Source organism: Dendrobates tinctorius, unplaced genomic scaffold (genome assembly GCF_039654945.1).
Source record: "Dendrobates tinctorius isolate UK_male_01 unplaced genomic scaffold, ASM3965494v1 ptg000046l, whole genome shotgun sequence".
NCBI lineage: Eukaryota > Metazoa > Chordata > Amphibia > Anura > Dendrobatidae > Dendrobates > Dendrobates tinctorius.
In genome coordinates this window covers 49743950-49816038 of record NW_027361714.1, presented here as the reverse complement: position 1 = coordinate 49816038, position 72089 = coordinate 49743950, and positions in this window count along the sequence as shown.

The window sequence follows — 72089 nt, the reverse complement described above, 5'->3', positions numbered from 1 at the left end:
TTTTGACTCTACCCTTTTGTGCAAACTTTGCAATGTTGAGATTTTTTAATGCCATAAGTAGCCTGAAAAGGTCCTATAAGTATATGGGAAATTGCAAAAACCATAAAGCCAATAGAAATACTCCCATGATCAAATAAGAATAATCTTTATTGAGACAAATAACACATCAATAAAACAACAATAAATAAAAACCATTAAGAGGAGTCGGACTGCAGAGATTGATGACAGGTAAGTATAAATTAATTGTGTTAGGCTTAACCCCTTTCCGACATCGAGCGTAAATGTACGTCAATGTCGGACTCCCTCCCTTTGATATGGGCTCCGGCGGTGAGCCCACATCTTTCCCAGCACATGTCAGCTGTTTTGAACAGCTGACTTGTGCCCAGAACATCCAAGGGTGGAATCGCGATCAACCTGCGGTTATTAACCAGTTAGATGCCACTGTCAAACGCTGACAGCAGCATTTAACATGCGCTTCTGGCAATCGTGCCAGAAATCCACCCATCGGTGACCCCCGTCACGTGATCGTGGGTCACAGATGGGTTGGCTTGACAGCCAGAGGTCTCCTGCAGACCTTTATGGTTGTCAATGCTGGATTGCTATGAGTGCTGCCTGGTGATCGGCGCTCATATCAAGTCAACAATTCTGCTACATACAGTCGATCTGATCATCGCCTGCATATAGGAGAGCTGATCGGACAAGTGCAGCTTCTAGTCTCCCATAGAGGCTATTGAAGCATGCAAAATGTAAAAAAAAGTTTTAAAAAATATTAAAAAAATAAAAAAATAAATACGTTCAAATAACCCCCTTTTGCCCCATTAAAAAAAAAACAATAAAGAAAAAATCAAACATACATATATTTGGTATCAGAATCACCGGATCCATCAATATATAAAAAATTAACCTGATCGCTAAACAGCATAACGAGAAAAAAATTAAAAAAAACAGAATTACGTTTTTTGTTGGCCACAACAATGCATCAAGATGCACTAATGGGCGATTAAAAGATCGTATCTGCACCAAAATGGTATCATTAAAAATGTCAGTACAGCACGCAAAAAATAAGCCCTCACCCAGCCCGAGATCATGAAAAATGGAGACGCTACTGGTACCTGAAAATGGCGCAATTTTTTTTAACAAACTTTGGAATTTTTTTCACCACTTAAATAAAAAAGAACCTAGACATGTTTGGTGTTTATGAACTCGTAATGGCCTGGAGAATCATAATGGCAGGACAGTTTTAGCATTTAGTGAACATGGTAAAAAAGCCAAGCAAAAAACAAGTGCACTTTTTTTGCAATTTTGCCGCAATTGGAATTTTTTTCCTGGTACATGACATGGACAAACCATTGGTGTTGTTCAAATGTACTACTGGTCCAGCAAAAAACAAGCCCTCACATGGCCATTTTGACCAAAAAAATGAAAAAGTTATGGCTCTGGAAAGAAGGGGAGCAAAAAATGAAAATGCAAAACCAAAAATACCTCTGGTCATTAAGGGGTTAAGAAGTGTTTATCATTTAGGAATGTCATGATTCATTACAAAAGGATTTTTAATAAGTTAGAGACCCATATGGAGAAAATGTACAGCATTAGATTAAAGATCCATAGTTACTTATGAACATGAATGGTATGCTGTCTCCACCTAGTGGTGAAAAAATAAATAAATCCTGGTACAAAAATTACAAAATACATTTAAAATGGAGTTATCTAGGATCTTGCAAGAAGAAATAGCTTATATAGCCTTATTTATAGTGGGTATCTGTGGATCAGGGAATGTTGAGCTACAAATATATTAAAATAGAGTAATAAGGTGCAAATGTTTTTAGGCCAATCCTATATTTAGCAGAGAAAACACATATCCCAACACATGAGTCCATTTATAGACTTATATTTGCCAGATTAGACCCTCTGATGCTTGTTTCGCCTAGTGTGTCCTCAAAAAGTGCTGTTATTTTTGTACCAGGATTTATTTATTTTTTCACCAGTAGGTGGAGACAACATACCATTTATGGTCAGAAGTAGCTATGGATGTATAATCTATCATTAATGTTGTATCTTTTCTCCATATGGGTCTCTAACCCCTTTTTTAACAAGTTATGAGATTCTTAAATGATTAACACTTCTTAAGACTAGTGATGAGTGAATTTGTTCAGAAAACGATCGCGAAACATAAACTTGGCATGAATATGGCACATTTGGATTTGTAAAGCATATTAAAAAATTATAATATTTTCTGTTGTGGAATGTGATACAGCCCGCTGTATCCCACGTTGTCATTTAGTGCTGTGGTGATATGAACCTATCTGTATTCCTCAAGCACATTAAAATATTTATTTTTTTCTGTTGATAAACGTGATACAGCAGCTATATCCAACGCTTTCATTTAGTGGCGTTGAAACTGTTCTGTGTGCAGAGCTGTTGCACATTAAAATTGATTAATTTTATTTTTTTACAAACTTGATACAGCAGCCGAGATCTGAGTTTAAAATTGTTTTGAGCCTATCTTCTAGATTATGTGCATCTTTGGCATCCAATATCTCATGGGCATCTTTTATACCTAGCTTGAGATGTGCATCCGTTACACCTATTTTCTGACGAGCATCAAACACTTTCTGGTAATTGGTGTTGGGTAAATGAATAATCGCTGTAGGCTGGATCCTGGATCTCGTACCTCCCATAGCCGCCCTGTTATTGATCCAGTTGTACGCTCCCATTACTGCTGTTGTCATGCCACTTTTCCTGATCAGTTCATCTAATCATATTTCTTCAGCAAACCGGCACCTTACCAGCAGCAACTGTAGGAAAGAGGGTATTCCAATGTCACCGACAATCTTCTAGATTATACAGGCCTCATCCACACTAAAAATAAATTTTTTTTTGTTACCAAATGAATACAGAAGGGGAGATCTCAGTTTGAAATTGTTTTAAGCATCTAGTTAATGTTATACAGGCCTCATCAATAGGCCACCAAAAATTCTTCCGTTACTAACAGCACAGTAGGGGACCACTCACTTTGAAATTGTTTTAAGCATCTAGTTAATGTTATACAGGCCTCATCAATAGGCCCCCAAAAATTCTTCCGTTACTAACAGCACAGTAGGGGACCACTCACTTTGAAATTGTTTTAAGCATCTAGTTAATGTTATACAGGCCTCATCAATAGGCCCCCAAAAATTCTTCCGTTACTAACAGCACAGTAGGGGACCACTCACTTTGAAATTGTTTGAAGCATCTAGTTAATGTTATACAGGCCTCAACAATAAGCCCCCAAAAATTCTTCCGTTACTAACATAAAACAGTAGGGGACCACTCACTTTGAAATTGTTTGGAGCATCTAGTTAATGTTATACAGGCCTCATCAATAAGCCCCCAAAAATTCTTCCGTTACTAACATAACACAGTAGGGGTCCACTCACTTTGAAATTGTTTGGAGCATGTAGTCATTGTGATACAGGCCTCATTGACAGGCCCTCAAAAAATTCTTCTGTTACTAATGTCATACAGTAGGGGACATCTCACTTTGAAATTTTTTGGAGCATATCTTCTTTGTCATACAGGCCTCATCCACACTGAAACAATTCTTTCTTCGGTGAGTAACATTCATCATGCCATATTTTACCGACTAATTTTTTGCCGCTGAAATACAGCTGTGTACAGAGGTTGTGCAGAGTAAAAAATCTAATTTTTAGTTACTAATAGTGTGCTCCTAGCTAGAGATGAGCAAATATGATCGGGTCCCCCTTATTTGGCAAGCTATAACGCTTGCCGAATAAGCTGGAGAGGGAACCCGGCTTCCTCGATTGCGGGGGTTGAATAGCTGATCGGCGCCACAGCTGCATGTGTCGCGGCTGTGTCACAGTTGCAGCACATGCATGGAGAGCCCAACACATGGGCTCTCCATGCATGTGCTGTGATTGTAACACAGCTGCGACACATGCAGCTGTGGTGCTGATCAGCTGTTCAGCCCCCGCAATCGAGGAAGCCGGGTTCCCTCTCCAGCTTATTCGGCAAGCGTTATAGCTTGCCGAATAAGAGTGAACTCGAACATATTCGCTCATCTCTGCTCCTAGCAAACTATCTGAGCAACATGACTGGGAAAAAGTGTGGTCGTGGTGGAAGGAGGGTTAGGCTTGATGTCCGAGGTGTATGTGGGGTAGGTGTTAATGTTTCTGAAAGCAATAGGGAACCACTAATGTGACGTCCTATCCAAAGACAACTGATAACTTCTGTTACGGGATGTTGTGGTTTTTAGTGTGCTGTATTGTTCTCATGTTATTGAAGTCTCTAATATCATTAGTGGGGCTTATATGCCTGCTATTGCTGCTGCTGGAGATGTTAACATTAATAAGTGGAAATGTGAACAGTCCTGCTTGGGTGTCCATCTGCTGGGTTGGTGTAGTGGAAAACCTGTGGGTTCCTATTATAATATTTCTACTGTGTTAAAATTGTCTGCCACTAGTTTTTTTTTAATGTGAACACTCCTGGTTGGGTGTCCATATGTTAGGTTGAGTGAAGTGTGAAGACCTGTTGGTCCCTATTAGACTAGTTCTACTGTGGTGAAATTGATGTCACTTTGAGTTCAAATCAATTTTTGTAAATGTGTAGATTCCACATTGGGTCTCCTTCATGTACGTTGCCTGTAGCCGAAGGCCTCTGATACCAGCAGTCCACCATTGTATTTGAGTCAACTACCCCTGTTTACTATCCTTACATTTTTCTGACAAAAGTAATAGACGAAGCTGATATGTGTCTGCCTGAGTGTGGCTGAGCATCACTTTCAATTTTTTGAGGGGTTTTATCACTTATATAGCGCCAATAATTCAAAATTCGCTTTACATTACTGGCACTGTCACCATTGGGATTCACAATCTAAATTTACTATATGTATGTCTATGTAGTGTGGGTAGAAAAATAATTACTTGGAGTAAACCCTTGCAAACACGGGTAGAACATGCAAACTATGCAGATGCTGTTCTTGGTGGGGTTGGAACACAGGACTGCAGCGCTGCTAGACTGCTAATGTTTTTGCATTGACATCTGAACATTTCTGTGGTTGGAAGGCTATCACTGAGATTCAACTGTGTGCCTCACTACTGTGTTGGGGAAAACCACTATCAAGATTGTCTTCCAGCATGTTTAGCATGTTTTTATACTGCAGCATGGGCATGTCCCTTTCGAGGGGGGAAGCAACTGGCAAAATTTGGATAGAACACACTGGCAACCCAGTAGTCAGCATTTGGAATCATAACTATACGGGTAACAATCATGTTGCAGATAGTGCTGCAAGAAGGCACTCATGGATCAGTCTCTTTCATGAGGTCCATCTCCACAGTGTGTTGGTGGTGGTATAACACTCAAGCTTTCTTCCTCCATCGCCTCCTGACAACTAGGGACAACATGGAGGGAATCATTATCATCTTCATCTCCTAATTGTTGCGCGTCCATCACCACCTCTTCCTTCTCGTCCTTTTTATAGTCCTTCTCAATTTGTTCTTCCCATGGCAAATGTCTGTGAGACAACAGACCTGAACTTATAGATACTGTTAACCCTAAAGGTATCCTCCTCTGCTTCCTCCTCTTCCCCCAGGACCACCACCACCATCTGCTCATCCACACTATTTAAAGTGTGCTCCAGCATGTAGATGACAGTAATAGGAATGCTGATGATGGCATCATCAATGCTAACCATCCTAGTAGCCATTAAGAAAACGTACAGAAGGGTGCAGAGGTTCTTCATCTGCATCCAGTACACAAGTGTGAATTGTACCACCTCCATACTGCGTTGTGACAGGCTAGGAAAAAATGTAATCCTGCATCAGCTGCCATAGTCGCTGCAACATGTGCAGAATTTAAGTCCATGGTGTGGTCGTATTGCATATCAACCAGTTAACCAGTAGTCTGAAAGATCTCTTTACCAACTGAAGTGGAATGGTGGAAGTGAGCATGACAGTGGTTTCTGCAGCAGTGCATCCGGGCTGGGACAGTGGCGGAGGAATAGCTGTACCATTAGGTTGAAGATGCGAGCCATGCAAGGCATATGTGTAAGGTTGGCCCGCTGTAGGCCAGCCACCAGCTTTGCACCGTTCTCGCACACAGTCTTCCCTGTTTCCAGGTTGAGTGTAGACAGCAATTGCTCAAACTCAGCATGGATAGCTGTCCACAACTGTTGATCTGTATGACTGTGATCTCCAAGACATATTATTATAAACATGGCCTGATTACGGTGAACCCTGGCTGCGAAGCATGGTGGTGAGGGAAGGATTCTCTCTGCAGTGTTGGAATGTGTGTTTAATTAACCCCTTTGTGCCATATGATGTACTATCCCGTCCATGTGCCCTGAGACTTAATTCCCAAGGACGGTATAGTACGTCATATCACATATCACAGCTGACACCCAGCACTATGTGTCAGGGGCAGTCACGGACCGCTCCCGGCACTCTAACCCCTGACACACTGCGATCAAACATGATCACAATGTACCGGGGGATTAGGGAAGAATCGCGCAGGGAGGGGGCTCCCTGCGTGCTTCCCTGAGACCCTCGAAGCAGCGCGATGTGCTGCGCTACTCCGAGGGTCTCCTCCCTGCAGGCCCCCAGATCCAATATGGCCATGGGGGCCTTCGGGGGCCTACAAGGAGGCAGCTTCCTCAGTGCCTGCTGAGAGCAGGCACCGAGAAAGCCTGCTGCAGTGCCTGTGTTAGATCGCTGATCTAACTCTGCACTGCAAAGTGTCAGATCAGCGATCTGACACTTCACAGTGATGTCCCACATTGCAACAAAATAACAAAGTAAAAAAAAACACATGTAAAAATAATTTTAAAAAAATTCCTAAACAAATTAAAACAAATATTCCCTAATAAATTATTTTTTTTGTAACAAAAAAATAAACTATAAAAATACACATATTTAGTATTGCCGCATCCGTAATAACTCACTGTCCCACTAGTTAACCCCTTAAGTGAACCCCTTCAAAAAAATAAAAAAAAAACTAGGCAAAAAACAACGCCGAACAAAAAGTGCAATAACACGTGATCAAAAACACGGATACGAATAAACATGGTACCGCTGAAAACATCATCTTGTCCCGCAAAAAATGAGCTGCCACACAGCATCATCAGCAGAAAAATCAAAAAGTTATGCCTTGCAGAATAAAGCGATGCAAAAATAATTATTTTTTATATACAATTGTTTTTACTGTATAAAAGCGAGAAAACGTAAAAAAATATAAGTGAGGCATCGCTGTAATCGTACTGACACGAAGAATAAAACCCCTTTATCAATTTTACCACACGCGGAACGGTGTAAACGCTCCCCCGAAATAGAAATTCATGAAATGCTGGTTTTTGTTCATTCTGTGTCCCGAAAATCAGAATAAAAAGCGATCAAAAATGTCACATGCCCGAAAATGGTACCAATAACAACGTCAACTCGTCCTGCAAAAAATAAGACCTCACATGACTCTGTGGGTCAAAATATGGAAAAATTATAGTTCTCAAAATGTGGTGATGCAAAAACTATTTTTACAATAAAAAGCGTCTTTTAGCGTATGTCAGCTGCCAAACATAAAACCCGCCATAAATAGTAAATTAAACCCCCCTTTATCACCCCCTTAGTTATTGAAAAATAATAACATTAAAAAAATGTATTTATTTCCATTTTCCCATTAGGGTTAGGGCTAGGGTTAGGGGTTTGTTGGGGTTAGGGTTGGAGTTAGAATTGGGGGGTTTCCACTGTTTGGGCACATAAGGGGCTCTCCAAATGCAACATGGCGTCTGATCTCAATTCCAGCCAATTCTGCATTGAAAAAGTCAAATGGTGCTCCTTCCCTTCCAAACTCTGCCATGCGCCCAAGCAGTGATTTACCCCCACATATGGGGTATCAGCCTACTCAGGACAAATTGCACAACAACTTTTATGCTCCAATTTCTCCTGTTAACCTTGGGAAAATAAAATATTAAGGGCAAAAATATCATTTTTGTGAAAAAAATATAATTATTTTTATTTTTATGGCTCTATGTTATAAACTTCTGTGAAGCACTTGGGGGTTCAAAGTGCTCACCACACATCTAGATAAGTTTCATGGGGGTCTAGTTTCCAAAATGGGGTCACTTGTGGGGAGTTTCCACAGTTTAGGCACATCAGAGGCTCTCCAAATGTGACTTGACACCTGCAGACCATTCCATCAAAGTCTTCATTTCAAAACGTTACTACTTCCAATCCGAGCCCTGACGTGTGCCCATGCAGTAGTTTAGTCCCACATATGGGGCATCAGTGTACTCAGAACAAATTGTACAACACCTTTTGGGGTCCAATTTCTCCTGTTACCCTTGGGAAAATCAAAAAAATGGGGACTAAAAGGTCATGTATGTGAAAAAAAATTATTATTTTATTTTCACGCCCTGGCGTTATAAACTTCTGTGAAGCATTTGGGGGTTCAAAGTGCTCACCACACATCTAGATAAGTTCCGTGGGGGGTCTAGTTTTTAAAATTGGATCACTTGTGGGAAGTTTCCACAGGTTAGGCACATCAGGCGCTATCCAAATGCGACATTACACCCGCAGACCATTCCATCAAAGTCTGCATTTCAAAACGTCACTACTTCCCTTTCGAGCCCCGACGTGTGCCCATACAGTAGTTTACTCCCACATATGGGGTATCAGCGTACTCAGGACAAATTGTGCAACAACTTTTGGGACCCTTGGGAAAATAAAAAATGGGGACTAAAAGGTCATGTTGGGGAAAAAATATGATTTTTTTATTTTCACGCCCGGGCGTTATAAACTTATGTAAAGACCATGGGGGTTCAAAGCTCTCACCACACATCTACATAAGTTCCTTGGGGGGGTCTAGTATCCAAAATGGTGTCATTTGTGGGAGATTTCCACTGTTTAGACACATCAGGGGCTCTCCAAATGCAACATGGCGTCCCATCTCAATTCCAGCCAAAAATGTCAAATGGATCTGCTTCCCTTCCGAGCTCTGCCATGCGCTCAAATAGTGGTTTACCTCCACATATGGGGTATCAGCATACTCAGGACAAATTGCACAATAGCATTTGAGGGCCTGTTACCCTTGGGAAAATAAAAATTGGGGGTGAAAAGATCATTTTTTTTTTAAAATATGATTTTTTAATTGTACGGCTGTACGTTATAAACTTATGTAAAGCCCATGGGTGTTCAAAGTTCTCACCACACATCTAGATAATTTCCTTGGGGGGTCTAGTCTCCAAAATGGTTTCATTTGTGGGGGATTTCCACTGTTTAGGCACATTAGGGGCTCTTCAAATGTAACATGGCATCCCATCTCAATTCCAGCCAAAAAAGTCAAATGGTGCTGCTTCCCTTCCGAGCTCTGCTGTGCGCCCAAATAGTGGTTTACCCCCACATATGAGGTATCAGCGTACTCAGGACAAATTGCACAATAACATTTGGGGTCCTGTTACCCTTGGGAAAATAAAAATTGGGGGTGAAAAGATCATTTTTGTGGAAAAAATATGATTTTTTAATTGTACGGCTGTACATTATAAACTTCTGTGAAGCTCTTGGAGGGTTCGAAGAGCTCACTACACACCTAGATAAGTTTCTTTGGGGGTCTATTTTCCAAAATGGGGTCACTTGTGGGGGGTTTCCACTGTTTAGGCACATCAGGGGCTCTCCAAACATGACATGGCGCCCCATCTCAATTCCAGCCAATTTTGGTTGAAAAAGTCAAACGGCGCTCATTCCCCTCCAAGCTCTGCCATGCACCAAAACAGTGGTTCCCCCCCACATATCAGGTATCAGCGTACTCAGGACAAATAGTACAATAACTTTTGAAGTCCAATTTCTCATGTTACCCTTGGTAAAAAAAATTGGACCTGAATTAATTTTTTTGTGAAAAAAGTTAAATGTTCATATTTTTAAACATTCAAAAAATTCCTGTCAAGCAACTGAAGGGTTAATAAACTTCTTGAATGTGGCTTTGAGCACCTTGAGGGGTGCAGTTTTTAGAATGGTGTCACTTTTGGGTATTTTCTATCATATAGACCCCTCAAAGTGACTTCAAATGTGATGTGGTCCCTAAAAATAAAATGATGTTGTAAAAATGAGAAATCGCTGGTCAAATTTTAACCCTTATAACTTTCTAACAAAAAAAAATTTTGGTTCCAAAATTGTAATGATGTAAAGTAAACATGTGGGAAATGTTAATTATTAAGTTTTTTATGTGCCATATCTCTGTGATTTAAGGGCATAAAAATTCGAAGTTGGAAAATTGCAAAATCTTTGCCAAATTTCCATTTTTTTCACAAATAAACGCAAGTTATATGAATGAAATTTTACGACTAACATGAAGTACAATATGCCACAAGAAAAACAATGTCAGAATCACCAGGATCCATGGAAGTGCTGCAGAGTTATGACCTCATAAAGGGACAGTGGTCAAAATTGTAAAAATTGGCCCTGTCATTAACGTGCAAACCACCCTTGGGGGTAAAGCGGTTAAGGCAGAGGTTGAGGGTGCAGGTGAAGGCCCTAGAGGAGGTGGAGGAGGCAGAAGCTCTGGAGGAACTGTTACATACAGGAGGTTGGTTCCGCAATCCCTGGAGATTCCATGACTTGATGTCTAGTGACACCTTGGTGTCAACTGCTTTAGTTCTCCAACCCCTGGTGTGTACTAGTTTAGTTCTCCAATGTAAGCTGTTTAGTAGTTCAGTTCTCCTTCCACTGTTGTCTATTAGTTTAATTCTCCATGTTCTGGTGTTAATTTGTTTAGTTCTGCAATCATAGAGGTTTAGTAGTTTAGTTCTCCAACTCCTGTTGTCTAGTAGTTTAGTTTTCCATCTTATGGTGTGTAATGGTTTATTTCTCCATCCCCAAGTGCCCTGCAAGCCTTGGGGATTGCAAGACTTGTGGAGCAGCACCTTCCCTGACTGCCCCTACAGCCACAGCCACCTGAGACACCCAGTGCCCAGTTATCTAGATGTACACATGTGGTCAAAATTGTTGCTACCCTCGTGTAATGGCAGAGAAACCCACAATGGTCACAGAAATAACTTGAATCTGACAAAATAAATAAAAAAATCTATGAAAATGAACAAATGAAAGTCAGACATTGCTTTTCAACCATGCTTCCACAAAATTTTAAAAAATAAAATAAAACTCATGAAAATATGAAAATAGGCCTGGACAGAAATGATGGTACCCCTGAAAATAATGTGACAAAAGGGACATGTTAAATCAAGGTGTGTCCACTAGAGTTGAGCGAAACGGGTCGAAAAAATTCAAAAGTCGCCGACTTTTGGCAAAGTCGGGTTTCATGAAACGAAACCCGACCCTAGGATGAGGTCGGCCACGAGGTCGGCGACTTACGCGCCAAAGTCGCGTTTCAAAAGTTTGTTTTGCGCTCTTTTTCAGCCAATCAGGATCCACGGACACTGTGGGCAACGTGATGACCTAGGCACGGGTCACCACCATCTTTCAGAAGGGCATGCAAGTGATTGGCTTGCTTTGGTGGGCGTCACAGGGGGTATAAAAGGGCGTGCACGCGGACCGCCATCTTACTTCTGCCGATCTTAGTATTTGGAGAGGTTGCTGCTGATTCTGTAGGGAGAGCGTTAGGCAGGGAAGAAGACAAAAAAACTGCTTCTGCTGCTAGCGATTTGGCCTGCACAACACACAAGTCACTGTGTGTGCAGTGCAAGGGGAGGCTATATTGTGTTTTATCAGTGGTGTTGGTTGTTGGGCTGCCTTTTAAGGCTTCCTGACACGCTGGCATTGCTGTTTACCCACTGCTCCGCAAACTGCTTTTTTAAAAGCAATCCAATCTCCCTTATCCTCTAGTCACTTTTGTCACAGCTGTGCCATCGAGCCTGTCACATAACGCTCAGATATCAGTGGGCCTCACACAATCCACAAGTGTCCAGTGTCCAAAAGTGTGCGCAGAGATTCAAAATCTCCATTATCCTCTCGTCACTTTGGTCACAGGCAGCTGTGCCATCGAGCGTGTCACATAGCGCTCAGATATCAGTGGGCCTCACACAATCCACAAGTGTCCAGTGTCCAAAAGTGTGCGCAGAGATTCAAAATCTCCATTATCCTCTCGTCACTTTGGTCACAGGCAGCTGTGCCATCGAGCGTGTCACATAGCGCTCAGATATCAGTGGGCCTCACACAATCCACAAGTGTCCAGTGTCCAAAAGTGTGCGCAGAGATTCAAAATCTCCATTGTCCTCTCGTCACTTTGGTCACAGGCAGCTGTGCCATCGAGCGTGTCACATAGCGCTCAGATATCAGTGGGCCTCACACAATCCACAAGTGTCCAGTGTCCAAAAGTGTGCGCAGAGATTCAAAATCTCCATTATCCTCTCTTCACTTTGGTCACAGCTGTGCCATCGAACCTGTCACATAGCGCTCAGATATCAGTGGGCCTCACACAATCCACAAGTGTCCAGTGTCCAAAAGTGTGCACAGAGATTCAAAATCTCCATTATCCTCTCGTCACTTTTGTCACAGGCAACTGTGCCATCGAGCGTGTCACATAGCGCTCAGATATCAGTGGGCCTCACACAATCCACAAGTGTCCAGTGTCCAAAAGTGTGCGCAGAGATTCAAAATCTCCATTATCCTCTCGTCACTTTGGTCACAGCTGTGCCATCGAGCCTGTCACATAGCGCTCAGATATCAGTGGGCCTCACACAATCCACAAGTGTCCAGTGTCCAAAAGTGTGCGCAGAGATTCAAAATCTCCATTATCCTCTCGTCACTTTGGTCACAGGCAGCTGTGCCATCGAGCGTGTCACATAGCGCTCAGATATCAGTGGGCCTCACACAATCCACAAGTGTCCAGTGTCCAAAAGTGTGCGCAGAGATTCAAAATCTCCATTATCCTCTCGTCACTTTGGTCACAGGCAGCTGTACCATCGAGCGTGTCACATAGCGCTCAGATATCAGTGGGCCTCACACAATCCACAAGTGTCCAGTGTCCAAAAGTGTGCGCAGAGATTCAAAATCTCCATTATCCTCTCGTCACTTTGGTCACAGGCAGCTGTGCCATCGAGCGTGTCACATAGCGCTCAGATATCAGTGGGCCTCACACAATCCACAAGTGTCCAGTGTCCAAAAGTGTGCGCAGAGATTCAAAATCTCCATTATCCTCTCGTCACTTTGGTCACAGGCAGCTGTGCCATCGAGCGTGTCACATAGCGCTCAGATATCAGTGGGCCTCACACAATCCACAAGTGTCCAGTGTCCAAAAGTGTGCGCAGAGATTCAAAATCTCCATTATCCTCTCGTCACTTTGGTCACAGGCAGCTGTGCCATCGAGCGTGTCACATAGCGCTCAGATATCAGTGGGCCTCACACAATCCACAAGTGTCTAGTGTCCAAAAGTGTGCGCAGAGATTCAAAATCTCCATTATCCTCTCGTCACTTTGGTCACAGGCAGCTGTGCCATCGAGCCTGTCACATAGCGCTCAGATATCAGTGGGCCTCACACAATCCACAAGTGTCCAGTGTCCAAAAGTGTGCGCAGAGATTCAAAATCTCCATTATCCTCTCGTCACTTTGGTCACAGGCAGCTGTGCCATCGAGCCTGTCACATAGCGCTCAGATATCAGTGGGCCTCACACAATCCAAAAGTGTCCACTGTCCACAAGTGTGTGCAGAAATTCTAAATCTCCCCTGTCCTATAGACACCTTGTACCTTGTTTTACATTACTATATAGTTTGTTAGATTTTGTCTACATTTCTACCAAAAATGAGGAAGGCTGGTGGAAGAGGCCGTGGAATTGGGCGGGGGTTGGCAGCTGGTAATGATGGTGTTGGTGGTGGATCTGATGGTAGTGGCAAGAGCAAAATAGGACCGAATGCAGGAGGTGCTGACCCTGCGTTATCGTCTGGCTACATAAGGCCTCGAACGCTTAGTTTTCTAGGAGTTGGCAAACCGCTTTTAAAGGCAGAGCATCAGGAAAAAGTTTTGTCTTACATTGCTGACTCAGCCTCCAGCTCTATCGCCTCCTCTTCTTCAGTTGTAAAAAGTAAAAGCACTGAGTCGTCATTGGAGGCTCATGTTCATGAACCACACCTTTCCTTGTGTCCTTCACCACAACCAAGATTGAAGGATGACGCAGGCCATACTACTGATTACTCCATGGAGCTGTTTTCACATACCATGCCTGGATTATCAAGTGAAATGGTGAATTACCCAGGCCAAGATGAATCTGACATGGAGTGCACTGATGCACAGCCGCTGATGGATGATTCTGCTGGTACATTCACTCAGAGCACTACATTGTCCTCGCAGTGTACAGGGCCAGATTTTGACCCTGATGAGACTCAGGTGCCCCTTCCCGCACACTATACCACCATACACGGTGACACAGAGAAAGGTGCACATGACATAGAAGAGGAGGTGATGGATGACCCAGTTGTTGACCCAGATTGGCATCCATTGGGGGAAGAGGGTGCTGCTTCCAATAGCTCAGATGAGGAGCATCCACAGCAGACATCGACATCGCAACAGCTGTTATCTGGCAGGCCCGGAGCACTCCAAAGACAGGTTCCAAACATCAAAAGAGTTGCTGGACAGCTTGTCCAGAGGGTCAAAAGATCACAGCGTGCTAGGCCGCAAAATGTCTGCCAAAGTAGGAAGAGTGCAGTGTGGCACTTTTTTGAACAAAATCCTCATGATCAGGCCAAGGTTATCTGTAAGAAGTGTGCAAAGACCTTTAGCCGAGGGAAAAATCTGAAAAATTTGAATACCAGTTGCATGCTTAGACATTTAACCAGCATGCACTTGCAAGCGTGGACACAACACCAAACCTCAAGTGCCACATGTGCAACTGATCACAACGAAGGTAGTCAGCAACGCTACATTGTTTCCCCCACTGTAAGCCCACCGGTTAGCACAGCAGCAAATGTTGAGGTGTCGCTGCAAGACCACAGCAGTCAGGGAATCCCACTGTTATATCAACGAAAGACTGATTCTAGGCCATCAGAAAGAACACCAACTCTATCACCATCATCAACCCTCTCTCAGTCCGCCCTGTCCACCGCTACTTCAACCATATGCAGCTCTCAAGTCCAGCTCACCCTCCCAGACACTATGAGTAGGTCAAGAAAGTACTCAGTCTCTCATCCGCGTACACTGGGTTTGAACGCCCACATTGCCAAACTAATCTCGTTTGAGATGATGCCCTTTCGGTTGGTGGAAAGCACAGCTTTCCGCGAACTCATGGCCTATGCAGTACCACGCTATGACCTACCCAGTCGCCACTTCTTCTCTCGCAAAGCCATCCCAGCCCTCCACCATCATGTGAAAGACCGCATTGTCCATGCACGCAAGCAGTCAGTGAGCGGAAAGGTGCACCTCACAACTGATGCATGGTCCAGTCGGCATGGCCAGGGCCGTTACGTGTCCTTCACTGCGCACTGGGTTAATGTGGTGGATGCAGGGTCCACAGGGGACAGCGGTGGTGGGACAGTGCTGCCTAGCCCACGGTATAGGAAACAGTTGGCTGTAGGCGTTCGACCCTCCTCCTCCTCCTCTTCCTCCAGAAGCGAAAGCTCGTCCACAGAGCGCAGTCGTACGAGCACTCCATCTGCAGCTGCCACTGTTGCACACAATGTGTCCCCCTATCGAGCAGCTAGTGGAAAGCGTCAGCAGGCTGTGTTGCAGATGATGTGTTTGGGCGACAGACACACCGCCGAGGTGCTGGCCGAGTATTTGAAGCGACAAACTGAGTCATGGCTGGGCAGTGTACATCTTGAGGCAGGCAAGGTAGTTAGTGATAACGGCCGTAATTTTGTGGCAGCCATAGCCCTTTCAAAACTCAGCCACATACCTTGCTTGGCTCACACCTTGAACCTGGTGGTGCAGTGCTTCCTCAAAAATTATCCGGAGTTAACAGCCCTGCTCCAGAAGGTGCGAAGACTGTGCGCGCACATCCGCCGGTCGCCTGTACACTCCGTTCGTATGCAGAAGCTGCAGCGATTGCTCCACCTTCCCAACCACCGCCTCATTATCGACATTGCAACAAGGTGGAACTCCACCCTGCACATGGTGGAGCGGCTGTGCGAGCAGAGGCAGGCCATAATGCATTTGTGGGAGGATACACGGCCAGGCACTTTGAGAGCAGACATGGAGTTGACAGGCGTGCAGTGGTCGAAGCTGAAAGACCTTTGTAAAGTCCTTCAGTGTTTTGAGGAATGCACACGGCTTGTAAGCGCAGACGACGCCATCCTAAGCATGAGCATCCCACTCATGCGTCTGCTCATGCAAACTTTGACGCACCTTAAGGAGCAGGCGTCTGCAGCCAATGTTGATGAGGAGGAAGAGGAGGAGGGAATCCTTGATGACATTCAGCCATTGTCTGCTCAGGGACCTCTCCTGGACGAGGTGGAGGAAGAAGAGGAGGAGGATGATGGGGATGATTACTTAGGGGAGGAGGATGCATCTCGTGGGGCAAGTGAAAATGTTGGCGTGGCAAGGTCTGGTACAGGGTTTGTGCGTGACTGGAGGGATGTGGATTTGCCAGAAAGTGCTCCTCCACCCAGCACTCGCAGTGCATCATTGACACCGGGAAAATTGGCCCACATGTCAGATTATGCCTTGCAGATCCTAAAAAGGGACCCCCGCATTGCCAAAATGATGAACGATGACGACTACTGGTTGGCCAGCATCCTGGATCCACGCTATAAAGGCAAATTACAAAACATCATGCCACAGGAGAACCTTGACCTAATATTGGCTAATAAACAAGCAACTCTGGTAAATCGGTTGCTTGAGGCATTCCCAGCACACAGCAGCGGTGATGGTTCTCACACGAGCCGTACGGGCCGGGGGCAGCTTGGCAGAGGTGTTCGTGGTGCACACAGCAGAAGTGGCGTTGGAGACAGGGGTTTCATGACAATGTTGTGGACTGATTTTTCAAATACCGCTCACACAACTGGTAATACTGCATCGATGGAAAGTGACAGGAGACAGCAGTTGTCAACTATGGTTACAAACTACTTTTCCTCCCATATCGATGTTCTCCCACACAGGTCATTCCCCTTTGACTATTGGGCCGCTAAACTGGACACCTGGCCTGAATTGGCCCAATATGCCTTACAGGAGCTCGCTTGCCCAGCTGCAAGTGTGCTATCGGAAAGAGTCTTCAGTGCAGCTGGATCAATCCTGACAGAAAAAAGGACCCGTCTGTCAACCCAAAATGTGGATGATCTAACCTTCATTAAAATGAACCACGCATGGGTTTCCAAGGATTTTGTCCCACCTTCCCCTGATGACACATAGGGTGACAGAAAAATGGCTTGCTTTGGTCCACCTCTTCCTGGTACTTCACCTATTTCGCCTTTTGCATCAGCTGAATGTCCAACATCAACATATGCCACTTTCTAAAACTCCCTAACTGTGCTGCCTCCCCCCCCATGGCCGGGGTCACCACCTACCGCACGACACCGTGCGAGTGCCGTTGCCCTGGACAGGTGGGTAGGCCGACTCTTGGGCGCGGGCACTGGCACATGGTCCCTCATAGTGCAATCAAGTGTCTCTGACGGTGGTATTGCACACCCGCCGTCAGACACACCGCTGTACTATGAGGGGCCCAGTGCCAGTACCGACGCCCACGAGTGGGCCCCCCTTGCTTGGGCAGGGCCCCAGCATTTGCAATCTTTACCTCTCCCTGCTCCTACGCTGTGTAATCTGGGCCGTCAAATCCATACTGTGCCTGACACCGTCTGAGCCTGCCTCCTGAGACATATATTTTGAATGTGTACGCTATCCATACATGTTATCCGGGGATACGGTACCCTTTCTAACCTTTGTGCAATCACGTGCAATCCATACTGTGCCTGACACCGTCTGAGCCTGCCTCCTGAGACATATATTTTGAATGTGTACGCTATCCATACATGTTATCCGGGGATACGGTACCCTTTCTAACCTTTGTGCAATCACGTGCAATCCATACTGGGCCTGACACCGTCTGAGCCTGCCTCCTGAGACATATATTTTGAATGTGTGCGCTATCCATACATGTTATCCAGGGATACGGTACCCTTTCTAACCTTTGTGCAATCACGTGCAATCCATACTGGGCCTAACACCGTCTGAGCCTGCCTCCTGAGACATATATTTTGAATGTGTACGCTATCCATACATGTTATCCGGGGATACGGTACCCTTTCTAACCTTTGTGCAATCACGTGCAATCCATACTGGGCCTAACACCGTCTGAGCCTGCCTCCTGAGACATATATTTTGAATGTGTACGCTATCCATACATGTTATCCGGGGATACGGTACCCTTTCTAACCTTTGTGCAATCACGTGCAATCCATACTGGGCCTGACACCGTCTGAGCCTGCCTCCTGAGACATATATTTTGAATGTGTACGCTATCCATACATGTTATCCGGGGATACGGTACCCTTTCTAACCTTTGTGCAATCACGTGCAATCCATACTGGGCGTGAGAACGGCTGGCGAGCTGTTAAGCAAGCTACAGCACCTGTCCAGACAAGTACAGGGATTCCCTAGCGAGGAGACTTATTTGATTGTTTTCAATGTTGGGACAGCAATTTTTGGGGAGCACTATACTCTGGAGAATGATAGATGGGGCCCACCATACACTGGAACATTCCAAAGGTGGACATCAGACACTGGAGCAGCATTTACAGGGCCCATTATACACTAGAGCATTAGAAATGGGGCCCATTATGTTTGGAGCATTATTTGGGCCCATAAGACAGTGGAGCTTCATCCATGGGGACCAACATATACTGTAGCATTATGTGGAGCTCATCATATACTGTTTCAAACATTATATGGGACCAATGATTCTGTATGGAGAAATAGATGGGCCTCGTCATGAGATGTAAAAAGTGAGGTATTTTTCATTGTACTATACCGCTATTTATCTGCCGTATCGGAGCATGATGAGTTGTGGTATGTGTTAAAGGGGCGCTCTTTCGCCCAGGGCACATGAAAACCTGCAGCCAGCCCTCCCCCCCCCACAACTTTAGCCAAATAACCCCCATTTTTCAGTGCGTAACTTGTATTATGAAGTTAATTAAGGTTGACAAGCTTAAGTAAGAAGAATTGATGCTTTTGGCATTCAAATGGGCACTGTAGGTATGTTTCCTGTCCTCCTCTCACTGCCGACTTTTATTCCCCACTGACTTACATTGGGTTTCGTGTTTCGGGACGACCCCGACTTTTCCCTATAATCGGATGATCTTGCTCGACCCGACTTTTGGAAAAGTCGGGTTTCACGAAACGAAACGCGACCCTAAAAAACCAAAAGTCGCTCAACTCTAGTCTACTGGTGTCATGTTGCCTTTGGAGAGCCCCAGATGTACCTAAACAGTGGAAACCCCCCACAAGTGACCCCATTTTGAAAACTAGACCACCTAAGGAACTTATCTAGATGTGTGTTGAGCACTTTGAACTCCCCCAGTGCTTCATAGAAGCTTATAACGCCTGGGCGTGAAAATAAAAAAATCATATTTTTTCCACAAACATGATCTTTTAGTCCCCTATTTTTTTATTTTCCCAAGGGTAACAGGAGAATTTGGACCCCAACAGTTGTTGTCTAATTTGTCCTGAGTACGCTGATACCCCATATGTGGGAGAAAACTACTGTATGGGGGTACGTCGGGGCTCGGAAGGGAAGTAGTGACGTTTTGGAATGCAGACTTTGATGGAATGGCTTGCGGGTGTCATGTCGCGTTTGGAGAGCCTCTGATGTGCCTAAACTGTTGAAACTCCCCACAAGTGACCACATTTTGGAAACTAGACCCCCCCACGGAATTTATCTAGCTGTGTGGTGAGCACTTTGAACCCTCAAGTGCTTCACAGAAGTTTATAACATCGGGGCTTGAAAATAAAAAAATCATATTTTTTTCCTAAGGGTAACAGGAGAAATTGGACCCCAAAAGTTGTTTTGCAATTTGTCCTGAGTAGGCTGATACCCCATATGTGGGGGTAAACCATTGTTTGGGTGCATGGCAGAGGTTGGAAGGGAAGGAGCACCATTTGACTTTTTCAACGCAGAATTGGCTGGAATTGAGATCTGACGCCATGTTGCGTTTGGAGAGCACCTGATGTGCCCAAACAGTGGAAACCCCCCAATTCTAACTTCAACCCCAACTACCCCTAGCCCTAGCCCTAACCCTAGCCCTAACCCTAGCCCTAACCCTAACCCTAATGGGAAAATGGAAATAAATACATTTTTTTTTATTTTATTATTTTTCCCTAACTAAGGGGGTGATAACGGGGGGTTTGATTTACTATTTATGGCGGGTTTTTATTTTTGGCAGCTGTTGCCCGCTAAAAGACGCTTTTTATTGTAAAAATAGTTTTTGCATGACCACATTTTGAGACCTATAATTTTTCCGTATTTTGACCCACAGAGTCATGTGAGGTCTCATTTTTTGCGGGACGAGATGGAGTTTTTATTGGCACCATTTTCGGGCGCGTGACATTTTTTGATCGCTTTTTATTCCGAGTCTTGGGATGCAGAATGAACAAAAACCAGCATTTCAAGAATTTCTTTTGGGGGGTGCGCTTACACCATTCCGCGTCCAGTAAAATTGATAAGGTGGTTTTATTCTTCGGGTCAGTATGGTTACAGCGATACCTCATTTATGTTTTTTTTATGTTTTGGTGCTGTTATGCAATAAAAACAATTTTATTTAAAAAATAATTATTTTTGCATCGCTTTATTCTGTGAGCTATAACTTTTTTATTTTTTCACTGATGATGCTGTATCATGTCTCGTTTTTTGCGGAACAAGATGACATTTTCAGCGGTACCAAGGATATTTATATGCGTCTTTTTGATCGCGCGTTATTGCACTTTTTGTTTGGCGGTATGATAATAAAATATTATTTTTTGCTTTGTTTTTTATTTTTATTTTTTAAGGGGTTCACTAAAGGGGTTGACTAATGGGACAGTATTATAGGGCGGGTCGTTACAGATGTGGCAGTACCAAATATGTGCACTTTTATTGCTTTGGTTTTTTTTATTTCCAAAAAATGAATTTATTAGGGAATATTTTTTTTTTTTAATTTATTTAGCGATTTTTTTACAAATTATTTTTACACTTTTTTTTAAACTTTATTATATTGTCCCAGGGGGGACATAGCTGTCATGTGACAGATCGCTGATCTGTCACATCACAGATCACTGTGACAGATCAGCGATCTTCCACAGGCATAGAATTAGACTTCCTCATGCCTGCGCTTTGCAGGCACTGAGGAAGCCAGCTCCCTGCAGGCCCCCGAAGGTCCCTGTCGCCATCTTGGATCCGGGGACCTGCAGGGAAGGAGCCCCCCACAGCAGAGCTGCACATTGCGCTGCTGTGGAGGGCTCAGGGAAGCACGGACCGCCCCTGACACATAGTGCCGGGTGTCAGCTGTGATAATCAGCTGACACCCGGCCGCGATCAGCTGTGCTCCCCCCGTGAGTGCAGCTGATTGCACTAGACGTACTATCCTGTCCATGGGCATAGGGGCCCGGGTCCCATGGACGGCATAGTATGTCTGATGTCAGAAAGGGGTTAAAAAATCCTTTAATTGAAATAAAGACACAGATTCCTTTATTCTTCTTAATTAAACCATACTTACAGCCACACCTAATCCATGCGAAGCCCTCGATCTTCTGTAATGAATATAGCCAGGGACTCAGATCCTGCAGTGGCAGACATGAAGATGAAACGTGGATGAGTCTTTCAGCATAATAATGATCCCAAGCACACCACCACCATGGCATCGAAGGAGTGGCTTTGTAAGAAGCCTATGAAGGTCCTAGAGTCGCCGAGCCTGTCTCCACATCTCCACCCCATAGAAAACCTTTGGGGGATTTGAAAGTCCGTGTTGCCCAGCGACAGGCCCAAAACATCACTGCTCTAGAGGAGATCTGCATGGAGGAATGGACCAACATACCACCAACAGTGTATGCCAACCTTGTGAAGACTTACAGAAAACGTTTGGCCTCTGTCATTGCCAACAAAGGATATATAACAAAATATTGAGATGAACTTTTGTTAATGACCAAATATTTATTTTCCACCATAATTTGCAAAATATATCTTGCCAAATCAGACAAGATGATTTTCAGGATTTGTTTTCTCATTATGACTCCCATAGTTGTGGTCTACCTATGATGTCAATTACAGGCCTCTCTCATCTTTTTAAGTGTGATAAATTGGTGGCTGACTAAATACTTTTTTCATATATATATATATATATATATATATATATATATATATATATATATATATATATATATATACTAGCTGAAGAGCCCGGCGCTGCCCGGGCATAGTAACTAACTGTGGTTAGTTATAACAAATTATAATTATCCTTCATCCCCTAGTCCCATGCCCATATACCCATCACACATCCTCCATCCCATAGTCCCATGCCCATATACCCATCATACATATTCGCCATCCCATAGTCGAGTGCCCATATACCCATCATACATATCCGCCATCCCATAGTCCCGTGCCCATACACCCGTCATACATATCCTCCATCCCATAGTCCAGTGCCCATATACCCATCACACATCCTCCGTCCCATAGTCCCGTGCCCATATACCTGTCATACATATCGTCCATCCCATAGTCCCGTGCCCATATACCCATCATATATATCCTCCATCCCACAGTCCAGTGCCCATATACCCATCACACATCCTCCATCCCATAGTCCCGTGCCCATATACATATCCGCCATCCCATAGTCCCTTGTCCATATACCCATCATACATATCCTCCATCCCATAGTCCAGTGCCCATATACCCATCACACATCCTCCATCCCATAGTCAACCATTATGACATCATAATGAGCGGCGGCAGGGCTTGCAACCTATGATGACATCAGCGTCGCCATGGCAACCATTGTGATATCATAATGAGGGGCGGGGCTTGATGCGCACACACTTTTTCCCCAGTATTTAGATAGGGGCAAAATTGTTTGGTGAATTGGAACGTGCGGGGTTAAAATTTCGCCTCACAACATAGCTTAGGACGCTCTCGGGGTCCAGACGTGTGACTGTGCCAAATTTTGTGGCTGTAGCTGCGACGGTGCGGATGCCTATCCCGGACATACACACATACATACACACATACATACACACATACATACATACACACTTTGAGCTTTATATATTAGATACAGTACAGTCCAAAAGTTTGGACACACCTTCTCATTCAAAGAGTTTTCTTTATTTTCATAGTCATGAAGGAATCAAAACTATGAATTAACACATGTGGAATTATATAATTATCAAAAAAGTGTGAAACAACTGAAAATATGTCTTATATTCTAGGCTCTTCAGAGTAGCCACCTTTTGCTGTGATTACTGCTTTGCACACCCTTCACATTCTCTTGATGAGTTTCAAGAGGTAGTCACCGGAGATGGTTTTCACGTCACAGGTGTGCCCTGTCAGGTTTAATAAGTGGGATTTCTTGCCTTATAAATGGGGTTGGGACCATCAGTTGTGTTGCGCAGAAGTCTGGTGGATACACGGCTGATAGTCCTACAGAATAGACTGTTAGAATTTGTATTATGGCAAGAAAAAAAAGCAGCTAAGTAAAGTAAAGCGAGTGGCCATCATTAGAGTTGAGCGAAACCAGTCGGTCATATTCAAAAGTCGCCGACTTTCGCTGAAGTCGGGTTTCATGAAACGAAACCCGACCATAGCGTGAGGTCGGCCACGAGGTCGGTGACCAGAGCGCCAAAGTCGCGTTTCAAATGATGCTTCCAGGGCCCTTTTTCAGCCAACGATGGAGGACACACACTGTGGGCAACGCGATGACATGGGCAGCGGTCACCACCATCTTTGAGAAGGGCATGCAAGTGATTGGCTGGCTTGGTGTGGCGTCACAGGGGCTATAAAAGGGCGTGAACGCCGACCGCCATCTTACTTCCGCCGATCTTAGCATTAGGGAGAGGTTGCTGCTGCTGATTCAGAATAAGGGAGAGCGTTAGGCAGGGAAGAAGAACCAAAAAACTGCTTCTGCTGTTAGCGGTTTCCACTTTGTGTGCAGTGACAGGGGAGGCTCTGTTTTTGTGCATCAGCTCCGTTGGTTATTAGGCTGCCTTATAAGGCTCCCTGATAGCTGCATTGCTGTTTGCACACTGCTGTGCAAACTGCTTTTTTAAAAGCAAAAATACTTTTCTTCCTGTTTTCTGCACAGTTACCAAGGGTTCATTTTTCCAACCTTTTGTGTGTGCAGCAGTCCTGCTTATTAGGCTGCCTGCGTCCATACTTGGACTAAGAGCATCATTGTCAGCGTCCTCAAATCTATAGTGAGATTCAAATTCTCACCAATCCTATAGACACCCTCCACCTTGTCATACACCATCCAATTTCAGCCTGTTACATTGAGGTGTAATCTCTACAGGGCCTGAGACAATAGTTCAGCGTCCTCAAATCTATAGTGAGATTCAAATTCTCACCAATCCTATAGACACCCTCCACCTTGTCATACACCATCCAATTTCAGCCTGTTACATTGAGGTGTAATCTCTACTGGGCCTGAGACAATAGTTCAGCATCCTGTTCCCTCTGGTCTGGATGGCTCTATGTCATTAGCCATTCTAGTTGATCGGCATTTACGTGAACGTAAAACTACACAGGAGGTGCTGCCACCTTTTGAACAAATGTCTGAACCTATGCAATGTGATGAGGTTTTGTCTAGGGCGCAACGTCGGGAGTTTAGAAGGCGTAATAAGCTGTGTTTTTTCTGTGGAGATGCCTCTCATATTATTTCTGTCTGCCCTAAATGAGAGAAACGTTTTGCACACACATTTGCTGTGGGCAGTATACAACCTAAGTTCCTTTTGGCAATTACTCTGATCTGCTCCTTGTCCACATTTTCCACTAAGGCTTTTGTGGATTCAGGAGCAGCTCTGAATCTGATGGATTTGGACTTTGCTAAACGTTGTGGTTTGTCTATGACACCTCTGCAGACGCCTATTCCTTTGAGGGGTATAAACCTCAGTTTTGGACCCAGGTGATAATGCGAGTTGCCCCAGACCACCAAGAAAATAGTAAATTTTTGGTGCTGCATAATTTGCATGATACTATTGTTCTGGGGTTCCCCTGGTTGCAAACTCATAACCCAGTTTTGGATTGGAAATCTGTGTCTGTGGTGAGTTGGGGTTGTCAGTGTGTTCTTAGGGACGCTCCTGTTTTCTCCACCTCTCCTCAGTCTCATGATATTCCTGATTATCTGGCTGATTTCTCTGATGTATTTAGTGAGAGTAAGTCTGCGTCTTTGCATCCTCATAGGAGTTATGACTGTGCAATTGAGTTGATGCCTTGGTGTAAATTTCCCAAGGGTCGGTGTTACGTGTTACAGAACCACTCAGCACCCAAAATATGTTATGCAGTTATAAGTATATATAATAGGTTCTATGTGAGATGCATGTCCCTAATGCATCAGCCCACAGGCTGCACCCCTGGGCAGAGGGGACACGATATTCTCCTTTTGTCCACCCTCCCCCCACCTTTGTAATTCCCACAGTAAACATCGGCAGGCTCCGGCCACCTGCGGCTTTTGTAATGCATGTCTGGCCTGCCGCTTTTCTATTGGCCTGCCCTCTGTATCTGTGTGATAGATTCTATGTCCTGTGAGTAAAGTGTTGTCAGACTGGAAATACATGGAGAAGCAGTGATCTTTTATAGGCGCCCATGTAACCAAGGAATTCCAGCCAGCGTCATTCATTCAGACTCCAGCTAACGCAGAGCGGACCTCCAAAAACACGGGGTGGTACTGAAAGAGGTACCCCAGCTTGGTAGACCCCGTTACAGTCGGCTTTTCAATTTATCTGTACCCGAAAATGATGCTATGCGATCCTATATTAAGGAGTCGATGGAGAAGGGTCATATTAGACCATCCTTGTCACCTTTAGGCGCTGGTTTTTTTTTGTGACCAAGAAAGATGGTTCATTAGGACCATGTATTGATTATCGTTCCCTTAACAAGATGACGGTTAAATATCAGTACCCGTTACCTCTGATGTCTGATTTATTCTCCAGAGTTAGGGTACCGTTAGACCTACCGATGCACCAGTGATCCCGACCAGCGATATGACGCGGTCAGGATCGCTGGTGCATCGCTAGGTGGTCGCTAGTGAGCTGCCACACAGGCAGATCTCACTAGTGACATCGCTGGGGACGGGGATCGCTACTTACCTGTCAGACGCGGCGATCCTGCGTCCTCCTGCCCAGCTCTACGCGTCCCTCGTCGGCGCCACAGGAAGCCCAGCAGGAAGTGGCTGACGAGGAATGATCCAGGAGCTTCTCGCGCGATCAGCGATAGCCCGCGGGGGAGCCGGTCGGAGGTAAGTATCACATGCAGCGATATCGATAGCAATATCGCTGCAACGTCACAAAATCGGTGACTTTACAGCGATATTGCTAGCGATATCGCAGTGTGTAACGGGGGCTTTAAGAGTGCCTGCTGGTTTACTAAGCTTGTCCTCAGGGGGGCGTATAATCTTATTCGCATCAAGCACGGGGATGAATGGAAGACGGCGTTTAATACTCCGGAGGGACATTTTGAGTACCTGGTGATGCCTTTTGGGCTCACTAATGCCCCTTCTGTTTTCCAGTCCTTTATGAATGATATTTTCCGAGACTTTGTGGATAAGTTTTTGATCATCTATCTGGATGATATTTTGATCTTTTCTAGTGATTGGGATTCCCATGTGGAACATGTCCGGACTGTGTTCCAGATTTTGAGGGAGAATTCCCCGTTTATTAAGGGATCGAAGTGCCTCTTTGGTGTACAGAGGATTTCATTTTTGGGATTTATCTTGTCTCCATCGACTATTGAAATGGACCCGGCCAAGTTACAGGCCATTTATGATTGGGTTCAGCCTACTTCTTTGAAGGCCCTCCAGAAGTTTTTGGGTTTTGCTATTTTTTATCATAAATTTATAGGTAATTTTTCTAGTATTGTCAAACCACTGACTGATCTGACCAAGAAGGGAGCTGATGTGCTGAATTGGTCTCCTGAGGCTGTCTCAGCATTTCAGGAGCTTAAGCAGAGATTTACTTCAGCTCCAGTTATACGGCAACCAGATGTCTCACTTCCATTTCAAGTGGAGGTAGACGCTTCTGAGATTGGTGCAGGAGCTGTTTTGTCCCAAAAAGACCCTGTGACTTCTAAGATGAATCCCTGTGCCCTCTTTTCTCGAAAGTTTTCCCCATCTGAACGCAACTATGACGTGGGGAATCGGGAATTGTTGGAGACATTGGTTGGAGGGAGCTAGACATCAATGTGTGGTCCTCACCGATCACAAGAATCTGATTTATCTGGAGTCGGCCAAACGCTTGAATCCTAGACAGGCTAGATGGGCCTTGTTTTTCACGCGTTTTAATTTTGTGGTCTCTTTTCTTCCGGGCACTAAGAATGCTAAGGCAGACACCTTTCTAGGAGTTTCTTTGTCGATTCTCTTAATGTGACCGAGCCTACTACCATCCTAGGTGAGGGGGTAGTTCTTTCTGCCATTTCGCCCGATTTGAGATGCGCCCTGGAGGAATTTCAGGAGGATAAACCTGAGCGTTGCCCTATAGGAAGATTGTATGTTCCTGACCAGTGGAGAAAGAGAGTAATGTCTGAAGTCCACTGCTCCGCATTGGCTGGTCATCCGGGTATTTTTGGTACCAGAGATTTGGTGAGTCGTCGTTTTGGTGGCCTGCCTTATCTCGTGATGTCAGGAATTTTGTAAAGTCCTGTGGGACTTGTTCTCGGTCTAAACCCTGTTCTCGCTCTAGTGGGTTGCTGATGCCCCTGCCGGTGCCCAAGAGGCCATGGACCCATATCTCAATGGATTTTATTTCTGATCTTCCTGTCGCTCAGAGAATGACTGTTATCTGGGTGATGTGATTTGTGATTGATTTTCGAAGATGGTCCATCTTATACCACTCCCAAAGTTGCCATCTTCCGCTGAGTTGGTACCCTTGTTTTTACAACAGGTGGTTCGGTTACACGGGATTCCTGAGAACATTGTGTCTGATAGAGGCGACCAGTTTGTTTCCAGATTCTGGAAAGCCTTTTGTTCCTATCTGTGAATTCAGTTATCCTTCTCCTCCGCGTTTCATCCCCAGACCAATGGGCAGACTGAGAGAACAAACCAGACCCTGGAGTCTTATTTAAGATGTTTTATATCTGCTGATCAAGATGATTGGGTCTCATTTTTGCCCTTGGCCGAATTTGCGCTGAACAATAGAGCTAGTTTTGCCACTTTAATGTCAGCGTTTTTCTGTAATTTTGGGTTTCATCCTCGATTCTCTTCAGGGCAAGTGGAGTCTTTGTCCTGCCCAGGTGTGGACACTGTGGTTGTGAGAATGCAGCAGATATGGGACCAAGTGGTGGATAAGTTGTCACTCTCAGGAAAAGGCCCAGCGTTTTTCCAACCGGCATAGGACCATTGGTCCCCGGTTTAAAGTGGGTGATATGGTTTGGTTGTCATCTAAGAATATTCCTATGAAGGTTGCATCTCCAAAATTTAAGCCAAGATTTATTGGACCTTATAAGATTTTTGAGATTCTTAATCCTGTTTCTTTTCGATTGGCTCTTCCAGTTACGTTCAAAATCCATAACGTATTTCACAAGTCACTGTTGAAGAGGTTTGTTGAGCCAGTAGTACCTGTGGCGGCACCTCCTGACCCTGTATTGGTTAAAGACAATGTGGAATATGAGGTAGAGAAAATATTGGATTCTCGTTTGGTTAGACGGAGACTCCAGTATTTGGTCAAATGGAAGGGTTATGGCCAGGAGGATAATTCTTGGGTCTCTGCCTCTGGTATTCATGCCAATAAATTGGTTCGTGCTTTTCACCGGGCCCATCCTGATCGGCCTGGTGGCATGGATGAGTGTTCGGTGACCCCTCCTCAAGGGGGGGTTCTGTAATGAACTCATTTTCTGCTCCACCAGTTGAGACTTCTCCTTCCGTTTTCCCTCTGGTGGTGACAGGAGGTAGTGAGGTTGGTTTAAGTGGTAGTGATCTGCCACCTGATGAGGAGGATAACGATTGGATCTCTGGAGTATCAGACTGGATATAAGACAGCCGACGCCCTATCCTGGTGCTGGTGATTCAGTCTGCTTCTCAGGTCTTGGACTTCAGCTCTCTTCTAGCCTTCTCAAGTTAAGTTTGTTTTTTGCTAATGTTCACACTTGCGCTTGTGGGTCAATTCAGTTTCTTGTGTGATCAGCCTGCCCCTGCTGGGGCTATGCTGAATTTCCACTCCTATTTATCTGTATTTGCCAATCTGCTTTTTTGTCCCTTATTAGATTGGCCTCTTTTTGCTCTGTCTCAGAATATTTCAGAGTGCTGATATAATGGGAGAAGTCTAGTGACTTTCAGGGTTAATTTTGCTATCAGAAGTGTTGGACATTATTTTGGTAGGTTTTTTTTGGCAGATTGCAGACAGTGTCTTTCCTTTCCTTTCTAGTTAGTCGGGCCCCATCGTTTGCTCAGCCTATTTTCCTGCCTTTGTTTGTATTTTCATCTTGTTTCACCGTCAATACATGTGGGGCGCTGTCTTTCCTTTGGGGTCTGCTCTGGGGCAGTTAGTTTTCCTCTTTTCCTAGTTTAGGCTTATGTAGCTCTCTGTTTGTGACGAGGCGTCTAGGACCATTGTAGGAACGCTCCACAACTGCTGCTAGTTGTGTGGTTAAGATCAGGGATCTGCAATCTGCATAGTTACCAACTTCTCTTGTTTTCTGAGACTTAGCTTGTTGTTTTTTTCCTCCTCGGTGACCCATTCATAACAGACTATGCATACCAGGAAAGGGGGGTGAGGAGACCATGCATAATAGGATTGGGGGGTGAAAGAACCATGCATACCAGGACTGGGGGGTGAGGGGACCATGCATATCAGGAAAGGGGGGTGAGGGGACCATGCATACCAGGAAAGGGGGGTGAGGGGACCATACATACCAGGATTGGGGTGTGAGGGGACCATACATACCAGGAAAGGGGGGTGACGGTGAGCATACATACCAGGATTGGGGTGTGAGAGGACCATGCATACCAAGAAAGGGGGGTGAGGGGACCATGCATACCCTGAATGGGGGGTAAGAGGACCATGCACACCAGGAAAGAGGGGTGAGAGGACCATGCATACCAGGATTGGGGGGTGAGAGGACCATGCATTCCAGGATTGGGGGGTCAGGGGACCATGCATACCAGGATAGGGGGTTGAGGGGTAGCATGCATATCAGGATTGGGGATGAGAGAACCATATATATCAGGATTGGGGGTGAGAGAACCATACATATCAGGATTGGGGGGTGCATTATTATTAAATCTTCAAAAATAAACTGCATATATATTCTAGAATACCTGATGCGTTAGAATCTAGCACCATCTAGTATAATATATGTGTGTATTTTGAAGAATATTTCGTTTTAAAAGACAGAGAACTGCTGTATGCAAAAGCTTATGTTAAAATCGCATTGCATACGAATTGCATATGCATGTCATATGGATTTTCCGTTTAAAAATCACACAGAAATCGAATGACACCCACATGGCACTCTTACTTTTATTTGGTTCGGAAATTGGACCTTTTTTTTTTCTTGCATATGGGTATGTACCCTAAGGCTAAGATACAAACAACCTTTCCACTTGTCCGTATAAGAACTCGAAAGGGGGGGCAGCTTAATCAATTACCTGTTCCTATTAGGAAAAATGGACAATCCTGTGTGCGCTGTCACAATTGCATAATGTAAAAAAGATTTTAAAAAATATAAAAAAGAGGCCTTATACCTTCTGCTGCAAAATGACTTTTTATCTACTTTCTTCTTGTTGGCAGAGGAGATGTATTACCATTTCCCTATGTGTATTTCTTTACATCCTGTGCGTAACATGTTTAAAAAAAGTCGTCCACTTTGAATGTATTTTATGTCATTTTTTTTTCTAAGATTAATTAATAAAGATATGTGTAAAATTATGTGCTGCTACTTGATAACAGCATCATATTTGTAACACCTCAAAGATCCACTAGATGGCTCAGTAGTACTACTGTGTGCATACTGTGTGTATTATAACCTAACTGACAAGTGTAAATTTTGCATGCCCCAATGATAAGTTAAACTTCTATTGAAATTAGTGCTCAAAAATTATATGATTTTTTAAAAATATTTTATCACTGATTGTGAATTAAAATATATTTTTATTTTCTTGATGAATTACATGCAGTTGCAAAGAAATAATTGTGGACCGTGGTTTTTCTGAAAATGTGGGCTTGTGCAACCTTAAAAAAGCATTGAGATTTACGGTAATAAATCCTATTTTTTCTTAAGCCAAAAGTCATCAGAATTATATATATTCATCACTATATATCACTATATATAATAGTTATGTGCGAGCACTAAAATGCTTGGGTGCTCGTTGCTTTGGTCGAGCAAATTGGAATACTCGGGTACTCGGACAGAACAACGAGCCCAATGTAAGTCTATGGGAGACCCAAGCATTTTTACCGCAATGCCCCCGGGGGTCCTGTTAAGGTCTAAAAATGTCAGAAAAAGATGGAAACACTGCTCAAATGACACGGGGACATCATGTGGATTGCCCCTGGAAGCATTCCTGACTCCTAGTTCACAGCTTTAAACAATGTTGTCAGAGTTTCATGCCATTTTTACCGGTGCATCAAAAAACATACCAAAACGAAACCAAAACAGATTTTGCTGGGAAATATGTTAAGGTACATCCTTTCCAGGTTAATGACTTGTACATAAGGCAAAATAATCAACTCCAGACAAAAATGTTCCTCCACCACTTGGGCTATGTTCAGACACAGCGTTTTTGAAGCGTTTTTCAACTTTAGCATTGCTTCCAACCAATACAAATGCATTCACTGGGAAATGTCATTGCAACATTTATCAGCCCTAGCTGGCCATGTGGTGTGTGACACATAAGCAGACACATATTGTTTCATTTATGAAGGAGGGACTCTTAAAGTCACAGAGCCTACGTTTACAGGGGCATCAGCCAGCATTAATCTTCTTAAAGGGCCATTATTAAACAGTGGGTCTCCTAAACTGTTATAGCCTATGGAGTGAGTGGATGGGCTACCAAGAATTACGATGCACCTCAATACCCTTTTCACAAGCGGTCCAGGAGGGTTTCCAGAAAAAAATGTTGCATTGAATGCAAGGCCTGGCCTGCCCCAAAGATACATGCACCCCAATAAGCTTTTCAAGCCATGTACTGGATGGCCACAGGAAAATCCACTTCACATTATTCATTTCATAATCCCAAACTCTTATATTATGCATTGAATGCAAGGCCTGCCCTGTTGCCAAGTTATCTGCACCCCAATAAGCCTTTGAACCCTGGATGGGCACAGGAAAATCCACTTCACAGTATTAATTTTGTACTCCCATTCTGTTTTCTTATGCATTGACTGCAAGGCGTGCCTTGCAACCAAGTCATATGCACCCCAATAAGCATTTCAACCCACATAATGAATGGGCACAGGAAAATCCACATCACATTATTTATTTCATAATCCCAAACTCTTTTCTTATGCATTGACTGCAAGGCCTGCCCTGCTGCCAAGTTATCTGCACCCCAATATGCCTTTGAACCCAGGTACTGGATGGGCACAGGAAAAAACACTTCACATTATTCATTTTGTACTCCCATACATTTTTCTTATGCATTGACTGCAAGGCCTGCCCTGCTAAGGCCTCTTTCACACATCTGGTTTTTGTCATCCGGCACGATGCGGCAAAATTTTTAATAACCGGATCCAGCACCGGATCCGGTTTTGTCCCATAAGCTTTCATGGTCGCCTCATCGTGCCGGATGGTTATGCGTCGTGTCCGGTTGTTGCCGGACACGGCATAAATTAGCCGTCCGGCATCTGCAAAAAACGTTCCCTGCAACGTTTTTTGTCAGCGCCGGACCGGCTTTTTCCACAGCGCATGCCTGGACTCTGTGAATGTTAACCCCACAAGTGCCCGGCGAGAGAGAGAGAGATCTCTCTCTGTCACCCGGACACTTGTGAGAGATCTCTCTCGCCGGGCACTTGTGGGGTTAACACTCACAGTGTCTGGGTGAGAGAGAGAGATCTCTCTGTGGGGTTAACCCCACAAGTGCCCGGCAAGAGAGAGAGATTCTCTCGCCTGGACACTAAGTGTTAACCCCCCATGTCTCTCTCTCTCCACCCCCCTCTCCCCTCCCCTCCCCTCTCCTATCCTCTCCTCTTCTCCCCTCCCCTCACCTCCCTTTCAGCAGCTGTCTCTCATCGGCTGCCTCTGTCCACCTCGTCCTGCGGCTCCTTTAATAATGTCGGAGCCGTATCGTCTCGCCGCATACACATCCGGTGTCACGGCTGCAGGCCGGATCCGGTGGCCCGGCTTTTCGCCGCACGCCGCCGGACCCCACACACCGGATGTGTGAAAGTAGCCTAACAAGTCATATGCACCCCAATAAGCCTTTGAACCCACATACTGGATGGGCACAGGAAAATCCACCAGATTATTCATTTTGTACTACCATTCTAGTGGGGGTGGATGATGAGGCGTGGATGAAGGCCTGATTAAAAACTATGCCCAATTTCTAGGAGTAGGTCTCATAGACTTGGAATGCCCATACACTTAGTGTATGGGCTGGCAAACATTTCTACTGTGGGGTTCATCTCAACCTTTTTCAGAACAAGTGTTTTACACCCAGCATAACCACCCACTCTTGTTCGGAATTCGATACTGGCTGTAGCAGCACGTAACACGTTAACCCTGTTGATCTAGTGGGGGTGGATGATGAGGTGTGGATGAAGGCCTGATTAAAAACTATGCCCAATTTCTAGGAGCAGGTCTCATAGATTTGGAATGCCCATACACAGTGTATGGGCTGGCAAACAATTCCCTTTGGGGGTGTACATATTCTTTGTATTTTGGTGACGGGCATCATAACACCCCTGGCAAAAAATAGAGTGGCTGGAGCATGACAGAATACGTTCACTCTGGTGTTCGAGTGGTGGTGAACGGTGAGGATGAGACGAAGGAGGAGGAGGACACCAAATAGCCAAAATCAGGAAGCGTATACCAATGTTTGGTTGTGAAGAGGTGCATGGGAATACATCTCCCAAAAAACATTACATTGGAGTTTATGTTTCGCTGTCATCATTTGGTGGTGTTGAGAATTCAGGCCCAATCCATCCCTTGTTTATTTTTATAAGAGTCAGCCTGTTTGCATTTTCCATTGAAAGGCGAATGCGCTTACCTGTGATAATGCCACCAGCAGCACTAAAAACCCGCTCTGACAAAATGCTAGTGGCATGGCAGGCCAGGACCTCCAAGGCGTAGAGAGCCAGTTAGTACCACGTGTCCAGCTTGGATACCCAGTAATTAAAAGGCACAGAGGAATCACAGAGGACGTTAGTACGGTCAGCAAGGTACTCCCTCAGCATCTTAGAAAACATTGCATTCCTTGTGAGATTACCCCACGCCTCAGTGCCAGGGTGATGGGAGGGTCTTAGAAACCTGTCCCAGAACTTTTCCAGTGTTCCCCTGCCTCTGCTGGAGTGGTCTTGTGTCTCTCTCATCTGTCCTTCTTGGTTGGCCAATGAACTGTTATCTCTGCCGCCAGCGTTTTGAGATTGGAATTTTTTAAATAATTCTGCAACAATGGCCCTATGGTACTGAACCATTTTGGAACACCTGTCTGCCTCTGGAACAAGAGATTGAAAGTTATCCTTGTAGCATGGGTCTAAAAGTGTCACTAGCCAGTAATGACTGTTACTCAATATTTTGACAATACGAGGGTCACAGGAAAGGCAGCACAACATAAAGTCAGCCATGCATGCCAGACTGGTAAAAGGCAAGCCTTCCGTGTCCTCACCAAGAGGATGACTAACCAAGATGTCCTCCTCCTTCTCCACCTCTTCCTCTTCTTCCCTGTCCTCAGGCCATCCACGCTGAACAGACGGTATGACAGTTGTGGTTGTAGTCTCCTCTATAGCGCATCAAAGTAGCTCCTGTTCTTCCTCTTCCTCATTATCAACCAATCCACGTTGGGATGACATGAGGCTGGGCTGTGTGTAATCACCCTGTATGGTTCATTGATCCAGATCCTCGTGCTCCGCCTGCAATGCATCCTCTTTCATTGTGAGCAAATAATAATAATAATAAACTTTATTTCTATAGGGCCGATATATTCCGCAGCACTTTACATTTCAGATGGGATTTGTACAGACAATAGACATTACAGCATAACAATAATCACATAGAGTATAACAAATACCAAGAGGAATGAGGGCCCTGCTCGCAAGTTTACAGTCTATGAGGAAAGAGGTAGACACGAAAGGTGGGTGGTAACAGTTGCCCTGATTGTATGGACCAGCCATAATGTTAAGTGTGTAACAGTACAGACACAGAGGGCTAATGGATGCATAAAGCATGTGGGAACATGATGCTGGGAACCTGGTTATGGTAAAACTTTTGGCTGTGCCATACAGGGATAGATTAGGTTAATGTGTTGAGACGATAGGCCAGTCTGAATAAATGCGTTTTCAGGGCACGCTTAAAATTGTGGGGATTGGGGACTAATCGTATTGACCTGGGAAGTGCATTCCAAAGAATTGGCGCAGCACGTGTAAAGTCTTGGAGACGGGAGTGGGAGGTTCTGATTATTGAGGATGCTAACCTCAGGTCATCAGCAGAACGGAGGGTGCGGGTAAGATGGCATACTGAAACAAGGGAGGAGATGTAGGGTGGTGCTGAGCCATGGAGGGCTTTGTGGGTGAGGGTAATAAGTTTATACTGAATTCTGGAGTGGATGGGTAGCCAGTGTAATGACTGGCACAGGGTAGAGGCATCGGTGTAACGATTGGTGAGGAATATGATCCTGGCTGCAGCATTCAAGACAGATTGGAGAGGGGAGAATTTTGTAAGAGGGAGACCGATTAGAAGAGAGTTACAATAGTCGGGACGAGAATGATTAAGAGAAACAGTAAGAATTTTTGCAGAGTCAAAAGTAAGAAAAGGTCGAATTCTAGAAATGTTTTTGAGGTGCAGATGACAAGAGCGAGCCAGTGATCGAATGTGAGGGGGCAAAAGAAAGCTCGGAGTCAAGTATGACCCCAAGACAGCGGGCATGTTGCAAAGCAAAGAGCTTTTCAGAATGCAGATGAGTGGGATGGTGACGTTAATTATGGCGTCATTGCCGCTCACCATCTTGGTGGACTTCTCAAAGTTTTGGAGGATGTTATATATATCTGACATCCATGTCCACTCCTAAGGTCTTATGTGTGGAGTTAAACCTGAAAAACGGCGGACTTGTTGATGCTGGTATTCAACAACTGCCCGCTTCTGCTCACAAATCCTTTCTAACATATGCAGTGTAGAATTCCAATGCATGGGGAAATCACACACCAGTCGGTGAGCCGGAATGTGCAATCGCTGCTGAAGCACGGCAAGAGCGGCTGAAGCTGTAGCTGACTTTCTAAAATGGGCACACAGGCGGCTTACTTTCACCAGCAGATCCAGCAGCTTTGGATAACTTTTTAGAAAACGTTGAACAACGAGGTTCAGCACATGGGCCAGGCACAGATATCAGCTGGCAGAGAGATACCACACCGAAAAATGTGTGTCCTGTATTTTTTTTGCTAAATAGTGCTGTATATAAGTATAGTGACACTCAGGACAAAAAAGGAAAACCGGCCTAAACTGGCCAAACATTAAGCTCGCACAGATATCAGCTGGCATGAAGATACCACACCGAAAAATGTGTGGCCTGTATTTTTTTATTTTTTTGCTAAATAGTACTGTATATAAGTACAATGACACCCAGGACAAAAAAGGAAAACCGGCCTAAACTGGCCAAACTTTGAGCATGCACAGATATCAGCTGGCATGGAGATTTTACACCGAAAAATTTGTGGCCTGTTTTTATTTTTTTCCTAAATAGTGCTGTATATAAGTACAGTGACACTCAGGACAAAAAAGGAAAACTGGCCTAAACTGGCCAAACTTTGAGCAGGCACGGATATCAGCTGGCTTGGAGATACCACACCAAAAAATGTGTGGCCTGTATTTTTTTTTTGCTAAATAGTGCTTTATATAAATACAGTGACACCCAGAACAAAAAAGGAAAACCGGCCTAAACTGGCCAAACTTTGAGCACGCACAGATATCAGCTGGCACGGAGATACCACACCGAAAAATGTGTGGCCTACATTTTTTTTATTTTTTTTTGCTAAATAGTGCTGTATATAAGTACAGTGACAAACAGCAAAAAAAAATTGATATTAGGGCTAAAAAGACCAACATTTTTAGCAGACGGATGGATGAGGTGTGTCACAGATATACCACACTGTAAAATATCTGGCCTTTTTTTTGGGGGGGGGTTCAACAAAATAGTGTCAAGAAATTGTGTAAGACACTCAAAAAAAAAACTACTCAGCCGTACCACTTTAAATTAAACATTTCTCTGCGCACTGAAAAGGGATTTTTTGGACCCCTTTAAAATTGCTGGATTTTCACACTGCGCTAGGAAGAGGATCTAGCTGTATTGCGCACTGTCAAAAAGCAAATAAAAAAAAGGGCTCTGGATTGCTTTGCAATAAAAAATGCTCTATTAACCCTGGCCAAAAAAATGTTCAAAGCCAATTACACCTGGGCTAGGTATATACCGTCAATAAATCCTACAGGTAGCAGCAGCAGCACCAGAACCTTTGGAAGGGAATGGACCCTCTTGATGTATGCAGTGATATGTATATACACACATACAGTGCCTGAAAACCTTGCACTGATGTGTATAGAGCGACGTACACTACCTTTCCTACATAACACTGGAACCTATATACTCCGGAATTAGTCCTTAGGAGGAGTGTTGGTTTAGCTGGATTTGAGAAGTTTACAATGGTAGACCACACACTGACTAATAAATCCCCAAATCTGACCCTATTTCGGCAGCAGCTCTCCCTACACTATCTAAATCGGGAGCTGAATGTGCCGAGCAGGGCGGCGTCCGGTCTCTTATTCCCCTGATGATGCTGTGCTGCCAGCCAATCACTGCACGACCACAACAAAAATGGCTGCAGCATTTCATTGCCTGGCAGACAAACCCTGCATCGTGATTGGGTCTCTAAAGTCCGCCAAAAAAGCTGGGTGGAGACCCCAGTTCCCACCGAGTAATCCCGGAAATGCTCGGTGCTCGCCGAGTACACCGAATACCGTGATACTTGGACGAGTAATGAGTAGTGGCGAGCACGTTCGCTCATCACTAATATATACACTCACTGGCCACTTTATTAGGTACACCTGTCCAACTGTGTGTTAAGACTTAATTTCTAATCAGCCAATCACATGGCGGCAACTCAGTGCATTTAGGCATGTAGACATGGTCAAGACAATCTCCTGCAGTTCAAACCGAGCATCAGTATGGGGAAGAAAGGTGATTTGAGTGCCTTTGAACGTGGCATGATTGTTGGTGCCAGAAGGGCTGGTCTGAGTATTTCAGAAACTGCTGATCTACTGGGATTTTCACGCACAACCATCTCTAGGGTTTACAGAGAATGGTCCGAAAAAGAAAAAAAATCCAGTGAGCGGCAGTTCTGTGGCCGGAAATGCCATGTTGATGCCAGAGGTCAGAGGAGAATGGGCAGACTGGTTCGAGCTGATAGAAAGGCAACAGTGACTCAAATTGCCACCCGTTACAACCAAGGTAGGCAGAAGAGCATCTCTGAACGCACAGTGCGTCGAACTTTGAGGCAGATGGGCTACAGCAGCAGAAGACCACACCGGGTACCACTCCTCTCAGCTAAGAACAGGAAACTGAGGCTACAATTTGCACAAGCTCATCGAAATTGGACAGTAGAAGATTGGAAAAACGTTGCCTGGTCTGATGAGTCTCGATTTCTGCTGCGACATTCGGATGGTAGGGTCAGAATTTGGCGTAAACAACATGAAAGCATGGATCCATCCTGCCTTGTATCAACGGTTCAGGCTGGTGGTGGTGGTGTCATGGTGTGGGGAATTTTTTCTTGGCACTCTTTGGGCCCCTTGGTACCAATTGAGCATCGTTGCAACGCCACAGCCTACCTGAGTATTGTTGCTGACCATGTCCATCCCTTTATGACCACAATGTACCCAACATCTGATGGCTACTTTCAGCAGGATAATGCGCCATGTCATAAAGCTCGAATCATCTCAGATTGGTTTCTTGAACATGACAATGAGTTTACTGTACTCAAATGGCCTCCTCAGTCACCAGATCTCAATCCAATAGAGCATCTTTGGGATGTGGTGGAACGGGAGATTCGCATCAGGGATGTGCAGCCGACAAATCTGCGCCAACTGTGTGATGCCATCATGTCAATATGGTCCAAAATCTCTGAGGAATGCTTCCAGCACCTTGTTGAATCTCTGCCACGAAGAATTGAGGCAGTTCTGAAGGCAAAAGGGGGTCCAACCCGTTACTAGCATGGTGTACCTAATAAAGTGGCCAGTGAGTGTATATACATGCAGTTCCCAACTGTTCAACAAATTTTCAGGAATTCTATGTAAATGCAATCAACTGATGTTATATAAATTTCTTTGACACCATAATGGACAAAGTATTAACATATCGCTAAATCATTAGCTCTAGTTTTTGAAAAGGAGATGTGGGACGATGAAATTGATGAAATACACAATTCATAGCTACATGGTGAAATTCGCAAAAAGCTTCCACGCATTTATTGGGAATTTTTATGACAAACTACCATTATATGGGCCAAAGTGCATAATAAATAACTAAATGACTCCATTTATTGCAATTTGAAGCAGGGCGCTTTCTCGTGGCCTTCCGTTTGTAGTGTAGCTCTGGAGCATCTCTGTTGATTATCCAGCAGTAGTCTCCTAACATTGTTGGGCTCCATTTCCCTTTATACCTTTCCTCAATGACAACAATGTCCTGATGGAATCTTTCACCATGTTTATCACTGATGGCTCCACAGATCTCTGGGAAGAACAAGGTGAGAATGGAAAAAGTGAATCTTCAGAGACATGTGCACCCCATGCTCTTCCACCAGCTCGCTTGTTTTCCAAAAATCCTGAACAAACACTCTTCACCCCTTCATGACCTTGGATGTATAAGTATATCCAAGGTCATGTTCCTGCCTCTGATGCAGGCTCTGACGCTGAGCCTATATCTTTCCCCACACATGACAGCTGATCTGATCAGCAGTCATGTGTTTTTGACAGCCGTGTGTTGATTCCTGATCGACCCGCAGTTGATAACCAGTTAAATGCCGCTGTCAGTCATTGACAGCAACATTTAATACACACTGGCTGGAAGCACATCACAAATCACCGCTGTCACCTGATTGAGGGGGGGGAGGGTTGTCATAACAGCCAGGAATCTGCTTGTGGCTGGTGTTCACAGGAAATCATGACGAACAGAGAATCGCAGCTTTAAGTCTCCTAAGAGAAAAACTGAAGCGAGTAAAAAGCAAAGAATAGTTTTCAAAATATTCATAAAATAAAAAAAACACAACTTAACCCCTTCACCCCCAAGGGTGGTTTGCATGTTAATGACCAGGCCAATTTTTACAATTCTGACCACTGTACCTTTATGAGGTCATAACTCTGGAACGCTTCCATGGATCCCGGTGATTCTGACATTGTTTTCTCATGACATATTGTACTTCATGTTAGTGGTAAAATTTCATTCAAATAACTTGCGTTTATTTGTGAGATAAACGGAAATTTGGCGAAAATTTCGCAATTTTCCAACTTTGAATTTTTATGCCCTTAAATCACAGAGATACGGCACACAAAAAACTTGATAACTAACATTTCCCACATGTTTACTTTACATCAGCACAATTTTGGAACTAAAATTTTTTTTTGTTAGGAAGTTATAAGGGTTAAAAGTTGACCAGCGATTTCTCATTTTTACAACACCATTTTATTTTTAGGACCACATCACATTTGAGGTCACTTTGAGGGATCTATATGATAGAAAATACCCAAAAGTGACACCATTCTAAAAACTGCACCCCATTAGGTGCTCAAAACCACATTCAAGAAGTTTATTAACCCTTTAGGTGCGTCACAGGAATTTTTTTGAATATTTTAAAAAAAAATGAACATCTAACTTTTTTTCACAAAAAAAATACTTCAGGTTCAATTTTTTTTATTTTACCAAGGGTAACAGGAGAAATTGGACTGCAAAAGTTATTGTGCAATTTGTCCTGAGTACGCTGATACCTGATATGTGGGGGGAACGACTGTTTCGGCGCATGGCAGAGCTCAGAATGGAAGGAGCGCCGTTTCACTTTTTCAATGCAAAATTGGCTGGAATTCAGATCGGACGCCATGTCATGTTTGAAGAGTCCCTGATGTACCTAAACAGTGGAAACCCCCTACAAGTGACCCCATTTTGGAAACTAGACCCCCCAAGGAACTTATCTAGATATGTGGTGAGAACTTTGAACCCACAAGGGCTTTACAGAAGTTTATAACGTACAGCGGTACAATTAAAAAATCATATTTTTTCCACAAAAATGATCTTTTCACCCCAATTTTTATTTTCCCAAGGGTAACAGGACCTTAAAAGTTATTGTGCAATTTGTCCTGAGTACACTGATACCCAACATGTGGGGGTAAACCACTATTTGGGCGCATGGCAGAGCTCGGAAGGGAAGCAGCGCCATTTGACGTTTTTGGCTGGAATTGAGATCGGACATCATGTCGCGATTGGAAAACCCCTGATGTACCAAAACAGTGGAAACCCCCACAAATGACACCATTTTGGAAACTAGACCCCATAAGGAACTTATCTAGATGTGTGGTGAGAACTTTGAACCCCCAAGGGCTTCACAGAAGTTTATAACATACAGCCGTACAATTTAAAAATCATATTTTTTCCACAAAAATGATCTTTTCACCCTCAATTCTTATTTTTCCAAGGGTAACAGGACCCTAAAAGTTATTGTGCAATTTGTCCTGAGTACGCTGATACCCTACATGTGGGGGTAAACCACTATTTGGGCGCATGGCAGAGCTCGGAAGGGAAGCAGCGCCATTTGACGTTTTTGGCTGGAATTGAGATCGGACACCATGTCGCGATTGGAAAACCCCTGATGTACCTAAACAGTGGAAACCCCCAACAAATGACACCATTTTGTAAACTAGACCCCCCCAAGGAACTTATCTAGATGTGTGGTGAGCACTTTGAACCCCCCAGTGCTTCACAGAAGTTTATAACGCCCGGGCGTGAAAATAAAAAATTCGGATTTTTTTCCACAAACATGATCAATTAGTCCCCAATTTTTTTTATTTTCCCAAGGATAACAGGAGAAATTGAACCCCAAAAGTTGTTGTCCAATTTGTCCTGAGTACGCTGACACCCCATATGTGGGAGAAAACTACTGTATGGACACACGTCAGGGCTCGGAAGGGAAGTAGTGACGTTTTGGAATGCAGACTTTGATGGAATGGTCTGCGGGTGTCATGTTGCCTTTGGAGAGCCCCTAATGTACCTAAACAGTGGAAACCCCCACAAATGACCCCATTTTGGAAACGAGACCCCCTAAGGAACTTATCTAGATGTGTGGTGAGCACTTTGAACCCCCAAGGGCTTCCCAGAAGTTTATAATGCCAGGGCATGAAAATAAAAAAATCGTATTTTTTCCACAAACATGATCAATTAGTCCCCAATTTTTTTATTTTCCCAAGGGTAACAGGAGAAATTGAATGCCAAAAGTTGTTGTCCAATTTGTCCTGAGTACGCTGACGCCCCATATGTGGGAGAAAACTACTGTATGGACACACGTCGGGGCTCGGAAGGGAAGTAGTGACGTGTTGGAATGCAGACTTTGAGGGAATGTTCTGCGGGTGTCATGTTGCCTTTGGAGAGCCCCTAATGTACCTAAACAGTGGAAACCCCCCACAAATGACCCAATTTTGGAAACGAGACCCCCTAAGGAACTTATCTAGATGTGTGGTGAGCACTTTGAACCCCCAAGGGCTTCACAGAAGTTTATAATGCCCGGGCATGAAAATAAAAAAATCGTATTTTTTCCACAAACATGATCAATTAGTCCCCAATTTTTTCATTTTCCCAAGGGTAACAGGAGAAATTGGACCCCAAAAGTTGTTGTCCAGTTTATCATGAGTACGCTGACACCCCATATGTGGGAGAAAACTACTGTATGGACACACGTCGGGGCTCGGAAGGGAAGCAGTGACATTTTGGAATGCAGAATTTGATGGAATGGTCTGCGGGTGTCATGTGCGTTTGGAGAGCCCCTGATGTACCTAAACTATTGAAACTCCCCACAAGTGACCCCATTTTGGACACTAGACCCCCCACGGAACTTATCTAGATGTGTGGTGAGCACTTTGAACCCCCAAGTGCTTCACAGAAGTTTATAACGTTCGGACGTGAAAATAAAAAAATCATTTTTTTCCACAAAAATGATATTTTTGCCCCCAATTTTTTATTTTCCTAAGGGTAACAGGAGAAATTGGACCCCAAAAATTGTTTTGCAATTTGACCTGAGTAGGCTGATACCCTACATGTGGGGGTAAAACACTGTTTGGGCGCATGGCAGAGCTTGGAAGGGAAGAAGCACCATTTGACTTTTTCAACTCAGAATTGGCTGGAATTGAGATCAGACGCCATGTTGCATTTGGAGAGCCCCTGATGTGCCCAAACAGTGGAAACCCCCAATTCTAACTCCAACCCGAACCCCAACACACCCCTAACCCTAATCTCAGCCCTTACCCTAACCCTAACCATAGCCCTAACCCTAACCCTAGCCCTAACCGTACCCTAACCCTAACCCTAACCCTAGCCCTAACCCTAACCCTAATGGAAAAATGGAAATAAATACATTTTTTTTATTTTATTATTTTTCCCTAACTAAGGGGGTGATAACGGGGGGTTTGATTTACTATTTATGGCAGTTTTTATGTTTGGCGGCTTTCACACGCTAAAAGACGCTTTTTATTGTAAAAATAGTTTTTGCATCACCACATTTTGAGAGCTATAATTTTTCCGTATTTTGACCCACCGAATCATGTGAGGTCTTATTTTTTGCAGGACGAGTTGACGTTTTTATTGGTACCATTTTCGGGCACGTGACATTTTTTGATCGCTTTTTATTCCTATTTTTGGGATGCAGAATGAACAAAAACCAGCGTTTCATGAATTTCTTTTGGGGGGGGTGCGTTTACACCGTTCCGCGTGCGATAAAATTGATAAAGCGGTTTTATTCTTCGGGTCAGTACGGTTACAGCGATACCTTATTTAGGTCGTTTTTTATGTTTTGTCGGTTTTATGCAATGAAAACTATTTTATATAAAAAATAATTATTTTTGCATCGCTTTATTCTGCGAGCTATAACTTTTTAATTTTTTCGCTGATGATGCTGTGCTGTGGCTCGTTTTTTGCGGGACAAGATGTCGTTTTCAGCGGTACCATGGATATTTATATGCGTCTTTTTGATCGCGCGTTATTACACTTTTTGTTTGGCAGTATGATAATACATCATTATTTTTTGCTTCGTTTTTTATTTTTATTTTTTAAGGGGTTCGCTAGAGGGGTTAACTAATGGGACAGTTTTATAGGGCGGGTCGTTACGGACGCGGCGATACCTAATATGTGTACTTTTATTGTTTTTTTTTTATTTCTAAAAAATGGATTTATTTGGGGGAATATTTTTTTTTTTTCTAATTTATTTGGCGATTTTTTTTTTATTTATTTCAACACTTTTTTTTATTTTTTTTTTTTACTTTATTAAATAGTCCTAGGTGGGACATCACTGTCCTGTGACAGATCGCTGATCTGCACATCACAGATCACTGTGACAGATCAGCGATCTGTCACAGGCAGTGCAGAAGGCTTCCTCATGCCTGCGCTTTGCAGGCACTGAGGAAGCCAGCTTCCTGCAGGCCCCCGAAGGCCCCCGTCGCCATCTTGGATTCGGGGGCCTGCAGGAAAGGAGCCCCCTGCCGCAGCGCTGCACATTGCGCTGCCGTGGGGGACTCAGGGAAGCACGGAGGGAGCCCCCTCCCTGCCGATGCTTCCCTTTAACCCCCGCTACACCACGATCATGTTTGATCGCGGTGTGCAAGGGGTTAACGTGTCGGGGGCGGTCCGTGACCGCCCCTGACACATTGTGCCGGGTGTCAGCTGTGATAATCAGCTGACACCCGGCCGCGATCAGCGGCGCTCACCACGTGGGTGCCGCTGATCGCGCTAGACGTACTATCACGTCCATGGGCATAGGGGCCGGGTCCCATGGACGGGATAGTACGTCTGATGTCAGGAAGGGGTTAAAATCACTCCCCCTTTGCCCCATTGAAAATAAAACAGTTTAAAAATATTTAAAATGCACATATTTGGTATTGCTGCATTCAGAAATGTCGGCTCTATCAACATATAAAGTAAATTAATTCAATTGGTAAACTGTTTAATGAGAAAAAATCGAAACACCAGAGTTATGTTTTTTTCCACCACAATATTGAATTAAAAAGCTATAACAGGCAGTCAAAACATTGTTTTTGCCCTAAATGGTATCAATAAAAATGTCAGCTCAGGGCACAAAAAATGAGCCTTCACCCAGCCCCACATCACGAGAAATGAAGACGCTAAGGCTAGTTTCACACAAGCATATGGAGGAGCTGCAGACGGCTGCAGGGTTCCTCCGTGAAGCTACGCCCCTGGCTGCGCCTCTTCCGGTCAGCTCCGCCTCTGTCAGCATGCAGCCTACGTACCCTATCTTTAGGTATACAGGCCGTGCAGATGAATGCAGATGCCTCCGCATGCGTCTTTTTGATGGTGTGCAGGGCCGGCCCAAACGTATAGGCGAACTAGGGGGGCGCCAGAGAAAAAATAGAAAAAATTATAAAAAATCTTTCCAAAAGGCAAAAAGTTTTAGGGATGGAAAGAAAAGTGTACATATTTAAGGGCAAATATGACGCAAGAGAGGTTGGTTAGGTTGGCAACAATTTCGATAGAATCTGAAGTTGCTAAACAAATTAATCTCGGTGACTTAGTGTCATCCTTTTCCAAAAAAAAGGCAAGGAAACAAAAATTTTAATTACCTATGGTCGTTTTTGTTTTGTGTTATTGATTACTTTGTATATATTTGTCCTATAGAACTTCTCAGAAGATTAAAGAGTTAGGAGAGAGTTAAGTAATCATTTTTGTTGTTGTTTATTTTGCTCCTAAATTTATATCCCAAGTTTTCATCTACTGCCAAGAATAGTAGGGGCGCAACAAATTAGTTTCGCCTAGGGCGCCGTAATCTCTCGGGCCGGCCCTGATGGTGTGGCGACATGCGCCAAATGCAACATGTTGCATTTCGGTGCACTCGCCACACCGACCAAAAGACACATGTTCAGGCATCTGCATTCATCTGAACGGCCTGCGTACCTAATGCTAAAGATAGGGTACGCAGGCCGCATGCCCGACAGAGGTGGAGCTGACCGGAGGAGGTGCGGCCAGGGACGGAGCTTCACGGAGGAAGCCCGCAGCCATCTGCAGCTCTTCCATACGCTAGTGTGAAACTAGCCTAAGGATCTCGGAAAATGGCAACAAATTTTTTTTTCTTACAAATTTCAGATTTTTTTCAACACTTAAAAAACCCTATACATGTTTAACCCCTTAACCCCCAAGGGTGGTTTGCACGTTAATGACGGGGCCAATTTTTACAATTCTGACCACTGTCCTTTTATGAGGTAATAACTCTAGAACGCTTCCATGGATCCCAGTGATTCTGACACTGTTTTCTCGTGACATATTGTAATTCATGTTAGTGGTAAAATTTCATTGATATAACTTGCGTTTATTTGTGAAAAAAATGGAAATTTGGTGAAAATTTAGAAAATTTCACAATTTTCCAACTTTTAATTTTTATGCCCTTAAATCACAGAGATATCGCACACAAAAAACTTAATAAGTAACATTTCCCACATGTTTACTTTACATCAGCACAATTTGGGAACCAAAATTTTTTTTTTGTTAGGAAGTTATAAGGATTAAAAGTTGACCAGCGATTTCTCATGTTTACAACACCATTTTATTTATAGGGACCACATCACATTTGAAGTCAATTTGAGGGGTCTATATGATAGAAAATACCCAAAACTGACAGCATTCTAAAAACTGCACCCCTCAAGGTGCTCAAAACCAGGTTCAAGAAGTTTATTAACCCTTCAGGTGCTTCTCAGGATTTTTTTTGAATGTTTAAAAAAAATGAACATTTAACTTTTTCCCCAAAAAATAATTACTTCAGGTCCAATTTTTTTTTATTTTACCAAGGGTAACAGGAGAAATTGGACTGCAAAAGTTATTGTGCAATTTTTCCTGAGTACGCTGATACCTGATATGTGGGGGGGAACCACTGTTTTGGCACATGGCAGAGCTCAGAAGGGAGGAGCGCCGTTTGACTTTTTCACTGCCAAATTGGCTGGAATTCAGATCGGACGACATGTCACATTTGGAGAGCCCCTGATGTGCCAAAACAGTGGAAACCCCCCACAAATGACACCATTTTCGAAACTAGACCCCCCAAGGAACTTATCTAGATGTGGTGAGAACTTTGAACCCCCAAGGGCTTCACAGAGGTTTATAACGTACAGCCGTACAATTAAAAAATCATATTTTTTCCACAAAAATGATCTTTTCACCCCCAATTTTTATTTTCTCAAGGGTAACAGGACCCCAAAAGTTATTGTGTAATTTGTCCTGAGTACGCTGATACCCCACATGTGGGGGAAAACCACAATTTGGGTGCATGGCAGAGCTCAGAAGGGAAGCAGCGCCATTTGACTTTTTTAGCTGGAATTGAGATCCGACGCCATGCCAAAACAGTGGAAACACCCAAAAAATGACACCATTTTGGAAACTAGACCCCCCAAGGAACTTAACTAGATGTGTGGTGAGCACTTTGAACCCCCAAGTGCTTCACAGAAGTTTATAACGCCCGGGCGTGAAAATAAAAAAATCATATTTTTTCCGCAAACAAGATCTTTTCGTCCCCAATTTTTTTATTTTCCCAAGGGTAAGAGGAGAAATTGGACCCCAAAAGTTGAGGCCAATTTGTCCTGAGTATGATGATATCCCATATGTAGGAAAAAGCTACTGTATGGGCACACGTCGGGCTCGGAAGGGAAGTAGTGACGTTTTGGAATGCAGACTTTGATGGAGTGGTTTGCAGGTGTCATGTCACGTTTCAAGAGCCCCTGATATGCCTAAACTGTGGAAACCCCCTACAAGTGACCCCATTTTGGAAACTAGACACCCCTAGGAACTTATCTAGATGAGTGGTGAGCACTTTGAACCCTCAAGTGCTTCGCAGAAGTTTATAATGCCCAGGCATGAAAATAAAAAAATCATATTTTTTCCACAAGCATGATCTTTTAGTCCCCAATTTTTTTATTTTCCCAAGGTTAAGAGGAGAAATTGGACCCCAAAAGTTGTTGTGCAATTTGTCCTGAGTAGGCTGATACCCCATATGTGGGGGTAAACCACTGTTTGGGCGCATGGGAGAGCTTGGAAGGGAAGGAGCACCGTTTGACTTTTTAAACACAGAATTGACTGGAATAGAGATCACACACTATGTTGCATTTGGAGAGCACCTGATGTGCCTAAACAGTGGAAACCCCCCAATTCTAACTCCAACCCTAACCCCAACACACACCTAGCCCTAATCTCAGCACTAAGCCTAGCCCTATCCCTAACCATAATTCTAGCCCTAACCCTAGCCCTAACTCTAACCCTAATGGGAAAATGGAAATAAATACTTTTTTTAATTTTATTATTTTTCCCTAACTAAGGGGTGATAAAGGGGGGTTTGATTTACTATTTATGGCGGGTTTTTAAGTTTGGCAGCTGTCATACACTAAAAGACGCTTTTTATTGTAAAAATAGTTTTTGCATCACCACATTTTGAGAGCTATAATTTTTCCATATTTTGACCCACTGAGTTATGTGAGGTCTTATTTTTTGCGGGACGAGTTGACAATTTTATTGGTACCATTTTCGGGCATGTGTGTCATTTTTTGATCGCTTTTTATTCCGATTTTTGGGATGCAGAATAAACAAAAACCAGCATTTCATGAATTTCTTGTGGGGGGTGCGTTTACACCGTTCCGCGTGTGGTAAAATTGATAAAGCGGTTTTATTCTTCTGATCAGTATGATTACAGCGATACCTCATTTATGTCATTTTTTATGTTTTGGTGTTTTTATGCAATGAAAACAATTTTATATAAAAAATAATTATTTTTGCATCGCTTGATTCTGCGAGCTATAACTTTTATTTTTTTGCTGATGATGCAGTGTGATGTCTCCTTTTTGCGGGACAAGATGACGTTTTCAGCGGTACCATGGTTATTTATATCAGTCTTTTTGATCGCGCGTTATTGCACTTTTTGTTTGGTGGTATGATGATAAAGCATTATTTTTTGCTTTGTTTTTTATTTTTATTTTTTAAGGGGTTCACTAAAGGGGTTAACTAGTGGCACAGTTTTATAGGGCAGCTCATTATGGATGTGGCGATACTCAATATGTGTACTTTTATTTTTTTTTTATTATTTCCAAAAAATGAAATTATTTGGTATTATTTATTTATTTATTTTTTATTTACTGTTTTTTTTATAAATTATTTTTAAACTTTTCTTTTTCTTTTTTTACTTTATTACTTTGTCCCAGGGGGGGACATTACTCTGAAGTGTCAGATCACTGATCTGACACTTCACACAGCGCTGTGTCAGATGAGTGATCTTACAGGCGCTGCAGCAGGCTTCCTTGTGCCTGCAATCAGCAGGCACTGAGGAAGCTGCCTCCCTGCAGGCCCCCGAAGCCCCCGTGGCCATCTTGGATCCCAGGGCCTGCAGGGAGGGAGACCGTCAGAGCAGCGCAGCACATCGCGCTGCTCCGGTGATCTCAGGGAAGCACGGAGGGAGCCCCCCCGCCGATGGTTCCCTAATCCCCCGGTACACTGTGATCATGTTTGATCGCAGTGTGCCAGGGGTTAACGTGGTCCATGACTGCCCCTGAGACATAGTACCGGGTGTCAGCTATGATAATCAGCTGACACCCGGCCGTGATCAGCGGCGCCCCCCCGGGGGCGCCGCTGATCGCGATGACGTACTATATCCCGTCCCTGGTCATAGGGGCCCAGGTACTGTGGACGGGATAGTATGTCAGATGTCAGAAAGGGATTAAAATCTGCATACTCATACCGATCTGTAGAATCATAATGGCAGGTCAGGTTTAGCACTTGATAAGCATAGTAAATAAAAAAAAACAAAAAACAATTGTAGAATTGCACTTACCTTGCAATTTCAACGCAAATGTTTTTCTCCAAGTTTCCAGAACACTGTATAGTAAAATCAATGGTGTCATTCAAAAGTAAAACTCATCCTGCACGGTGGTGAAGGGGTTAAAACTGTTCTACGCTACCTTTTGGACAGTCTGAAGTAAGTTGTTGAACTAATTTTCCATGCAAAGCTCCCTAATCTGTGACTATATCGAGAAAATCTTTGTCAAATGCTTGAAACCATAATTTTCTTGTTGCATCCTCTTTGCAAAGTTTTTCATTAGTCCTAGTTTGATGTGTAACAAAGGGAGTAACATTTTCTTAGAATGACCCAATCATTCATTTTGTACTATTTTTGTACCAGGCCAAATTGTTTCTCTTCCCGGATATTGCCAACCTAATACAACTTAATGTGAAAAAATGTATTTGCTTCCATACAGTTACTGAATTACATTTCTCCACCATATACACTTGTAAAATAAAAACTAGAGCTTATTCTCATAATTTTCTGTCATTTTCATTTTTAGCAGCATCAAATCGATACGAATTAGGTACTTCTGTTCAAGTTACAATTTCATTGTTGAACAGTGTAGTCAACATAATTCTCTAATACCTTGTATAGTGTGTCCAGTATATTAGTTATGTGTATGGATGAGCGAACCCATGGAGGTTTGGGTTCGCCGGGTTTGGACGGACTTTAGTCCAAAGTTTGGTTTGGGTAGCAGAACTTGAATCGAACTTGGCCCTGAACCCGGACACCATATAAGTCAATGGTGAAACGAACTTTGGTGCTGTAAAATGGCTGCAAAATAGTCGCAGTAAGGTTAGGGAGCTGAAAAAGGAAGGAAAATGGGGGTAAGAGCAGGAGAATTGCCGTGCAAACAAATGTGGTTAAGGAAATGACTTAAAAAACATAAAATAAAACAATAATCTTGAGCCAGGAGGAGGCAATCCAAGTAGAGGAGTGGAGCAGTGAATTGCATGTGCATTTTACTGTACTTTTAAATAAACAAATGTATGAAAAAAAATGATGTGCGGTTCCCCCTATTTTTAATAACCAGCCACTTAAGAAAGCAGACACCTGTGAGCTGGTCTTATTATGCTGGAAAGGTCCATAGATATTGGTCCCTTCCCAGCTCAATAAGTCCAGCCCTCAGCTGTTAATTTTCCTTTGCTGGTTATTAAAATGGGGGTTTTTAAATATTATGTTTGGTCCCACCCAATTTTTAATAACCAGTTAAGGCAAAGCAGACAGCTGGGGTCTGATATTAATAGGCTGGGAAGGTCCATGGCCCCTTCCCAGCCTAAAAAATACAGCCCTCAGCTGCCCCAGAAATAGATAATCCATTAGATGCACCAATTGTGGTGATTAGCATAGGCTCTTCTCGATTGCCCTAGTGCAGTGACAATGAGGGTAATAGTTTTTGTGTTTGATGTCAGTGTTGTAACATAATCTTGCATCAAGCCCAGGGGTTGGTAATGGAGAGGCATCTATCAGACAGCCCCATTACTAAACCACTAAGTTAAAACAAATAAATACACACAGGGGAAAAAGTTTATTTGAATAAAAACGCAACCACACATTCCCTGGTTAAACCATTTATTATTAAAAAATAATCACAGCAGTTTTGACATAATCCTCGGTGTTCCCACAATGCAAAGCAATTCTCTAGATGCTCTCATGGGCGTTGATGTTAGTTAACGACATGAAATGACCCCGAGTGACCTATGCAGTCCCCTCATTATTCATAACCAGCAAAGTCAAAGCAGACAGCTGTGAGCTGATATTTATAGGTTGGGAGGCTCCATGGATATTGGTCTCTTCCCAGCATAAGACCAGCTTTCAGCTGTCTGTTTTCCCTTGACTAGTTGTTAAAAATAGGGGGACTCCGCATCTTTTTTTAGGGTCTTCCCCATTTTTAAAAATTAGCAAAGGCAAAGCAGACAGATGTAAGCTGTTATTAATAAGCTGGGCACTTCCCATCATAATAAGACCAGTTCAAAGCCAATTGAAGCCAATGGGGTCTGAACCTTTGTGCTGTAAATGGGGAAATTAAGGGATAGGAGTCTGCAAAAGAATGCAAAATGGGGGTAAGAGAATGACAATTTCCCTGCAAACAAATGTGGATAGGGATATTATTATTATTATTATTATTTATTGTTATAGCGCCATTTATTCCATGGCGCTTTACATGTGAGGGGGGTATACATAAAAACAAGTACAATAATCTTAAACAATACAAGTCATAACTGGTACAGGAGGAGAGAGGACCCTGCCCGCGAGGGCTCACAATCTTCAATGACATATAATAACAGAGAATAAACAATTAAAAAATAATCTAGAACTAGGAGACAGAGGTCCAAGTAGAGGTGGACATGGCGGTGTAGATGGAAGAGGCAAGAGGAGGTTTCCAACACTGAGGTCGAATAGGTGGAGGTGGACAAGGCGGTGTAGGTGGAAGAGGGGGAGGAGGAGGTAGCTAACAATGTGTTTGTTGTTTTTCCTTCTTTTTTTATTTCTTTATTTTTTTTATTTTGGGAGGCCCCAAAATGAACCAAATTGCAATTACTGTATAACAATGGGTGGGGTACAGCTGGTATAGTTTACGTAGTCATCCAAAGGTATGGATCCAAGTCTGGTTCATTTTATTGAATGTTAGCTTTCCCACGTTGACTGTGGACAGGCAGATGTGCCTGTCTGTTCTCACACCCCGTACCATGCTAAACACATGCTTCAACAAAGCTCTGACTGTTCCACATGAGAACAGGAGAATCCACTGGTAGGCCAGTGAAGGACTGCTAAACATTAGTGCTATAATATAATAGGAATAAAACTGGAAAGAAAGAAAGCGCAATAGGGTCTTATCCAATGACAATAGGGAAAAAGTGAAATACATTCACCTTGCTGAGCTGCTTAATGGCAACATATGAACAGCATGTAACTGCTTCCGGTATAAGGAAAACGACGGGAGGTATCACTCATGCGCTGCTGAGATAAAATTCTTAACCTGTTCAGGTTAGTCCTGATGAAGAGGTCCGGCGTGACCTCGAAACGCGTTGACTTAAAAACCTGTTCTAATAAACGATTTAGCTTAAAGGATTTTTTCTCAGCAGCGCATGAGTGATACCTCCGGTCATTTTCCTAATAAATAGTGCTATTACACTTGATTCACAATTTGCAGAAATGGGTATCATCTAATGATTCATTTAACAAGCTAACCAAATTACTATTATATAGAAGCAAAAGTAAATTTGTACACCAGGGTCAAATTATTTTTGCATGTAGCTGAATATTGGATACCAAGAATGAATGTTACTGTTGAGCCTTTGCCAACCCAGTCTGACTCTGGTTCCGACAGTACACTTGTTGCAGGGCAGACTATCACTTCCAACGCATAAAGAGCAAGCTCAGGTCATGTGTCCAATTTGGAGACCCAAAAGTTAAATGTGGCAGACCCATCACTTAGTACGTGGAAATACGTGGACATGTACTCTTCCACCATATTGTTGTAATGCTGCCTCCTACTAATACGGACCATATCAGGCAGTGATGCTGGATGTTGTAGCGTGCTGAGGAAGTTTTTTCACATTTTGGCCATGCTAATTCTGCCTTCTGAGTTGGTAGCGGTGCCCAAGCTGCGTAGGCGACTTTCTCCTCCTCCTCCGCCTTGTTTTTCTGCTGAGCCCCAGCTGTCAGGTGGGAATGCCATCAGTAGTGCCTCTATCAGTGTGCACTTGTATTCATATGCAAATTGCCTCTTCAGAGAAAAAGAGGACTTGAACTCTATAGCGCCACCTGTTGGTAGTAGCAATCCTACAAGTCACAATCAACCCTTTAACGAGTCTTGTAATACGACTTAGGATAAAAGCCAAATCAAAATCTCAATTTGCAGACACGGTGTTTGGGGCTATTGGCCCTCATCAGTGCAAAGTATGAGAACTGATTTGGCTAGGTGAGAGGCTCTGGACTGAGGTCTAAGGGGTAAGGTTTCTCCTTGTGGAGAGTGACATGCCAGCTCTGGCTTGTCAAGGTAAGGAGGCTTATTTGTCGTGCAATGCTCCTCTGGGAAAATAATATGCAAATTGCCTCTTCAGAGAAAAAGAGGACTTGAACTCTATAGCGCCACCTGTGGGTTGATTGTGACTTGTACGATCGCTACTACCAACAGGTGGCGCTACAGAGCTCAAGTCCTCTATTTCTCTGAAGAGGCAATTTGCATATTATTTTCCCAGAGGAGCATTGCACGGCGAATAAGCCTCCTTACCTTGACAAGCCAGAGCTGGCTTGTCACTCTCCACAAGGAGAAACCTTTCCACTTGTATTCACACATTTTGCAATCCCACCAGGGCCGTATTTAGAGTTTGTGCAGCCCTAGGCACTTTTCATGTTGCCTCCCCTATTGGTGAGTATGACTAATGCAGACACTGTCGGCAGTGACTTAGGCTACTTTCACATCAGTGATTTTTGCCATTCACGGCAGATCCAGCAGTTTTTCCGCATCTGCCACGTAAAGGATCACTTATGGCAACACTGCGTTCGGCCTCATTCATTCCCTATGGGACTTGCGGTCATGTGCAGCACTTGCGGTTTTGCCGCAATCCCGCAAATGCGGTACTTGCAGCAATGGAAAAAAAATGCTGCTAGCAGTTGGTTTTTTTGTCTCACCGCAAGTGCAAAACCGCAAATTTAGGGAATGAGTAAGGGGTCCGAATCTATGTGTAGGCCCATGTAGCTCTCTCAAAGACAATTCCAGCAATATTTTTACACTCAAAAGACGTACTAATAGGATGTTTAGATTGTGAGCCCCAATGGGAACAGTGTTGATGATGTATGTAAAGTGCTGTGGAGTTAATAGCACAATATCAATGGATAAATATTATTCTGAATATTATGTCACAATACCAGGATCTGAGGATCTTCTGTTTCAAGGTCACGAGCTCTCTGATGCGATGTTGCTGCCTGTCTCGTTGTCTTCCTCTTTTGACACTGCAGTGTGGTGGACAAGAGAGCATTAACTGGTTAACAGCAAGAAGTCTGGTGTCTGCACTAACTGAACTATAAGACTGTGTGCACACGCTGCGGATTTTGCTGCGGTTCCGCAGCGGTTTTGGCCGCTGCAGACCCGCAGCAGTTTTTGCTGCGGTGTACAGTACCATTATTCCCTATGGGAATCAAAAACCGCAATGCAGACGGTGCGGAATTTTCCGCGCGGATTATCTGCGGTTTTCAATCCGCAGAAAGAATTGACATGTCAATTCTTTCTGCGGATTCTGCTGCGGTTTGCCATCTCCCCCATTGAGGAGATGAAACACCGCAGGGCAAAACCGCAGAGCAATCCGCAGGTAAAACCGCAGGTATTTTGACCTGCGGTTTCACCTGCGGATTTTACAAAATCCGTGCGGATGAATCCGCACCTAATCCGCAGCGTGTGCACACAGCCTTAACTCTCCTCATACCATGTCCAGCAGACATTGTAGGATTACTAGATGGATTTTATTATTCTATTACTGCCCAGTCTCTGACTAAGGCCTTATTCATATGTCTGGGTTTAAACAGATACTTGAAAAAATGGTATCGGTGCCATTGGTGTATGGTCAGTGTGTCAGACTTTACAATAAGTGCTTTTCAAGGATGGATATATAAATAAATGTCAAAAATTATCCTATACTTGCTGAAGAGCCCGGCGCTGCCCGGGCATAGTAACTAACTGTGGTTAGTTATAACAAATTATAATTATCCTCCATCCCATAGTCCCATGCCCATATATCCATCATACATATCCACCATCCCATAGTCCCATGCCCATATATCCATCATACATATCCACCATCCCATAGGCCCGTGCCCATATACCCATCATACATATCCTCCATCCCATAGTCGAGTGCCCATATACCCATCACACATCCTCCATCCCACAGTCCCATGCCCATATACCCATCACACATCCTCCATCCCATAGTCCCATGCCCATATACCCATCATACATATTCTCATCCCATAGTCAAGTGCCCATATACCCATCACACATCTTTCATCTCATAGTCCCATGCCCATATACCCATCATACATATCCTCCATCCCATAGTCCCGTGCCCATATACCCATCACACATCCTTCATCCCATAGTCCCGTGCCCAAATACCCATCATACATATCCTCCATCCCATAGTCCAGTGCCCATATACCCATCATACATATTCTCCATCCCATAGTCCCGTGCCCATATACCCATCACACATCCTTCATCCCATAGTCTCGTGCCCATATACCCATCATACATATCCTCCATCCCATAGTCCCGTGCCCTTATACCCATCACACATCCTTCATCCCATAGTCCCGTGCCCATATACCCATCATACATATCCGCCATCCCATAGTCCCATGCCCACATACCCATCATTCATATCCTCCATCCCATAGTCCCGTGCCCATATACCCATCACACATCCGTCATCCCATAGTCCCGTGCCCATTTACCCATCGTACATATCCTCATCCCATAGTCCTGTGCCCATATACCCGTCATACATATCCTCCATCCCATAGTCCAGTGCCCATATACCCATCACACATCCTCCATCCCATAGTCCAGTGCCCATATACCCATCACACATCCTCCATCCGATAGTCAACCTATGATGACATCAGCGTCGCCATGGAAACCATTATGACATCATAATGAGGGGCGGGGCTTGATATGCACACACTGTTTCCCTATTGATGCAAATAGGGGCATTATGACATCATAATGAGGGGCGGAGCTTGATACACACACACTTTTTCCCCATTATATAGATAGGGGCAAAATTTTTTGGTGAATTGGAACACACAGGGTTAAAATTTCGCCTCTCAACATAGCCTAGGACGCTCTCGGGGTCCAGACTTGTGACTGTGCCAAATTTTCTGGCTGTAGCTGCGACGGTGCGGATGCCAATCCCGAACATACATACATACATACATACACACACACATACACACATACATACATACACACACTTGAGCTTTATATATTAGATAATGCACAGTCCAGGCAAATACTATATAATGTCCAGACCAGAGGCAGAGATATATTTCTACACCCCCACTCACTCTATCTGGAACCAAACATTGGCAGTGCTGCTGCTGTGTGTGCTCCAGGCATATCTATACTATATAATGTCCAGAGGCAGAGATAGATTTAGGGTATGCTTCCATGGTCAGGAAACGCTGCGGGTTGGACGCTGCATACAGCCGCAGCGTTCAGATGTTACAGCATAGTGGAGGGGATTTCATGACATCCCGTCTCCACTATGTGTTCAAAGACGCAGGTGGCAGATGCGCGTATACGCACATGCGGCATGGCTGGGCTCATCCCCCCTTGTATGCATGGCTGAGCTCATTCTCATTCGCTCCGTTTACACAAGATAAATAACACGGTTCTATGGATAGGATGCGGTGATTCCACACGGTTCAATGAACACATGCAGAGGCACCGTGCGTACAAAAGCCGGCAAAGCTTTGGACGGAGCAGTATCCTCTCTGCAGTGTTTCCTGAACGTGAAAACATAGCCTTAGGGTATATGCACACGGTGCAGATTTGTCTGCAGAATTTTCTGCACAGAATCTGCATCTCTTAGCAGAAAATGCAGGTAAAATTTTGCGTGTTTTTGATGCAGATTTTCAAGCGTTTTTTTCATGCGGATTTGTATGCATTTTTGTAGGCTAAATAAACATCAAATTATTTACCAAAAAAAAAAAGAATTGTGATGTAATTTATTGTTCTACCTCTTCATTTACATACTCCATTGAATTGTTCACACACACAGATAGATAGATACTGTAGATAGATCTATCTATCTATAGATATCTAATACCAAGATGATACCAAGCCCGATGTTTAGTAATATTTATAATAATATGGTACATTCAGAGTTAAATAAAAACACATATAAAAAAGAAATATAAAAAAGAAAGAAATATAAAAAAGAATATAAAAAAGAAGAAATATAAAAAAGACCCTACTAATGGCGAGGTTCACAAGCTTCATGATTATATTAATTGTAGGACTAGCCATGTGGTTTATGCCTTGGTGTGCCCTGGCCCACAGGTGTACGTGGGTCAAACGTCACAGGAGTTGCGACGCAGAAACCAAAAACACTTTTCCACTATCAATTTGGCCGTCTCTGATGCATCTAAAGGTAAAACCCTCACCTCGGTGGCATCACATTTCTTTACCCATCATTCAGGGAGGCTAAATAACATACAGGTAGTAGGGCTGCAAAGAATCAGGATTTCCAATAGGGGGGGGTTGCTCCAAGAAGTTACTGCTACAAGCTGAGTCCCGTTGGATTTTTAACCTTGGTTCTGCTGTTCCAACAGGTTTGAATGAAGAACTCTTGTTCACGGGTTTTCTTGGCTAAATCCTGAGCTCTATCCTCATCTGCATCATCATCTGCATTCTGGATTCCATACTTTTTGTTCTGGTACATGATGGTTCCTGGTATATTGCGGACAGAATACCTCCGGTGTTTCCCTGTGGTTCTTTTCAACTTGGCTCAATCCCTCTATATCTGGTGTCCATGGAATTCCATTCGGGTTCATGATGTTCCATTTAGTAATTTGGGCTGAATTTCCTCGTCGGTTATATTTCTTTGGACCATTTGTAGGGGATTTTTTTCTTAGGTCTGGTGTTTCCTAGGTTTGAGATCTTAAATACAATGTAATAAGATACTGTATACTTTCCACCGTTAAAAATATCTTTTAGGCCTTATTTAATTCTGGCTATCCGATTTGGTCATATTTCTTTGGCTCCTGTGTGCCTCAGGCTTTTCATATTGATTTAATGTTTCTATACACAACTTTTTCTTTTGGTGTGTATGGGGATGTTTTTTGTTCCCTCCTTTTTCTGGTTCATATTTTGCATGATTATTGGGGCTGCATAGGATTCATACTTCTCCTTTTTTTCCCCTTTCTCCATACAGACTAATAATGATCTTGTCCTTTATGGATACTTTATTAAACTGTCTGTCGTGAATTTATTTGGTTAAGGTGGGGATTCACAACGTTTAATATAATGATTGTTTCTATGTATAAATTGACCTTACCTTGAGAAGCTTTTTTACCCAATAATTCGAGAAATTTTTGATATATATATATATATATATATATATATATATATACACTCACTGGCCACTTTATTAGGTACACCTGTCCAACTGTGTGTTAAGACTTAATTTCTAATCAGCCAATCACATGGCGGCAACTCAGTGCATTTAGGCATGTAGACATGGTCAAGACAATCTCCTGCAGTTCAAACCGAGCATCAGTATGGGGAAGAAAGGTGATTTGAGTGCCTTTGAACGTGGCATGATTGTTGGTGCCAGAAGGGCTGGTCTGAGAATTTCAGAAACTGCTGATCTACTGGGATTTTCACGCACAACCATCTCTAGGGTTTACAGAGAATGGTCCGAAAAAGAAAAAAAATCCAGTGAGCAGCAGTTCTGTGGCCGGAAATGCCATGTTGATGCCAGAGGTCAGAGGAGAATGGGCAGACTGGTTCGAGCTGATAGAAAGGCAACAGTGACTCAAATTGCCACCCGTTACAACCAAGGTAGGCAGAAGAGCATCTCTGAACGCACAGTGCGTCGAACTTTGAGGCAGATGGGCTACAGCAGCAGAAGACCACACTGGGTACCACTCCTCTCAGCTAAGAACAGGAAACTGAGGCTACAATTTGCACAAGCTCATCGAAATTGGACAGTAGAAGATTGGAAAAACGTTGCCTGGTCTGATGAGTCTCGATTTCTGCTGCGACATTCGGATGGTAGGGTCAGAATTTGGCGTAAACAACATGAAAGCATGGATCCATCCTGCCTTGTATCAACGGTTCAGGCTGGTGGTGGTGGTGTCATGGTGTGGGGAATTTTTTCTGGGCACTCTTTGGGCCCCTTGGTACCAATTGAGCATCGTTGCAACGCCACAGCCTACCTGAGTATTGTTGCTGACCATGTCCATCCCTTTATGACCACAATGTACCCAACATCTGATGGCTACTTTCAGCAGGATAATGCGCCATGTCATAAAGCTCGAATCATCTCAGATTGGTTTCTTGAACATGACAATGAGTTTACTGTACTCAAATGGCCTCCTCAGTCACCAGATCTCAATCCAATAGAGCATCTTTGGGATGTGGTGGAACGGGAGATTCGCATCAGGGATGTGCAGCCGACAAATCTGCGCCAACTGTGTGATGCCATCATGTCAATATGGTCCAAAATCTCTGAGGAATGCTTCCAGCACCTTGTTGAATCTCTGCCACGAAGAATTGAGGCAGTTCTGAAGGCAAAAGGGGGTCCAACCCCTTACTAGCATGGTGTACCTAATAAAGTGGCCAGTGAGTGTACATTGCTCAACATATTCATTAATAAAATCATTGTGCTCTGTGACCCTTTTGTTTTTTTTTTTTGTTTGGGTATGCATGTCCCTTCTGTATCTGCATACTTGTGGTGTGATCTAGTGTGTCCGTTCTATGTATGTGGCCCTGTATTTGTCCTGCAGAGGCTTATGTCCTGCCTGGTTGTACACTTTTTGGTGCCTAACATTTGCACTATTGGAATAAAAATTATTTTTGGCTTATTTGCCTGTTTGGCGCTTAATGGGTGCACTATGGATGCTTAAACCTGCCTTGGAGTAGTTGCCCTTTTGATATTTTTTGGCGACTAACGCATGCACTATAGTTGCAGGAATTCTTCCTGGTCCCCGATCGCTTGCGTTCCAGCGTCTGTGGTTTGCATTCCACTGGACGCATGTGTGGCGCCCCCAGGAGTATGGTCGCCACAGTGGCATTGCCTTCCTCCAGGGAGGGTGATGTCAGGCTTGGAAGCAATGAAGGGTCTCTCTGGCAGTTAACCATAACATGCAACACAGTTCCCACTCCGGGCCAGCAGAGGGAGCTCTGAACCAGAATTGGGGGAGCAGTGCTCTCTGAGGGCCAGGAAGGGAAATTGGGAGTTAGTGTGAGGAGGGCAACGTGTGTAGACGTGGAGAGAGAAGCTGGAGGTTGAGCGGAGAATAGAGAGCTCACTCCTAGTGATAGTGCATGATCTGGAGCCTGGTCATCAAGGTTGTATGGATACTGACGTTCCTCCAACAGAAACCAGAGGAATAGGAAGCTGTAAATGCTCTATTCCCACATAAGACTCGGAGGCACAACAGCGACGGGTGAGCCAAAAGAAGAGATAGAAGGCTACAGCTGTCTGCCATACGAGGTAGCTCTAAAAGGAAGCAAAAAGGAGGAACGTCAGTATAACACAGTACTGCATGTCCCTCAAGTAAGCGTTAGGAAGGAGATTACACAACCCATCTGCACAGAGAGATTCCTGAGTTGCTTCCAGGCTAACCAGCTCCTGTACCATCTGTAATCTGGACCCTGGACTGCATTTACCAAGCAAAGTAAAGGTAAAGAAACTGCACCCTGTTGTGTCCTTGCCTCCTTCCTGCAAAATCTTCAGCACTGCTACATTCCCGTGCCTAACCCTGCACCCTCTTCCCCAACACCTATCTACACTGCCCTGGGACTACAGCCCTGCCTGTGGAGGGCTACAACATCATTGCTGCACCACACCATCTGTCCCAGAGGATCTGTTTGCAGCGTCGGCTTAACACCTTCCTTGCCGAACACCACAGGTGGCGTCATGAATCATTCACTCACAAACTTTATTCCCATCTCTCAACTCCCTTTTACATGGGCACCCAGGGCCACGGACTGGGTCACCGCTGCTGTGACACCTCCCTCTGAGAGAACGGCCCGGTACCGAGTACCCCACAGCCTTGGGAGGGCGACCCATTTTGGTGTCACAAACAGGATTTACCGAGCCCGGTGTCCCCGGGTCCTGTGTGCCAGAGACTGTGTGGTGTGCTATAGACTGTTTGTAAAAGTGCCGGCATTACCCCGGTGCTTGGCGCGCACGGGAAACCAAAGAGGCGGGCCATCGTGGGCAGAGCCAGCTGAAGAGCGTGAGCAAGTGAAGTCCCGCGTGGGAAGTAACAGCGCGCGAGAAGTGGGAAGCAGAGGCCTGCAGCCACGATCATCCAGCCTGCAAAGCTGCAGCCGGTAGGCCGGCTCCACCCCGGGTCCTGGCTAACGTTAACTAGGGGGGAAGAGAATGTCGGAGGCACCCGCCGATGCAGCGGCGGATGCCCCCGCCAACCCCTCAGTGCCACAAGATGCAGGGCCCAACGCGGCTGCGGCTCCAATAGCACCCACCGCAGCGGTCCCCATAATGCCGCTGTCTATGCCTTACATACCAAGAGCAGCATGGCTACCACAGTATTCAGGGGAGTCACATACCCTGAGTGACTTCAAAAAGTGATTGTGCAGTTTGTTTGAAGTGTATACTCTGTCTGAAAGCCAGAAGGTGAACATCCTTATTGGGCAGCTAACAGGTGCAGCACAGAGAGAAGTAAAAGCCTGGCAGGACACTGATAAGGAGACTGTTAAAAAGATCCTGGCTAAGCTAAGAAGCACCTTTGACACCCGCACTGCCGCTGAAATCAAGATGAGATTCTTTGGGTGTAAGCAGAAAGCACAGGACAGTATACGGGACTATGCTCTTAACCTGCAGGAGGCGCTGCGAGCCATCAAGCAGATTGACCCAGACAGTGTGAAAGATGGAGCAATTCATTGAGGGACTCCTATCCAGTACCCACAGAGCACAGCTGTGCATCATAGCCCTACAAAACCCTGACCTAGACTTTGCTGATTTCAAAGACAGGGGTATCTGGACGCTGCATGAACCAAATGTTAGCCGTCCAGCGTCCCCTAGGCGCCCAGCGATGACATACCACCAGGAAGCAACATCTTTCCCTTCCATCCCTGTGGAGGCTGATGCACAGACTCTGGACAAAGATCCATCTGCAGAACTGCGTCTTCAGGTCCAGGAGTTGACCAAGGGTATGGCTGCACTTGCTAAAACTGTGCAGTCACTGCAGGTATCCTCCAAGGAGAAGATACAGCTCGCCTCCAGTCCAGAGGATGTCCCGTGGCTAAAGAAGAAGAGGATCCCGCCACTCCGAGGAAGGAACAACTGTAGCTATGACCAAGACGGACGTCCCATCTGTCGTCACTGCCACAAGGCAGGCCACCTTGCAAGATTCTGTTATTTAAACGAGCAACCCCTGGGGCAGAGGGCCAACTCCCAGGAGTAGGACCACAAGGCCCAAAGAACTGGCGAGCCAAGTATGTTAGAGGGAGACCAGTCCTCCCAGTGGTGATTGACGGTATCCCCATGAACGCTTTGCTGGACACTGGCTCCCAGGTGACAACTATGCCCTATATCCTTTACAAGCGATATTGGGCTGATTCTGAACTTACTCGCGGCCCAAGTGATGAACTCACAGTAGCTGCCAGTAATGGTCAGTCTTTACCGCAAGAGGGATGTAAAGAAATTACTGTTAAAGTGGGTCGAGTAGAGTTAAAATCTCAAGGTTTGATAGTTGTGGATATTGATCGACGCGAATGTAACCCAATGATGACTCATGGTACCAATGTGATTGAAAATTGTCTTTCCGAGGTTATTGTCTTGTTGCAACAGGTGGCTGAGACTGCTGGTTCCAGTGAACAATGAGTCCTGCAGAAGGAGATCAGGGCCCTGATGCAAAGACAGCAGGTAGAATTCTCTGGCGGAGAAATTGGCAGCGTCAGAGTGAGTGATTCTTTCCCAATTGCAATACCCCCAGACGTGAAATGTTGATTTGGTGTCGGGCAGCCATAGGCCTCAGAGGAAAAGATTACCAGGCAATGGTAGAGCCAGTGTACTCTGATAGCCGGCCCACTGTCCTGACAGCCAGAGGGGTAGTTGATGTCCGTAAAGGGAGGGTACCGGTACGCCTCTTGAATTGTGGGGAGGAGGAGGCCACAATACCTCGGTATGCCACAGTTGCTAAGCTGCGTACTGTCAGTAACAATGCAATGCAGGCAGCAGAGCCCTTGGTCTCATCCGACCAGGTGGAGGACAATGGCTCTGTAAAGCAGCTGGAGGAATGGTGCCAGCAACTGCAGGTGGGGATTGACTTCACCCCTTCATACCAAAAGAATAGGGTTTACCGAGTAACTCAGGAGTATGAGCGGGTATTCAGTAAACACCCTCTAGATTTTGGGAAGGCAAAAGGGGTTCAACACCATATCCCCACTGAAGATCATCCACCCATAAAAGAAAGGTACCGGCCTATACCCCCAACACAATACCAGTGTGCCAAAGGTATGTTGCGGGAAATGAAGGAGGCTGGGGTGATCAGAGACAGTTGTAGCCCGTGGGCAGCCCCAATAGTCTTTGTGAAAAAGAAGGATGGTACCATGAGAATGTGTGTTGATTACAGAAAAATTAACAGCATTACACATAAAGATGCCTACCCATTACCCAGAATTGAGGAGTCATTAGCTGCACTTAAAACTGCTAACTATTTTTCCACCTTAGATCTCACTAGTGGGTATTGGCAGGTTCCCGTGGCAGAGGCAGACAAGGAGAAAACAGCGTTTACCACCCCAATGGGTCTCTGTGAGTTCAACTACATGCCATTCGGGCTCTGCACTGCTCCAGGGACATTCCAATGGCTAATGGAATGCTGTCTTGGGCACAAGAACTTCGAGACAGTCCTGTTGTACCTTGATGATGTCATTGTTTTCTCCAAGACTTATGAAGACTATCTGAAGCACCTGGCTGAGGTGTATGAAGCCTTGTCCAACTTTGGCCTGAAAGTGAAGCCTTCCAAATGTCAAAGTCACAGTCATCCGGGACTGGCAGAATCCCAGCAACCTCCATGAAGTACGTCAATTCCTTGGGCTGGTAGGCTACTACCGAAGGTTCATCAAAGGCTTCACTGAGATAGCCACTCCTATGCAAAATCTTCTGGTGGGTCAGCCCAAGAAGGCCAGAAAGCAGAGTCCTACATTCGAATGGAATGAGCAGCTGGAGAGGTCCTTCACTCGACTGAAGATGGCTCTCACAGGAGATGAAGTTCTGGCCTACCCAGATTATGACCAACCCTTTGTGTTGTATACTGATGCCAGCAATGTGGGACTTGGAGCAGTACTGTCACAGGTACAGAATGGCAAAGAAAGGAACCCTGACAACTACAGTTCCTTCAAGCTGGAGTTCCTCGCCATAGTCTGGGCTGTGACTGAATGATTCGAGCATTACCTAGCTTCAGCCAAGTTTACTATCTTCACGGATAACAACCCGTTGACTCACTTGGAAACTACCAAGCTAGGTGCACTGGAGCAGCGATGGATGGCTCGGCAGTCTAACTATGAATTCACCATCAAGTACCGAGCAGGGCACAAGAATGCCAATGCTGATGCACTGTCCAGAATGCCTAATCTGCCAGATGCAGGAGAAGACCCTGAGGCACTTGAAGAAATCGAGTTACAGGCTAATTGTGGCCCAACGTGCCCAAGGAGTGAGAAACAGATGGTCTGGCTTGAAAGAGGCCACCCTAAATCCATTGCCTCATCATGACTGGGCAGAAACACAGGATAGCGACCCCGCAGTCCGCCTGGTGAAGGAGCTACTGTCACAAGCTGACTCACGCCCAGAGTCAGATGCTCCTGAAGAAACCCAGCAGTTGTGGAAGGAAAGAGGCCGGCTATTCATCTATGAAGGAAAGCTGTGTCAGAGGAGTATCAATGCCCGCACTCATGAGTTGGTTTGGCAAGTGGTAGTCCAAAAGAGGGAAGCATCAATAGTCTTGGAAGCATACCACAATGGAGCTGGACACTTCGGATGGAAGAAGTTGGAGGCCTTTCTCCGGGAGAGATTCTACTGGGCTGGTATGAGGAAGGCCATTTAAAATTGGTGCTGGGAGTGTGGACAATGCAACCTGCGCAGGAAGGACCATAACAGCCAGCGAGCTCCTTTGCAGCCAATAGTAACCAAACAGCCACTCGAGTTGGTCGCCCTGGACCATGTTAAGCAGGTCCCAAGCCATTCAGGCTACATTTATGCTCTTACCATCGTTGACCACTACTCAAGATTCTTGGTAGTTGTGCCTGTCAAGGATCAAACAGCTAGGACAGCAGCCAGAGCCTTCCAACAGCACTTTTGTCGACCACACGGATACCCCGAGCGAGTGCTTACAGATCAAGGTCCAGCCTTTGAGGTGGAAGTGTTCCAGGAATTCTGTAACTTGTACGGTTGCAAGAAGATCAGGACAACACCGTACCATCCACAGACCAATGGCATGTGTGAAAAGATGAACCAGGTGGTGATCGACCTACTGAAGACCTTGCCTTTGGAAGAGAGGAATCTGTGGCCAGAAAAGTTGCCAGATCTGGTAGACCTCTACAACCGCATTCCGGTGAATTCCACCAACTGCACTCCAGCCTACCTAATGAGAGCGAGACCTGGTAAGCTGCCTATTGATTTGGATATGGGAGTCCTTACACCTGAGGTGACGTCACCAGATGCTGACTGGGACACAGAGAGGCAGCAACAGTGTCAAAGAGTACAAGAGTGTGTAGAAAAGAGTCTAGCTCAGGCAAGACAAAAACAAGAAAGGCACTACAATCACCATGCACCTGCAGTTCCCTTGTCACCAGGAGAACAAGTCCTAAAAAGGAAGAGGAGGATGCATAAATTAGATGAACAATGGGAAGCTGAACCCTACATCGTCTTACCATCAAACTTTGACAACACCAAGGTGTGCCTTATCAGTAAGGATGGGGGAGAAACCTCAGCAGCAGTATCAAGGGATCATTTGAAATTGTGACCTGACCAGTTAAAAGAAAGAAGGGAAGAGCAAAACAACATCCAACCCATAGGGGAAGAAGAAAAGGTCAGCACTGTACTTGGAGAATTCCCTGCAAATTGGACTCGAGCAAATAATGCCATAGTGGTGCCAGTTTTGACCTTTCCCCAACTGGTAGTACAAGAAGAAAGTTCAGGCAGCAGATGCCACACCAGCAGTGGAGCCAGAGAATCCTCGCCTTGCCAGTGGTGAATCTGTCATGCCCATGGTGAGTCTAAGAGTTTGCAAACAGCTACTACCCAGTTTACCCACAGTCAGTAGAAGTGGTCCTAGGAAATCTAGTATCCCTGTGCTACGCAGAACCACCAGTATTGTAGCCAGTACAGTACACACTACCCCAGTGGTTAGTGTGGCGCCCCTGAGGCTCAGTCACCACAGAGGTACTGCACCTTCTCCTAAGGTGTAGTGCCCCACCGCCTAGGTAAGTTGGGAGCTCCTTTCTACACTCCAACACTCTCATCCCACACAACAGGGTAGTTCTGCACAACCACATTGCGGCTCAGTGCTTAGAGAGCAGAGCACCTCTGGTGGTTCCCTGCATGGAACACTGGATGTCCTGGGAGGTGGGTGGAGTTGAGACTCATATAAAAGGTTGGGAAGGTTTAGAATAACAGATCAGTCTGGGTTCAGTCTGGCGGGAGGTCAGGCGAGGGAGAGAAGGACAGTCAGTCAGGAGAGTCTGAGGATGGGTCCGAGAGGAAGGAGATCCCTAGAAGAGGGAGAGAAGAAGGAGTGCTGCAGCTGCCTCAGTGATCTGAGCCAACTGGCACGGGAAAGGAACAAGAAGGAGAAAGACGTAGAACTGCAACCTAAGCTTCCATAAGAGAGAGAAAGATCAGTACGGAACGAAGGAGTAGAGAACAGAGAGGAGAAGTGGGTTATAAGAGGAACCCTGCCTATAGGTTCTCAGTGCAAGGCCGCGGCCCGGTTCCCGAGGTTGTATGGACACTTATGGTTCTGCAGCAGACACCGGTGGAGTAGTTGGCTGTAAATGCACTACTCCCATCTAAGACTTGGGGCACAACAGCAACTGAATAGAGAGCCAGGACTCCGGAGAAGGGAGTCCCCGAGAGAGGCTACAGCTGTCTGCCATACGAGTAGAGTTGTTAGGAACATCTGACAGGGGGAACTCCAGAGTACCACGGTACTGGAGCTCTTCACACCTTAAGGCACAATAGAGGAGTCATTCAGGAAAGGTACATGTTGGAGGAGTGTTGGAGAGGAGAATCCTGACTTGCCCGGGAGTTTGATTGAGTCTCTGCCCCAGAGGACACGGCATGGAAGCGGGCACCAGTGTGTACCATGAACTGTGAGTAAAGCTTTGGAACTGCAAGCCCTGGTGTCTTCCATCCCTTTGTGCGCTAACACCGTCAGCACTGCTACATCTGGGTACCAACATTCCTCACACCGCCTGCGCCTACTCTCATCTATTGCAATTACACTGCCCTGGGGTTACAGCTTCACCTGTGGGGAGCTACACCATCTATGCTGCAGCACACCATCAACCCCAGAGGATCTGCACGCAGCGTTGGCTTAACATCTTGTTTGCCAAACACCACAGGTGGCGTCACAAACTATTCTATTACATTATAAACTGCCTTTGATTACTTGGGCGCCCAGGGCCACGGACCGGGTCACCGCTGCTGTGACACATTCCCCTGATACCGGCCCGGTACCGAGTACCCCACGGCCCTGGGAGGGTGGCCCATTAGCACCAGACAACCAGTGAGATCCCCAACAACACCAGTGCTACGTAGGTTTGTCCGTAGTACCCATGGTATTTCACCTCTCAGATATCGTATATAAATTAGTTCATGTAAATGTTAAATCGTATGTAATGTAATGTAATATGTAATGCTTAAGTTTTGTGCCTACAGAGACTCTGTAAGAAATCCCCTTTTTGAATTTTCCAGTTTCTTTTGATGGACAATTGGGCCACAGGACTAGGTGTGGTCAAAAACTTCTTTTGTACATAGTTCACCATTTGCCCAGGAATGGACCATGGACATTGACGCATGGACTAATCGTCACAGGACTATTTTTGGAGCTTTTGGTTTTTTGTAATTCTTCATTTTTCTTAAATCTTGTACATTTATAATTGTTTATTTGTTAATTTGTTCACATGTTTTCCTTCAGTCCGGGAGTACTGAATTGCACTGGGGGGAATGCGGCGCCCCCAGGAGTATGGTCGCCACAGTGGCATTGCCTTCCTCCAGGGAGGGTGATGTCAGGCTTGGAAGCAATGAAGGGTCTCTCTGGCAGTTAACCATAACATGCAACACAGTTCCCACTCCGGGCCAGCAGAGGGAGCACTGAACCAGAATTGGGGGAGCAGTGCTCTCTGAGGGCCAGGAAGGGAAATTGGGAGTTAGTGTGAGGAGGGCAACATGTGTAGATGTGGAGAGAGAAGCTGGATGTTGAGCGGAGAATAGAGAGCTCACTCCTAGTGATAGCGCATGATCTGGAGCCTGGTCTCCAAGGTTGTATGGACACTGACGTTCCTGCAACAGAAAACAGAGGAATAGGAAGCTGTAAATGCTCTATTCCCACATAAGACTCGGAGGCACAACAGCGACGGGTGAGCCAAAAGAAGAGATAGAAGGCTACAGCTGTCTGCCATACGAGGTAGCTCTAAAAGGAAACAAAAAGGAGGAACGTCAGTGTAACAGTACTGCATGTCCCTCAAGTAAGTGCTAGGAAGGAGACTACACAACCCATCTGCACAGAGAGATTCCTGAGTTGCTTCCAGGCTAACCAGCTCCTGTACCATCTGTAATCTGGACCCTGGACTGCATTTACCAAGCAAAGTAAAGGTAAAGAAACTTCACCCTGTTGTGTCCTTGCCTCCTTCCTGCAGCATCTTCAGCACTGCTACATCCCGGTGCCTAACCCTGCACCCTCTTCCCCAACACCTATCTACAGTGCCCTGGGACTACAGCCCTGCCTGTGGAGGGCTACAACATCATTGCTGCACCACACCATCTGTCCCAGAGGTTCTGTTAATTACTTAAGGTTTTTATTTGCTGTTGGGCCACAATGTTGGTACTTCCCCTGATGAAGCCGTACCTGATATGGCGTAGCGCATGGGGCCACTCCTCGGGGCTCCTCCGTGGGTCTTGCATTCTCATTTTTGCATGGATGGATCTCTCTTGGTAAACCGTTTGTGCTGCATCATGCTGCATGTCCGGGGGTTTGTTAGGAAGTTCTATTAGTTTCCCCTGTCCTTTGGGGCTGTGGTGCATCATTATGTGTACCCCATTCATTTGGGCTTATCTTTTCCAGCCTATATATTCTTTTTGTGATCCTACTGCAGCTTCCATTTCTTAGACCTAATGGAACCTCATGCATTATCCATTCTTTTCTCATCTTAGGCTGTGGGTCATGAATTGTGAACTGATTATTGCATTTAACCCTCTGACTTTCCTAATATCATTATTTTTTAGGTTTACCAGGATTTTTTATTGTATTGGTGCATATTTACATCCAGTTTGGTGATACTTATCATGTTTGGATCTATACATATACAGTGGGGCAAAAAAGTATTTAGTCAGTCAGCAATAGTGCAAGTTCCACCACTTAAAAAGATGAGAGGCGTCTGTAATTTACATCATAGGTAGACCTCAACTATGGGAGACAAACTGAGAAAAAAAAATCCAGAAAATCACATTGTCTGTTTTTTTTTTCATTTTATTTGCATATTATGGTGGAAAATAAGTATTTGGTCAGAAACAAAATTTCATCTCAATACTTTGTGATATATCCTTTGTTGGCAATGACAGAGGTCAAATGTTTTCTGTAAGTCTTCACAAGGTTGCCACACACTGTTGTTGGTATGTTGGCCCATTCCTCCATGCAGATCTCCTCTAGAGCAGTGATGTTTTTGGCTTTTCGCTTGGCAACACGGACTTTCAACTCCCTCCAAAGGTTTTCTATAGGGTTGAGATCTGGAGACTGGCTAGGCCACTCCAGGACCTTGAAATGCTTCTTACGAAGCCACTCCTTCATTGCCCTGGCGGTGTGCTTTGGATCATTGTCATGTTGAAAGACCCAGCCACGTTTCATCTTCAATGCCCTTGCTGATGGAAGGAGGTTTGCACTCAAAATCTCACGATACATGGCCCCATTCATTCTTTCATGTACCCGGATCAGTCGTCCTGGCCCCTTTGCAGAGAAACAGCCCCAAAGCATGATGTTTCCACCACCATGCTTTACAGTAGGTATGGTGTTTGATGGATGCAACTCAGTATTCTTTTACCTCCAAACACGACAAGTTGTGTTTCTACCAAACAGTTCCAGTTTGGTTTCATCAGACCATAGGACATTCTCCCAAAACTCCTCTGGATCATCCAAATGCTCTCTAGCAAACTTCAGATGGGCCCGGACATGTACAGGCTTAAGCAGTGGGACACGTCTGGCACTGCAGGATCTGAGTCCATGGTGGCGTAGTGTGTTACTTATGGTAGGCCTTGTTACATTGGTCCCAGCTCTCTGCAGTTCATTCACTAGGTCCCCCCGAGTGGTTCTGGGATTTTTGCTCACCGTTCTTGTGATCATTCTGAACCCACGGGGTGGGATTTTGCGTGGAGCACCAGATCGAGGGAGATTATCAGTGGTCTTGTATGTCTTCCATTTTCTAATTATTGCTCCCACAGTTGATTTCTTCACTCCAAGCTGGTTGGCTATTGCAGATTCAGTCTTCCCAGCCTGGTGCAGGGCTACAATTTTGTTTCTGATGTCCTTTGACAGCTCTTTGGTCTTCACCATAGTGAAGTTTGGAGTCAGACTGTTTGAGGGTGTGCACAGGTGTCTTTTTATACTGATAACAAGTTTAAACAGGTGCCATTACTACAGGTAATGAGTGGAGGAAAGAGGAGACTCTTAAAGAAGAAGTTACAGGTCTGTGAGAGCCAGAAATCTTGATCGCTTGTTTCTGACCAAATACTTATTTTCCACCATAATATGCAAATAAAATGAAAAAAAAACAGACAATGTGATTTTCTGGATTTTTTTTTCTCAGTTTG